Source organism: Quercus robur, chromosome 3 (genome assembly GCF_932294415.1).
Source record: "Quercus robur chromosome 3, dhQueRobu3.1, whole genome shotgun sequence".
In the NCBI taxonomy this organism is placed as follows: Eukaryota; Viridiplantae; Streptophyta; class Magnoliopsida; order Fagales; family Fagaceae; genus Quercus; species Quercus robur.
Window position 1 is genome coordinate 50467854 of NC_065536.1, and position 71453 is coordinate 50539306.

At 36.7% G+C, this 71453-nt stretch overlaps 4 protein-coding genes across 7 annotated transcripts; 3 read left to right on the forward strand and 1 right to left on the reverse strand.

The window, feature by feature from the left end:
• Window positions 1-9201: 9201 nt before the first annotated feature.
• LOC126718236 (probable pre-mRNA-splicing factor ATP-dependent RNA helicase DEAH4) lies at window positions 9202-18247 on the forward strand. 2 transcript variants are annotated; one of them, XR_007652870.1, is made up of 17 exons: window positions 9202-9509; window positions 10525-10617; window positions 10723-10827; window positions 11020-11237; window positions 11907-11959; window positions 12102-12218; window positions 12791-12882; window positions 13207-13293; window positions 13663-13877; window positions 13973-14065; window positions 14469-14592; window positions 15120-15267; window positions 15648-15717; window positions 16499-16659; window positions 16950-17125; window positions 17235-17594; window positions 17694-18247. XR_007652870.1 is itself a non-coding variant. In XM_050420342.1 (16 exons), the coding sequence occupies exons 1-16, from the start codon at window positions 9310-9312 to the stop codon at window positions 17383-17385; spliced, it is 2103 nt and encodes a 700-aa protein (XP_050276299.1). In that variant the 5' UTR covers window positions 9202-9309; the 3' UTR covers window positions 17386-18247. The 2 variants fall into 2 exon arrangements, 1 of the variants encoding a protein (XP_050276299.1); XM_050420342.1 differs by having other exon boundaries at window positions 17235-18247.
• A 3052-nt stretch (window positions 18248-21299) lies between these two features.
• On the forward strand, window positions 21300-26344 carry LOC126718237 (adenylate kinase 4-like). 2 transcript variants are annotated; one of them, XM_050420345.1, is made up of 6 exons: window positions 21300-21616; window positions 23615-23754; window positions 23887-24006; window positions 24152-24319; window positions 24579-24668; window positions 26007-26344. In XM_050420345.1, the coding sequence occupies exons 1-6, from the start codon at window positions 21505-21507 to the stop codon at window positions 26106-26108; spliced, it is 732 nt and encodes a 243-aa protein (XP_050276302.1). In that variant the 5' UTR covers window positions 21300-21504; the 3' UTR covers window positions 26109-26344. The 2 variants fall into 2 exon arrangements, with proteins under 2 accessions (XP_050276302.1, XP_050276301.1); XM_050420344.1 differs by having other exon boundaries at window positions 21303-21616; window positions 23615-23760.
• Window positions 26345-37020: 10676 nt separating this feature from the next.
• On the reverse strand, window positions 37021-41958 carry LOC126719725 (uncharacterized). The gene is made up of 5 exons (XM_050422252.1): window positions 40902-41958; window positions 40302-40798; window positions 38595-40205; window positions 37717-38478; window positions 37021-37362 (listed from the first exon to the last, which is right to left on the reverse strand). Exons 1-5 carry the CDS (start codon window positions 41956-41958, stop codon window positions 37021-37023), a joined length of 4269 nt encoding a protein of 1422 aa, XP_050278209.1.
• Window positions 41959-43848: 1890 nt separating this feature from the next.
• On the forward strand, window positions 43849-53360 carry LOC126718235 (urease). Of its 2 annotated transcripts, XM_050420340.1 has the most exons (19): window positions 43849-43976; window positions 44238-44427; window positions 44737-44810; window positions 44990-45035; window positions 45395-45500; window positions 46265-46407; window positions 47024-47134; window positions 47438-47601; window positions 47750-48128; window positions 48219-48327; window positions 48695-48834; window positions 49060-49197; window positions 49318-49409; window positions 50758-50887; window positions 50966-51124; window positions 51786-51953; window positions 52322-52456; window positions 52854-52925; window positions 53020-53360. In XM_050420340.1, exons 2-19 carry the CDS (start codon window positions 44302-44304, stop codon window positions 53239-53241), a joined length of 2514 nt encoding a protein of 837 aa, XP_050276297.1. In that variant the 5' UTR covers window positions 43849-43976; window positions 44238-44301; the 3' UTR covers window positions 53242-53360. The 2 variants fall into 2 exon arrangements, with proteins under 2 accessions (XP_050276297.1, XP_050276298.1); XM_050420341.1 differs by lacking the exon at window positions 43849-43976 and having other exon boundaries at window positions 44083-44427.
• Window positions 53361-71453: the final 18093 nt, after the last annotated feature.

Consider the following 71453-nt stretch of genomic DNA (forward strand, 5'->3'; position numbering starts at 1 on the left):
AGTTGGAAGAAGCAAAAAATGCCGTCGAAAGAGCTGAGCAAGAAGGGTATGACATTGGAGTGGCAGAAACCAAGGAAAACCTCAGGTCTCAGGTCTCTAGGGTTTATAGAGTTTACTACCTCCAAGAGTGGAACGAAGCTCTAAACTAAGCTGGGGTGGATGCTTCTTCCACACTGAGGAGAGCAAAGAATGTTTATTATCCTCCTGCCATTCGAGCATCAGACCCTTTAAGCTCCAATGTCAAAAGTTCTTCTAAAGATCTCGATCTGAGTGAGAATGACTCTGCTAGTGCTCTCCCCTCTTCCACTATCCCTCCTAAAGAGGTAGTCCAAGTTGGTGCTGCTGAGAAAGAGAAGGAAACAACTAAAGAGGTAGCCCTTGAGTCAACCAAGCTGCCACCCTCACCCAAGGAACCCTCTAAGGAGAAAGAAGTCTCCCAAAGCCAAGAATTGGTATTGGTCACCTTTCCCTTCACTGCTAAGGAGGATCCTAAGGGTAAGGGTGCCACTCAAGCTACAACGCTCGAGGTGCCAACCAAAGTTGCAGCAAAATTTGCAAGCCTCACAAATTTACACCTCATTATATTTATTTTTTAATATAAAAATTTGACCAAGTACTATAAGGATTCAAGATCCTTGTCAACTTATAGAGCATGTTTGGTACACTGTAATAGTTATTACATTGTAATAAGAATAAGTATTACAAGTAATACAAGAAGTTGGAATGACATAACTATTCCTATTCATTTGTTTGGTGATAATATTGTAATGGAAGCCTGAATCTCTGTTAAGATAGTGGAATGTCATTATATTTTTGTCAAATTTCCTAAAATGCAAATTTAAAAATGATATATATTTTACAATATGGCTTAAAATCTATCATTTTATTAATTGAATATATATATATATATATATATGATTAATTGATTAGTATTATTTTTATAAATTAATCATAATAAATATAAAAAATTGATAACATCATATCATAGCAATATAGTTATTTTTATCACAACATATAGATACCAATTTATAAATACAAACAATATAAAACTAAATACAATTTATAATTTTCAAAATTTTAATACCAAATCATAACAAAGAACATGCTAGCATAATGGGTTTTTATTTTTACTCTGTTCACATAAATTGAGCTTTGAATGTAGAACCAATAGTGAGAATAATAGTAGAAAACAAAATTAACACGGAGAATAACGAAGCCAAAAAATAGTAATAAAATTATGAATTGGTTTTTTTATTTTTTTTATTTTTTATTTTATATAAGATAGAAATTTTACTCTAACCTAATCTAAATGTATATGTGTGTGAAACTCCCTTCTGGAAACTTGAATCTTGGCCCTTACCCCCCCACACCCTATAAGCACTTATACTTGTGGAGTGATCATTGCACCAAGGGAATGCGGTGGTGAGTTGATTCTTGAGAGAGAGAGAGAAAGAGTTATTAGTGTTAGGGGTCGTTTAGTAATTTTTATTTTTGTATTTATTATATAGGTTAAGGAATAGTTATTACAACCATTTTGGTAAGGAATAGTTTAAAAAATAGCTATTTCTAAGGAATGACTATTACTTGTAATAAAAACACAACCAAATAATTGAATGGTTATTCCTAATGAATAGCTATTACATTACAAAGTCTATTACAACGTACCAAATATACCCTTAAATTATCAAGGACTCCAAGTTTAACTTAGATTCCATTGTGTGTACACAATGGCAATTCAAGAATTTTTTTAATATTTTCTTTGGCAGTTGCATATAGAATTAGAATCACTAAAATTGGTGCGCCTGTTGCTAACATAATCAAAAACTCAAGCAAGATCATCCAGCATAGCTCCAACCATATTGTACTTATGGTATTCTTTTTTCTTTGTTTAGTTTGTTGTTTTTGATGTTTTACGGTATTGAATGACTGCTTTGATTTGGTTTGTAACGTAGATTTATAGTAAAATTTGATTTAGATTTAAATATGAAGTAGCAAATATAAATGGTTTATGATCTAGGGGTTATGACTTTAGGTTGGACCAGTAGTACTTTAGACTATTTTTAACCTTTATTTTGAACTAAAATGATTTATTTTAATTAGTTTTCAATGAATTGTAGCATTTGAGATATGAAAAGATATATATATATATATATATATGAGATAGGTTCAAGTTACACCTAGTGTAACTGCACAAGAGTTACACCTTATTAAGACCATAGATTTTTCTTAGATCTGGTTAGAAAACACTCTTGCTATGTCATAATTATTCCCTAGAAATTAGTGGTTGGCATTAACTCTTCATATTAAATGTAGGAAAAAAAAAAAAAAAAAACATCATTGAACTCTCCCTTGTCCACCGTCATCGTTTTCTCCTTTCTCTGTCACATGTCTTTTTGGTTCTATGCACTTAAGCCTCAATCATTGATTTCTAACACCATTGTTTCAAGGTACTGGAATTAGTGCTATAACAACATTTTTTTAAGAAACACTCATGGCCAAAGTCACAATTATTTTAGAGAACAATTGTTGTGGCTAAGTTTTTCTAAAATATTTATAACCAATTTCGTTTGAGGTCTGCCAAAATAATAGGTCTAAGGGTGAAAATAATTGGAAAAACACTCATGGCTGAGTCTTTCTAAAACACTCTACGTGATAATGTAATTATCTCTTTCACTTAGCTTATCATAATTGTGGGGTCCAATAGTTTATGGGTCCGGCCCACGCGCTTATGGGAAGCCCACCGGTCCTAAACTGAAGGAGGCCAGGGCCCAAACTCGAAACTAGGAAACATAAAAAGTGGCCCGAAGACACAGCCGAGGATGGTTTCGTCCTCGACAGGCCCAAAACCTCAGGGATAGGAATGGAACACGAGTAAGCTAGAAAGATCAGAAAATATCCTGGGGAAGTTGTCTTTAATACCCTTCCCTGACATGACACTGCCCCTAACAGAGCCGGGATCTTAGGCTTTATGGATCATCTCCAGCAATTTTGGGATTAGACTGATGGGACAGATATCTGTCCTGGAAAGATCGACCCTACACGTGGACGAAGGACAACGAACGTAAGCTAGTATAAAAGAGAATGTTATGTGACCAAAGAAAGGGGCTCTCCATCTGGCTTCTTGAGAAAGACTTGATGAAAGAGAATGCCTGGAGAATATACGCCGGACACCACCTAAAAACCCACCGACGGGTAACCGGGGACAGCACCATCGCTCCTCGGACATGATCCGAGGAGCCAAATCCTCCTAGATCCAAGATTGAAGGGCCTGAATATCCAGCCCAAAGCTCTTTCTCATATTGGTTCACCTATAGTCCGGCCCGAAATGTCTCCCCGTGATCCAACGCTGGCCTTTTAAGCCCACTCTCTACAAATATTATTGTGAGGGACTTTCTGTGTGCGAGCCCCACATCGTTGTTGGGCCGTTAAAGATTTTGTGTCCTTACAATTGGCGCCGTCTGTGGGAAAAGGCTTGCGCGTTGGCACGAGTGGCGCATGAGTCAGCCCTCTCGCAAACAGAGATTCATGAGTTTTTCTCATCTCCGGCGACGTGCAGTTGTTGCTCCGCCATAAGTTTCGTCTAGGGGCTACGCCTTGCACTGCTAACGGAGCGGGCAGCTCTAGGGGCTTCCGGCCTCGAGCCAACTCCTCCCTCCCTGGCCTAGGGGCTAACCTTCGAAAAATAAATCAGTATAGAAAAGAAAGTACAAAAAAGAGATCTTACAAGTAATGGACAGAACCAAGGCCTTGCATGGTCCTCGGACCCAAGCCTATGGGGAAACCAAGTACAAAAAAGAGATCTTACAAGTAATGGACAGAACCAAGGCCTTGCATGGTCCTCGGACCCAAGCCTATGGGGAAACCAAGTACAAAAAAGAGATCTTACAAGTAATGGACAGAACCAAGGCCTTGCATGGTCCTCGGACCCAAGCCTATGGGGAAACCAAGTACAAAAAAAAAAGAAATCTTACAAGTAATGGACAGAACCAAGGCCTTGCATGGTTCTCGGACCCAAGCCTGTGGGGAAACCAAGCACAAAGAAGAAGTCTTACAAGTTTTGGACAGAACCGAGGCATTGCATAGTCTTCGGACTCAAGCCTATGGGGAAACCAAATACGCAAATGAAAAACCAGATACACAAAAGCACGATCGGAGTACCCTACTTCCCGTTCGGTAGATCGGATGGATTGTGAGGAGGTCATCACTCTTGGGCGACATTTGCGCGTTTATCACAAGAGTAGTCAACTGCTACCCCGGTTAGTTTCCTAAGTTTGATTTATTACAAATTATCGATATAATGCCTGATGGTGCTGATAGATGAGATTTGATTAGATTATGCTTCAAAGTAGCTTTGTTACAAATATTCTCAAAGCAACACATACATAGAGCACATTCGTTCACAAAGTTGTATTGCCCAGTAGATCAACGCTTAAAACATGTAAATCAATTTCCATTTTTATTACAACGAAGAAATAGTACAGTGTACAATGAAAAGCTGGAATCAGCCTGCGTCAAAGCTTACTACATAAGCGAGAAAAAGAAAAATACAAGAAAGCTGGAGAAAGCTGAGGAGGTATGTCGGAGGAAAGGTTGGCTACAGCTCCGAGACCTTATTCTTCCCCCGCACTCTTACATGCCCATAACTCAGGCAGCCAAAGAAACCCAACTTGAGCCTGGCACCGTTGAAGGAAAGGTGCAGGGAGTGGGAAACTGAGGGGCTTTCTCTAAATATTCGCCTGCTGCTAAGCAGAGGCGCTGATGGCGGAGAATCTTTCTTCTGACATACCAAAGTGCTGGCATGAACAGAGCCTGCTTCGGATTTTGACTAAAAGAGGGAGAGACGCCGTTCCCCCTCGGTGGAGCTGGAGTACTTTCCTGAACTTGTGCTTCCTGTACCCATACCTTACTGTTATAAGCCTCATGAGGACACGGCGCTTCTGCGGCGGAGAAAGTTCTTTCTTCCCAACCCTCGCTTTCAACATGTTATGCCAAGAAAGGAGAACTCCGGATATGGGAAGCGTGATGGGAGAGAAAAATAAAAGGATGGGTGTATATATAAAGCAACCCTCTCTCCCTCCTATTTATTTGAAAAGACAAGATAATGGCAGTCAACTCACGCGGCGTCCCAAGGAGCACTACAGACAAAGTAGTCTTGGCTCAACTTCCAACGTCAACTGCAGCCAAGAGACTCAAGGAGCCTCGTAAAGACGCGCCTCGATCCTTGGGGCGTCAGAGAAGTACTGCGTGGCCAGAGGTTGCAGAAATATCTCTTAATCCGCGGATTCATTGAATTCGCGGCCCAAGCCCGCTTTGCGTGAAGGCCCAGGGACACCCTGTTTGACACCTCGGGAAATGCTCAACGAAAGGGAAAATCTGAACTCAAAGTCTTGGACAGAACCTAAGGCTTGCATAGTCCTCGGACTCAAGCTAAAAGGGAAAACCAAGTACTGATGTAGACATTGGTCTTGGACAGAACCTAAGGCTTGCATGGTCCTCGGACTCAAGCTAAAAGGGAAAACCAAGTACTGATGCAGACATTGGTCTTGGACAGAACCTAAGGCTTGCATGGTCCTCGGACTCAAGCTAAAAGGGAAAACCAAGTACTGATGCAGACATTGGTCTTGGACAGAACCTAAGGCTTGCATGGTCCTTGGACTCAAGCTAAAAGGGAAAACCAAGTACTGATGCAGACATTGGTCTTGGACAGAACCTAAGACTTGCATGGTCCTCGGACTCAAGCTAAAAGGGAAAACCAAGTATTGGTGCAGACATTGGTCTCGGACAGAACCTAAGGCTTGCATGGTCCTCGGACTCAAGCTAAAAGGGAAAACCAAGTACCGATAAAGACACAAGTCTCGGACTCAAGCCTAAGGGAAAAATCAAGTACATAAGATAAAACGCATAAGTCCTGAACAAAACCCAGGTTTTGCAAAGTCCTCGGACTCAGGCTTCTTGGGAAATCAACTGCCTGAATGAAGAAATTTCTCGGCTTAAATACTGGAAAAGGTTAAGGCTCGCGTATCATGGAGATGGCAGAATAACCTAATGATCGACAACTTAAGGAGGCCATTCATCCGGTGGGTAACATGTTCTCGGATAACTACTTCTTACACCTTATCGAGCATCTAACACCCATCACGGCTAATTTTAAGATAAGTCTCATTCCTCACTGGTCGGATTGTTATGTTGAATAATAATTTTGTTAGAGTTATCGTGGCATCTTTTTATCAACGATTACTTTGGCCTTAGTTATTATTGATTCAAATGCTATACTATTATGCCGAGCAGCGCTTTCACATTTGTTAGAATATATAAACAAGACATACGAAATAGAGTAACACTAACTTTTATTAATATGAAAAATTGTTACAACGTACAAGGAAGGGCTTAAACAAGCCTATACAAAAAATGAACTGCTAAAACAGTAACAACATCTGTAATACAAATAAGTAAACCATCAGGTGTCTTCTGAACTCGCCTTCAAAGTCTCTCTGAAATCTACGCCTCAGTACTGCTTATATCAGGAGAAGAACCTTATACAAAAATAATGAAGGAGAAGGAAGAAGAATTGGAAGACATGGAAGCACTTCAGCAAACTCTTGTCGCTGAAGAATGCAAGGGAAAAAGAAGATGGAGGACATGAGTGGGAAGGAGGAGAAGAAGAGGGAAGCAATGAAAAGAAAGTAAAAGGAGCAAAAGAGGGAGAAGGGGAGCCATATTAGGTATGCTCATGAGAGAGCAGATGGAGATGACAAGGGAGGTTTTCGACTCAGTCACACCAGAAATGGGGTATGACGAGTCCCTGCTTCGGATTTTGGCTAAAAGAATGAGGAGACAAATCTTAAGCCTCCGCCATCCTTGCCCCGACCGAGCCATCTCGAGTTTTGTAAGGACATGGCGTTTCTGGGAAAGGAAGGATTTGTTCATGGTGGATTACTATGAGAGAGGTATTATTGAATAGGGAGTAACCGGATGGAGGAAGTGGACTCTGGGAAGAACGTGAGGGATTCGGATATGAAGAAGTCACCCTCTGTCTTCTCTCTTTATATAGGGGACGAAGAAGAGGGAATGTAACGCACTCAGATCCCCAGGGAAATCCAGAGTATAACACGCCGCTTCGTTCTCCTACACCATCAGTAACCGTTGTATCTGGGAGGTCTCGTAAATGGGAAGATATTAAATACACGCTGCAGATAACCACGCGGCATAACGGCAATGTGCGCAAATCCAGGAAAAACGGCTCGTAGACCGGTACATTCCTTGGGGAGGGGAAGAGTCGCCAGTGTTGATCAAGATCCGAAGAAAGTGAACGGCAATAAGGGCTTGACATCATCAAAATCCACCTGTCCTACCATGACGTTGGACAGCAGGATTTTGAGGGGCTAATGTGGGGTCCAATAGTTTATGGGTCCGGCCCACGCGCTTATGGGAAGCCCACCGGTCCTAAACTGAAGGAGGCCAGGGCCCAAACTCGAAACTAGGAAACATAAAAAGTGGCCCGAAGACACAGCCGAGGACGGTTTCGTCCTCGGCAGGCCCAAAACCTCAGGGATAGGAATGGAACACGAGTAAGCTAGAAAGATCAGAAAATATCCTGGGGAAGTTGTCTTTAATACCCTTCCCTGACATGACACTGCCCCTAACAGAGCCGGGATCTTAGACTTTATGGATCATCTCCAGCAATTTTGGGATTAGACTGATGGGACAGATATCTGTCCTGGAAAGATCGACCCTACACGTGGACGAAGGACAACGAACGTAAGCTAGTATAAAAGAGAATGTTATGTGACCAAAGAAAGGGGCTCTCCATCTGGCTTCTTGAGAAATACTTGATGAAAGAGAATGCCTGGAGAATATACGCCGGACACCACCTAAAAACCCGCCGACGGGTAACCGGGGACAGCACCATCGCTCCTCGGACATGATTCGAGGAGCCAAATCCTCCTAGATCCAAGATTGAAGGGCCTGAATATCCAGCCTAAAGCTCTTTCTCATATTGGTTCACCTATAGTCCGGCCCGAAATGTCTCCCCGTGATCCAACGCTGGCCTTTTAAGCCCACTCTCTACAAATATTATTGTGAGGGACTTTCCGTGTGCGAGCCCCACATCGTTGTTGGGCCGTTAAAGATTTTGTGTCCTTACAATAATAATTATTTTTAAATTATTATTTCAGAAGGCAAGGATTACAAGGTCAAAAAAGCAGTAGGAACTAGGAATGGAGTTGGCCAAGATTGGTTTTGCAATATGAGAAACCAGATCTACATAGAAAATTCTTCAATTCAATCAAGCTATTTATGAAAGAGGCTACTGATGAAAAAAAAAATCGGCCACAAAGAGTCATTGCAACAAGATAGGTAACCAATTTGACTTCGTGGCGCTCAACAATCAACATAATACATGGTGGCTCCCCAGAATCATCTATAATCTAGGAGGAGAGAGAACATATAACTCGTTTTTGGTAAGAAATATTGGTTTGGAATGTCTTAAATGATAATAAATGAAATGCTAATTAGAGTATAGTATTAATGAGTCATTTTTTTGACCGTTAGATTTACTTAAATCTAATGGTTTAGAAAATGTGTAACTTTAAAGAGTTACACCAGGTGTAACTTGAACCCATCTCTCTCTCTATATATATATATTTATATTTTATAGAAACAAGTGAAGATATTTAACTGTTGCTACCTATCTAGGACATCCCACATATTAGCAACTAATAATTAAATTAAAATTTCAAGATTTAGGTCCTGTTTGGTAAGAAATTTCTAATAATATTGTTGTTGATTTATGGAAATACGTGTGAATGAAAAAGTGTGTGGAAATACGTATAATATTGTTTAAACACTGAAAAATGTTGTTTAAACAACATTATACGCATTTTCACATACTTTTTTACTCACATGTATTTTCAAAAAATACGAACAATATTACTAGAATAACATTACCAAATGAGCCCTTAATTAACCCTTTGATCTCAATGTACGAGCAAGTGAATAAATAAATTACTAGCACCGCTCAAATTACAGAGTCCGCTGTAGCAAAGTAAAGCTGGATTTCCGGCCTTCGCAAGAAGGTCCCGGGTTCGAGTCCCGGCAGCGGAATAATTTTTTATTACTCCGTATTATTTTTCACTCTAGGGAAATTTTGAATTTACCCCAAGCTTTTAAAAATCTGTAGAAAGAGCAAGCGCGCCTCGGTCAATTAACACACAACGGTTTAGCTAAGCCCAGTCAAACAAACTAAAAGTTCAAAAACCCTAAATTTTACACTAGAAAAATCTCTAAAACCCCAATTTTTTTAGTTCATCAATGGCGAACCTTCCGATCCTCCAATTCGAGGAGCAAATCGTAGAAACGGTGGACCGGAACCCGGTGGTGGTGATTATCGGAGAGACCGGTTCGGGGAAGAGCACCCAGCTCTCTCAGATTCTGCACCGCAGAGGCTACACCAAGTCTGGAATCATCGGCGTCACTCAGCCTCGCCGAGTCGCTGCAGTCTCAGTCGCCAGGTAGAGTTTCCAAGAATTCTTTCTTCACTTGTTAGAATTGGGGTTTTAGGGTTTTGTGATGGCCGTTTGACGTGAAAAAAGAAGAAGAAGAAGGAAGTTGATAATGATATTGTTGTTTATTAAAGTTGTTTATGTAAAATCGTTTATGCTCTGTTTGGCTTCTTGGAATGTTGAGGAAATGAAAAGAGGTTAGAATTATGAATGTTGCCTTTTCCAATAGTAAGGATTGAATTCAACTGAACTCAGCCTCATACTGCACTAATTTGCTTAGTTAACTCAGGTTACACTTAACCATCCTAACTATATCCCAAATTATAATTTGCACCCTAAACTTTTAGAATGCACGGTTTGCACAGTCCGTGTTACACTTTGCACCCACTGTCAATTCTGCTGTTATCTTGAACGGCATCACATAAAAGGACCTAATTGCCCCTCTTCTCAATCCCTTAAAAATAAATGAGAAATAACACTTTACCACCACCCTAAACTATACTCTTGATTACACTGTGTATCCTAAACTCTGGTTTTCCATCCAAGATAATGGCAGAATTGATGGCGAGGTGTAGAGTGTAACATGAGTTATAATTTAGGGTGCTAACTGTGCATTTTGAAAGTTTAGGGTGCAAAGTGTAGTTTGGTGTAAAGTGTAGTTTGGTGTGTAGTTTAGGGTGGTAAATTGTAATTATCCCCAAGTGTAAATGGTGCTGGAGACAATTATATAGAAAATGATGCCCGATCATGTTATTTTGTTGATTTGTTTCAATTCCTTGGCAACATAATAATGGATATAGGTTATGCTGCACATGAGAGGACAAGAAATCTGAATTATTGCCTAGTTGTTGCCCTAGCTGGCTGTGCTAATTCTGGTTTTGAGAAGTGTCTTTGTGGTTCATTCACTCATAATAATGTATCTTCTTAAGAAACATCTGAAGTGTAATACAATATCTTGTAAAACTTTATTTATTTTTTAATTGGGTTTTTGGTGGTTCCTCATTATATGATTTAATGTCCACAGACGGGTTGCTCAGGAACTTGGGGTTCATCTTGGGGATGAAGTGGGATATGCCATCCGATTTGAAGACAGAACCTCAGAAAGGACTCATATTAAGTAATGCATTTACTTTTGATTAAATGAGATTGACTTCAATTATACTTGTCATTTGACTCTTGTTGAGTGTTTCGGTCCCTTATTATGGTTTTTTGAACTGCCCAGATATCTAACTGATGGAGTCCTCCTTCGAGAAAGTCTGTCCAACCCAGAGCTTAGCCAGTATTCAGTAATCATATTGGATGAAGCTCATGAGAGGAGTCTGAACACGTAAGATTTAACTCTCTATGCCTTGTTCTAGGCCATTTCTGTGTTGAATGTTGTGCTATTAGTCTTTACCATATGATGTTCCTAGATTTTAAATAATGTGAATTTCCATGTGTTTCAACTTTTGATGCATACTGGTTTGCCTATATTGCATTTTGAGTACACACTACAATTATGGACATATTCTTTTGTCAGGGACATATTGCTGGGACTAATGAAACGCTTGGTTAGAATGCGTGCCTCCAATTTAAAGGTTCTTATCACTTCGGCAACTCTTGATGGTGAAAAAGTATCGAATTTTTTCTCAAATTGCCCCATACTAAGTGTCCCAGGGAAGTTATACCCTGTAGAAATATTGTACAGCAATGAGCGCCCTACCAGCTATCTTGAAGCATCTTTGAAAACAGCTCTTGGTATGATTTAACTATTTGTCTACTCATATCATGATAATGTACTATAAATTTGAGTATCCTGTTTCTGTTGTTTATAGATACATTTGGTCTTGCTTTCCTGTGGTGTATTCATGGAATATTTGTTAAATGGTAATTCAGAGGATGATGACCAAGATTCCTAATATCAGTATATCGGTTGTAGTAACTTGGTGAATCAGATTTTGGTTGACCTGATTGAGTTGGAGTTTGGATTAGCTAAATTTCTAATATTCTGCAGTATCTTTTTTTTTTTTTTTTTTTTTTGATTGTATATGTTACTCGTTTTGTTTTGTTCTCTATTATTCTCCTTCATCTGTTACAGAATGAAGTTATCAAATTAGTTTAATTTTTTTAAAGTTTCATTCCTTTTCAACTTTAAGTGATTTGATCTAGATGTTTTATATACTTTTTACCTTTTTTTGAGTTTGCATTAATAGGTAATAAGCTTTTTGAGCTGCATCTTCCTGCTGATTTTAGGCTTCTAAGCACCTTCAAGATAAAAGGAAAACCATTCAAATTTTCTTGTTTACATTTCATGTTAACCTTGATCTGTGAATACATTTTTTTTCTATGCTATGGCTGTCCATTCATTTTGCTATAATTTCAATCTTGGACTAGATGATGAGGTCTTATTGACCATTTTTTTTACAGACATACACATTCGAGAACCAGAAGGTGATGTCCTAATATTCATGACTGGACAGGTGAGCTTTTATATTTTCTCATTTCTTCTTTTTTTGGGGTGTATGGGTCACTTTTGTGACTTCTACTTATGGAGTATAATTATTTATTTGAATTCTTCTTGTACCGTGGTTCTTTTAATCGAAAAGGTTGCATTTTATACAGGATGATATAGAGAAGTTGGTATCAAAGTTGGAGGATAGAGTTCAAAGTCTTGAGGAAGGATCTTGTTTGGATGCCATAATCCTTCCCCTTCATGGTTCTTTGCCACCTGAAATGCAGGCAGGTTTTTTCATTCTTGTGTGTTTTAAATTTCTTGATGAAACTTGAATCATGTATTAATATTTCCTGCTTTTAAGGTATCTCCTACTTTAGGGTTGTTCTAGACCAGCTAACCTTCATATTTTGTAGTTTGTATCTGTAGCATTAGGAAATGAGAACAAAATTTATAGTCCTTCCCAAAAAAAGAAAAGAAAAAAAGCATGTGGTTCCATTTTATTTCCAGAACATAATGCATCATATAAACACTTTTAACTGCAATGGGTTGTTTATCTTTGTTAATAGTTTAACATGATAAATGTTTTAGTGATTAACTACTGAGTAGTTGGGTTGTTAAATGTGGAAACACAAGAGCCTTAGTGTTTTTCATTAATAGGTGTGTGATTTTATGCCCTGCCTAACTGGAATCCTGATTCTGCATTTATACAATCATATCAATGTGGTGAAGTCTTATGATTAAATGGGGTTTTTATGAGATTTTATTGAAAGTATTGTTGGTTATCTATTACTACTTTAAATCCTAAATGCATCTGATTTCAAATAACATGATTATGGGATTTTCTATGACTCTACAGGTGCGTGTATTTAGTCCTCCTCCTCCGAATTGCCGGCGATTTATTGTTGCCACAAATATTGCTGAAACTTCATTGACAGTTGATGGTGTCGTGTAAGATACTTGATACTTGTATCAAATTTATTATTTGACAATTACATTCATTCTAAAAATTTATTATTTGGCAACTACATTCATTCTGTTATTTATAGTTTATTTATGCAACGTGTGTTCCATCTATTTAAGATTAAAGAGACACCCTTCCCCCCCTTGTTTGCACCCCCTTCCTTCCGCTCTCTCTGTATCTATTTTTATGAAATTCAGTCAAGTTTTCCTCTTATAGCTATGCTTCGCTTATTATGATCCTGTATATTGATTGTGCCATAATAGGTTGGTTACACAGTTCACTGATATTTCCAAATTTTGTATTATTGATAGGTATGTTATTGATTCTGGTTATGTCAAGCAACGGCAATACAACCCATCAACCGGCATGTATTCCCTTGATGTTGTTCAAATTAGCAAGTAAGCAGTAAATCTCATGAGCTGTGGTCCCCAACTGATTATGCTACCCCTTGTGATTGAGTTTATGTCTTGTTAGAAGTTTCTTGATTGTGCCTGAATAAAATACCTTTTATATATTAGAAAAGGTGATTGTTTTAGCCACAATGTAGATGTGGCATGTTAAAGAAGAAATGATTCAAGGCTCAATTCTTACTTTAGGCCAAAGGTAGAGCATTGGAGATCAGATAGGCTGTAGTAATTGTCCTTTTTTTGATCAGCAGAATACTTGTTTGTAGTAGCTATCCCTATAGATGATTTTCTGTACTGCCTAATTGATTGTGCTAGTTGCACTTATTGCTTATCATTAAACATTGGGTTATATAATTGCAGAGTGCAAGCTAATCAGCGGGCAGGTCGAGCTGGAAGAACACGTCCTGGGAAGTGCTATCGGTTATACCCTTCCATACTTTATAATGATGACTTCCTAGATGTAACAGTTCCTGAAATACAGAGATCTTCTCTTGCTGGAAGTGTTCTTTATTTGAAATCATTGGACCTCTCTGATATGGATATTCTCAAGTTTGAGTTTCTTGATCCCCCTTCCTGTAAGAAGGAATTTTTTCTTTGTTTTCTTCAATGTTCATGCATACAACTGGGGTTCCTTGGGTAAAGTCATAAAATCTGGTTGGCTTTGCTGCAGCTGAGTCTTTAGAAGACGCTTTGAAGCAATTATATCTCATTGATGCGATTGATGAAAATGGGTTGATCACAAGTATTGGACGAGTAATGGCTGGTAAAAGATTCTCTGGGACTGTTATAACTTATAAGCATGTAGCCATCATCTTGTAGAATATAAGTATTTTAGTAATCTCAAATTATCATCACCATAATTACTTTAAACAAAAAAATTATCATCACCATCAATGGCGTAGCTAATTCTTATTTATCTTTCTAATTTTACACTGAAATCATTTGAACACCATTTTTTAGTGATACATAAGTCTTATTCATCATCATCCATTCCCTTACCAGTGTCATCATAGAAGGTGTTTCTGATGGTGCATTTGATTATGATTTATCTGCCTGGCATTTATTCCTTGAGAAATTACTTTGACAGCTTTTCTCCATTTTTGAAATTATTTCTATTTGCATATGAACATTCTATGTTCACTGAGTATTTTCTGTGAATTATGCAGAGCTTCCACTAGAACCTTCACTCTCAAGAACCTTAATGGAGGCAAATGAGTGTGGTTGCTTATTCCAGGCTTTGACTGTTGCTGCCATGTTATCAGCAGAAACTACATTGCTTCCTGGTCGAAGGTGAAGTCCTAGAAATATTATATAACATGGTCACCTTTTGTGGATGCTTTAAAAGTTTTTCCTGTTATCTCCAAGGTTTTACATGTAGTAGCTAGCTAGTCAACACTGCCTTCTTTTGAACAGTGGGCACTGCATGTCTAATATGGTTAGGTCTACAAGTACTTAGGGGCCCCTCTTCTCAATTAAAAATACTCAGGGCTAGTTTTTGTAGGACTGCAATGGCGTTGAGAGACAACCCTTGGGTTGCTTTGCAAAAGCTGCCTAGAAAAGCCAAAATTGCTTTAAAGAAGCTACAAAAAATCCCTTTCCAAAAAGGCTGCATGGAAATATACAGCCTTTTAAATGCTAAATCACCCTTGGAAAAGCTGTAAAAAGCGCTACCTAATGGATCCTCAGCCATTGTGAATTAAGAAGCAGTTTTATCAGTAACATCACAATAACTATTTATTGAAGTTTTATGCCTCTGCAACTTTTCATGTGGCCCTATGAATTTTCTTTGAGATGATAATATCTGTCTCCACTTGCAGCAAGAGTACTGAGAAAAAGAGGAAACACACTCACTCGGACCTTCCTGATGGATCTGGCTGGGGTGATCACATCCAATTGCTTCAGATTTTTGAGGAATGGGATAGAACTAACTATGATATTGGTTGGTGCAAAGACCATAACTTGCAGGTACTCTTTTATTTTCTTTCTCAGAAAACATGCAATACTTAGCTGCCTGTATGAGATGAGTCATATCAATCATGCAAGACTAAGCTCTTGAGGTGAAGTTACACCACACAAGCATCATGAACTTACAGCCATGAAGTAGGGCAGATCCTTGTGGACTCTTCATCTTATATTACATGAATCCTTTCATTAGTTGCTTTTCTTGGACAAATAAGAATCTGCTGTGAGTACTTGATGAGCATATATGGTTGTCATTATTTTTCCAGTGTCTTTGTTGCATGAAGGGAAGTCCACCAAATTGACTAGATGCATAATGATTAGAAATTTAGGATAGATTCAATCCTGATCTAATATATAATGCTTGTCAAACTTTCTGATTGTAGGTGCGGGGGATGTTGTTTGTCAAAGATGTCCGGAAACAGTTATCTCAGATAATGCAGAAAATAGCAAAGGGTTAGTATTCTATAGAATTGAGGAGCTTACAAATTTGAAGCATATTGATTATTTAATCATACCTTGATGATGTTAATGTTGAGGTTTTAATTTTGCAAAACTAATGCAGGCTTTACTTCTGATGTTGAAATTTGTGTTCTTGTTATAAGGGTTTACTTAATCAAAAAGGAAAAGTAATTAAAAAGAAATTGTAACGGGGAGAGGGGATACCATTTGGCACCTCATATCAAGCTTCTTCAGTGTTAGTATGGCAAAACCATATTCATAGACTATTGTTGATTCTCTGACATGTTATATTGTTGATATTGCTATTAATTTGTGGAATCTGAAAGATTATTCAAGTAATCTTTTTCTGCTGGCTAGATTTTATGGTTTTTGACACTTTCCTGTCTGTCCATATTCAGTAAATTGGCAATATCTACTTTCAGTTGGGCTGTGAAAACACATATTAGTTTGGTTGGAAAGATTTCCACACCCAAAGTTTTTTTGTTCAAAGGAGCTCTTATTTTAGAATATCTTACTGAACCAAGAATAAAAATGGCACAAATATCCCCCATATGTCTATTGCATTCGTTGTGGGAGTTGGGGCAAAGAAGAATCTAGTATGGAAGAAGAAAATACATCAAAACTTTACCTTCTTTGGAGTCTAGAAGTATACTCCTTGCAGATTTCTGTCATTTTAGTTATTACTGTTTTCTTTGTGTGCTGGTACCTTTTTGGATGTTATTCTCCTTCTTTGCTCTTCTAATGGTTTATGTGGTATTTGGCATCTGGAAAACAGGATCACTAGATGTTCGGGCTAATGGAAGATGGAAAGAGGGTGAGCAAGATTACCGTAATTTGAGGAAGGCATTGTGCATAGGTTTTGCAAATCAGCTTGCTGAGAGAATGGTTCATCACAATGGCTATCGAACTCTAGGTTTCAAGCCCCAAGTAGTTCAGGTAATTTACTTTGGTGTCTAGTCTGTGTTAGTTATACTACTCTATCTTATCAAGACCTAGTTAAGCATAGCCTTAATCTAGAAATTTTGTTGATTTGATTCAACTTTTTGAATGATTGTCCTTCATTCCAAATTCACTTTCAAAAGCTTGATTTGAGTAGGAAAGTGATTGTGGCAAGTTTTATTTTGTTTGAATTAGTTAAGCAGTGACCTGTGGTCCATATTATAGATGTGATTTTTCAAGTCATCTGTGTTTTAAGAAACCTGAAGGTAAATTATTGTTCATTTTAGGTGCACCCATCCTCTGTGCTGAAACCAGATGACGAGGGAAAGCTTCCAGAGTATGTTGTCTACCATGAGCTCATTGCAACCTCACGCCCATACTTACGTAATGTATGTGCTGTAGAAATTCATTGGGTCATGCCCATTTTAAACAAGGTTAAGAAGATAAATGTCAACAAACTGAGGTAAGTAAGTCACTTTTGTTTATTAGAGGTGAAACTGGTTTTTTCCCAATTCAAGGTTGCACATGAACATTGTTGACTGACCTTGAGACTTTTGGCTTGTGTGGGGCAGTGGTGGGACTGATCTTACAGTAGAAGGAACTGAGGGAAAACTCTCAGACTTGCCAAAGAAAGAGGTTAACATTGCTGGGGTTCCTGATGACCACGAAAGTAGAATTCAGGCAGCTAGGGATCGATTTCTTGCTCGCAAAGCAAAGAAATGAGCTTTTATTACCACTTTTTATGACCATGAAATTAGAGTCCAAGCAGTTGGAGAATGATATTCTGTTTTTAAAGCAAAGAAATGAGCTTATTTATCAGTTATTATATTGATATATCAGTGGGCTTGGCAGCCCCAGCGGCTGGGCTAAGGTCATTTCTTTTATGGGGAACAAGTTTTCTGTTTATGAGTGCCAAAAGGAGAGTTGTCCTGGTAAGTACAGCAAACTATGATTGTTGACATTAGTGTGACCCTTAAGAAAAAAGAAAGGTATTTCAACCTCACCCATGATTACGCATTTGTGATGATCAGACCTTGGAGGATGTGGATCCAGCACACCTACAGTTCAACCTCACCCATGATTACGCATTTGTGATGATCAGACTTTGGAGGATGTGAATCCAGAACACCTATGGTTGAAACTAGTTCTGAGCTGAAATTTGGTCATTTTTTACAAGGAGCATGTTTGTTCTGGTCTTCTTGCTGTGTTGGCTTATTATCAAGATCAACTATTAAGGTATGATAGCAGTTTCTCCTTTTTTCTTGCTGAAGGTATGTTAGCAGTTGACAGACTTCCACTGTACATTTACAAATTCCATACAAATGAAACACAATCTTTCTTTCTTCAAAGAATAGAAAAAGAACCTCTGCAATGTACCTACTGTAACACTATGTACATTTTGCTGTCATAGTGTTTCTATTATCTTGGCAGCAGGTGTACAGGTTTAGGAATCCCAATTTATGCTTTCTAAGTGGGAATATACAACTCTAAGCTGGATCTCTGCATTGCTAAATTGCATGCCGTTTTCCATTTTTGTACACAACCTGCTTTCTTGATCTATGCAAAGCAGCATGTCGTTTTTTTATTTTTAAATTCTTCGTCAATTTTCTTCTTGGTCAGCATAAATTGTTTTCTATTTGGTCTTGTAATCTACTTCTGCATGCCTTTTGGGTTATGGGTCACTGTGAGGCTGTGAGCTGCATTTTGTGTGTGTGTGTGTGAAATGAATGCCAGCCTCTTAAAAAAAAATTGGGGGCAAGGTTGCTTACATTTTTGTGTGTGTATCTGAAATGAATGCCAGCCTCTTAAAAAAAAATTGGGATTAAGGTTGCTTATTAATCACCTCTCTGATATCCCACAAAAGTGGAGTTATGTGCATTGGAAATTTATATTATAAAAAAAAAATTGCAGCCATTTTCTTGCACGGTTGCACCTATGCCATTTTTATTTTTAGCTTGCATGGAACTGCAGTTTGTGTTTAGACTGCATGCCCTTAAACAATTCTGGTTCCCTATGTTATGAATCACACTTTCTCTAAACTAGATTTTGTTTTGGTAATTAAATGCTGTTGTCATTTCTGAAAAGAAGATGAAGTTCTTGTAAGGTGCATACCACTTTAAACTAGACGTGGTTTATGCAAGAGATTTCTCGTGCATCTATTCATGCAAAGAAGAGCAACAGAAAACTCTTTGCATGAATCCATGCAACGATAAAAATCATAGATGAGTGGGAATTATTAAAACAAAAATCAGATACATTTCCGAAGCCCTAAAATTGGAAGTGCTATTTATTCCTCAATCCAAAGTATGTATGGCGGAACAGAACTATTTTAAGAATGAGTCTTAAGTGGAAATCCTACTTGCACACTTGAGAATACTCGTTGGTGCTCGTACTAAATAGCCACTTTTTTTTTTTTTTGCTAAACTCAATAGCCACCTTATTGTTAGAGCTTTTGGGTTGCTTGAACGGTTTTCTATGGAAAATGTATTGCAAATTTGCAATTAACCTTTGAACGATGAAAATGATCTAAGGTGCATGACTGCATGCCATTAAACGCTTATGGTTTTACAGGCACATTTTGACTTCCGAACCATTTCCCAACCATGTAACAGTCTACCCTAAAATTTTCTGAAGATTGCACCGCCAAAGTCGAGGTAGTCAATGATCCATAAACCACTGTTAGGCAGGACTTAGGATCGAAGCAATTTCTTTTGGGACATTCTTTGTTTTCATATGATGGCAAGCATAACAAAGGAAACTGCTGAGCTTTATTTATTTATTATTAATATATAAAGAAACCGGTAAATAGTATTTTTTTTTTAAAGGCCTCATTGAACATACCTTTTGCCAGAATGCAATTGCTGAGCTAAACCATTGCTAAATTTAAAGAGGCACATCTAACCAGAGAGTTGATGGCTTAAATAATTTAATGTTTTTCTAAACTTTTATAAGTTTTTATATATAAAAAAGGTTTATCTCATGGTGTAGGGGCACTTCAGGCTTTTTGTCTTCCTTTCTTTGTTTTGCACATTTAGTATATATCCTTCGGACCATCTGGTATGGATGATCCATCACATTTGGCTTAGAGAAAAAGAAAGAAAGATTATCATGATTATCACATTTAGGCATTATTGGTGATTTATCTATTGAGTGAATTAATTTATGTAATGCAAAATTATTTAGGACGACTCTCTTGGGTATTATGCAAAATTATCTGCAGGTGGGTACATAATGAATACTAGTAGTTTTCTTGCTTATGTGAGTTTGATTGGGATTTTTTATTTTATATTTATTTATTGGGATTTTCGATTTGATGTCTTAATTTATTTATTTACCCTGCTCATCTCATCTATTATATTGCGTAAGGGAGACCGACTGTTTGGCAAATCAAATTATATACATTGTAAACGAATTTCATCAGATGAGTTGAATTTAAGTGGTTTCATGTCTATTATCTAAAATTGACACACACATATATATCATCATAAAATTGAAATTGAGTAATTTATTCAACCTAATTATAAACAAAGAAATTCATAATTACCTTCTTAGGTTTTCATTTTTCTTTTTGGTTGGAGTAAAGAAAATGTTTGTTTATGTCCGTTTATTTATTTATTTTTAAATAAGCTTGATATAGGAAAATTGGATTTAAATTCATAAATAATACTATTATATTAAATTATTATTTGAAATCTATAGATAATATAAATAGCCCCATTTCATAGAAGATTGATGAAAATCATCCTATCCAACTAACTCTAACAATATGCTATATACTATCAATCAAAATTTAGTTATTAATTTAGTAGTACGGAATTATCAAAGTGATGAAAAAATTATCATAATGGTGTTTATGGTATGAGAAAAAAAAAAGTTAATTAAGTAACTCGTGAACAAATTTAAACTTATTTGATAAGAAAATAAATAAAATTTGAATATGTAATCTAATTTTATAACGAGATTAAATGAGAATTATATATATTTTTAATAGAATCAAGATTGAGAGTTTATGTCTAAATAAAATTATAGGAATAATCTTGAATATTCCCAATTCATTTTGAGTCTTATTTTCAGAGTCAATGTCTGCCGTCCAGACTTTAGACCAAAAACTAAAAAAACGAATTATATTTAAAAGAAATAATTGAAAAAAAAAATGCAAATAAAATCAAAAGATGGCAACACAATTTTCAATATTATGCCCCTCATAAAAAGTGGTTGGATATAATTTATTTTTACTAAAAATTGAAAATATTATAACAAAATAATTTATAATTTTTAAATATGTAAATAGTACCGTAATATCATTTTTAATAAAAAAAATAATTGAAAAGAAAAATTTGTGAGATTTTTAAACAGTATATAAATATATTATTCACGAAAAAATAGTGAAAAATTGCCGCTTAAAAAAAAAAAAAAAAAAAAAAAAAAAAAAACGACGGGCAAGAAGATTGGTGGATCACAGCTGAAAGTACGAGAAGGGCACGAGGGTCAAATATAATAAAAAATGGTAGACTAAAACTGAATATATTAAGTAGAAGAAAACAAAAAAAATTGGTATAAACAAAGTCAAGGTCACCGACCCCACACAGAGACTCCAACTACCTTACACAAAATTGAAGGGACATAGAAATATAGAAGAAGAACACCCACCAAACCAAAGCAATACAATACAAATAAATACCAACCACCCACCATAGTTGAAACTTGAACAAGCCTTTTTAAGTCAGTCTCCATCTGTCCTACATTAAGTCTAAACTCCGCCACAACAACACTATATAGCCAACCAAACCAACCAACTAAACCAACCACTTGGTACTGTGGACACACAGAGAGAGAGAAAGAATGGCGAGCTCTGGATCAACATTGGAGGACATACCTTCGGTTGACATCATGACTGAACTCCTCCGTCGCTTCAAGTGCAACTCCAAGCCTGACAAGCGCCTCGTTCTTGTTGGTGTGTGTGCACATCTCATATTTCTTTTTCTTGTCGAATATTTGTTACATGCAAATGTTTATGTTTCTTTTTTAATTTTTGTCTGTGATGGGGTTTTTGTTTTGGTGTCATTGTTAGAATTATGGTTAAATTCATTATTTTTTAAGAGTTTAAGCTTTTGAGAGAATTGGTAATTTAATATAGTATTAGAACAAACATCTAAAATCGCCACTTATTAAGGGGTAGTTTAGGCTACAAGGAAGTGGGTGTTAGAATTATGGTTAAATGATTAGATTCACCATTTTCCTAACAACTTAAGCTTTTGGGAGATTTGGTAACTTAACAAACATAAAAGTTTGTACTGGTTGGGTTGGATCTTGTTTCTCTAGTAGCCTAGTATTCTGTGGATTGTCATTTGAAATCCTGAATGGAGTCTGTGACTTTGATTATCATACAAATAAAATTTTATGTTCATGTTCATGGGGAGGAATTATTTATTGTTATCTCTCTCTTAAAAAACAAAAAAATTACTAAGCTTTTTGTAAAGTTTGAGGATAGAAAATGGATGATGAAAAAAGAAGAAGAAGGAAACAAGATATAAATATCTAGGGTAAAATAGAAAAACCATCCCTGAGGGATTGGGCTAATACCAGGTACTAGTGCAAGACTTTTCAAAAACATTCAATTTTCCTCCTAAGCACAAACGACACTTTAACATCATTTAAAAGTTCCCTGCTCTTCCAAGTCCCTTGCTTCCTTCCAACAGCTTGTCTTAATTGTGCATGTCTTACGAGTTACAATGAATGCAGTGTTTGTGTAGCCAATGGTAGATAAATAGTAGCCAGAGATGGAGAAGGAAGAGCAGGGGAATTTTCAAATGATGTTAAGTGACGTTTGTGCTTAGGGAGAAAATTGGATATTTTTGAAAAAGTTTTGGCAGTACCTAGCATTTGTATTCCACACACACACACATATATGGAATACAAATACCTGGTGTCCACTTTTTTATACCTAAAAAATAACCTTATTATCTAATTGAAAGTGATTTTTAATAATAATCCAAAATAATATGAATATGAAAGTAAATTGGATAATTTAAAATTGCCCCAGGCATAGGATTCTTTGGTGTCTAACACTTTTTTTTTCTTTTTTAAATTCTTCCAAAATTAAGCTTATTACTTAATTAAAAGTGATTCAATAGAAATTCAAAATAATGAGGATATAAAAGTGAATTAATTAATTTTAAAATTACCCCAAAACCATGATTCCAACCACTAGACTTCCTCCAATTTTGTTTCTCCTCATTTTTGGCCTTTTATTAAATAAGGAATAAACCATATGAGATTGAGAGAAAGCTATGCGCATGCGAGGAGGCTCGTTAATTAGGACTTAGGAGGGATAAGAAAGTGGAGGGAAACAAAGAGACTAGTATTAAATTTCTATTAAATCCTTAAATTGAATTGTTTTTGAAAATCCAGAAAAATAAGATTGTTAATTCAACTATGTACGACATTTTCTTTCCTATTTTCCTCCCATTTTGGAAAGATTAAAAACGGTGGGCTTTTATAGAGAATAATCATCTCTCATTTTTTTTCTTCCACTTTTCTACTCTACCTAACAAGAGAAAATATCAATTTATCTTCTATGTTCTTGCTATCCTTTTCTATCCTCTTGCTTTTCCACCCTACCAAATTTCCTCCAAGTTTCATGCTCTTGCATAGTTGCATATATCCATTTGAGGCTCTGAGAAGAAAACATAGTTCCACTACCTTTTGAATGAGTCTACCATACGTACCAAATGATATTTCATTATTTATCAAAAAAAAGAGAGTAGATAAATAGTTTAATCCTCTTAATCGTTACGATTCTTAATGGGAAATTTGCATCTATTTCAATTTTCATTGTCATTAAGATTGATGCATAATCTGTTGGGGGTTTGCTTGTAGCAGTGTGCATGATAAATATTTGAATGGCATATTGGAAATGTGAATATTCATATGGACTGTATGAAAATGGCAGGTCCACCTGGATCTGGAAAGGGTACACAGTCACCAATTATTAAGGATGATTATTGCTTGTGCCATTTGGCTACTGGTGATATGCTAAGAGCTGCAGTTGCTGCAGAGACTCCTCTTGGAATTAAGGCTAAAGAAGCAATGGTGAAGGTCATATACCTTTGATCTCTTATTTAGACATGTGCTTTGTACATGAAGATTCCTTCTCTTTTGGGCTTACTTTTGCAATGGCTTGTTTGTGAGTGGAACCGTCATTGAATTTGATTTGTTTTATAGGGAGAACTTGTATCTGATGATTTGGTTGTTGGGATTATTGATGAAGCTATGAAGAAGCCATCATGCAAGAAGGGTTTCATTTTGGATGGTTTCCCAAGGACCTTGGTTCAAGCACAAAAGGTTGCATTCTTTTTTGCTTCTTTCTTTTTCCTTTTTTTTTTTTTAATATGATATCTATTGTTCTTTTTTGTTACCTTTTGCACTTTTTTTCCCCTTTAGTATTCTTGTTGTTGACTTCTAATATATTTCACTACATCATATACAGCTTGATGAGATGCTTGAGAAGCAGGGGGTTAAAATTGATAAGGTGCTCAACTTTGCAATTGATGATTCCATATTGGAGGAGAGGATCACTGGTCGATGGATACACCCTTCCAGTGGTAGATCTTACCATACAAAATTTGCACCTCCCAAGGTTCCTGGTGTTGATGATGTAAGTTGATGCCATTTTCCCCCCCATTTAGTTGTGTATTGATGATTGAAATGCAAAGCTCATGTTGTAAATTTGGCAAACCATGTCTATTCAAGTGCATTTGCATATTGTATTGAAAGTATAAATTGAATGAAATATCATATTTGATCACCTTAACAATTTCATTGAACTTAATGAGGTATAGCCAAGCTTCTGAATTTGGGGTCCATTTTATTTTTATGAATCATTATTTTTTCATCTTTTTCTTCTTGCACTGAAGGTCTCAGGAGAACCTTTGATTCAACGAAAAGATGATACTGCAGAAGTTCTCAAGTCAAGGCTGGCAGGCTTTCATAAACAAACTGAACCGGTACACTTCTCTGATTTAACTTGGAGTTTACTTCTTTCTTGTGTTAATTTTATGACATTTTTGGGAGTGATTTAAGGAACATTGTATTTCATATGCCTTAGAATGGAAATAGCTACTAGAGTGTGTTGAAATCCAACTTAGTTGTCATTTAAGGCTATTACTTCCTTGTTGAAGTCCGAACTCTTTTCTTTGTGTTTTCATGTTGCACTCTTTAAGATTAAATGTAAATTGCATTTGGGTTTTTTTTTTGGTGTACCCCGAAGCTGTTGCATTGTGGAAGTTTTTACTAGTTTTATTCATTTGGCATCAAATTATAATGTGTATGTTGCGGAGTTAATGTTGACAAATAGTGCTCTTATTTTTAATTATGATGTTAATATGGTTTGGAAGAACTATTTATATTTTGAAGAGCAAGGTATTTTATTATATGCCATAAATATGGGACTAAATGCATCTTATTTCAGTCTAACGCTAAATACATTTATGATTCATTCATTATCTTTTAAATTTGTGCTTTGGGTATGAACTTATTTTGTTTGTAAGTTACACATGCACCTGGTGGAACTTTAACTCACAACCTTGTATTCCACCTTGGTCTTACCAATGGAGGAGGTTTTGTTTGAGCTAGATCTCATCAGCCTTTTTTTTGAAACAGTTATTTTCTGAGGATAGCAATACCCCTTTCTGCCAAATGGAAACAAGGGAGGAATAGTGACTAGGGAATGCATCTAGGGTGTCTCAAAATTTTGTATTTAAGTACTTGTATTTTTTGATCTATTTCAGCAAGTCTGTCCTCATTGTTATTCCATATAAGAATGGACCAATAAGAATTCTGATACATGCAATGCAGCTATGAGATGATATCAGAGTATCATATTGCGTTCACCACGAAGAAATGCAGGCCCTTTTTAGTCTGAATTCTATAGGGGCGACTCTTTGAATTTTATAGATTAAAGACTTGATGATGAAAACTGTCTATAATTGTTTTTGGAGAGTCAGTATTGGTCTTTCCATACCCAATTTACGTTGTTGATAAGTCTCTTAAGGAATGCAATGCTTCTTTCTATGTTTTGTTTGCAAGCGTTTTTAATTGAACTTGCTAAACCTAAACTAATCCATAGTGATTTTCCAAAAGCAAACACTAAAACTTAAGTGAAACCTTAGCAACATTATTCAAGAAGTTTCTCTTGATTTAAGCCAGAGAAGTTTGTGGACCAAGATTTTCATACTCCTTCTAAAGTTCACCATTGTTCACTCTTTCATCTTGATTTATTACATTCTGTTGTTTTCTTAACTTGCCTGTATTTTGATTAAATTTGGCATCTATTTTATCTGTAGGTTATCGATTATTATGGAAAGAAGGGTGTTCTTGCACACCTTCATGCGGAGAAAACCCCAAATGAGGTCACTGCTGAGGTTCAGAAGGTTCTCTCTTCATAATTTTCACCCCTTTTTGTGTTATTAAATCATGTCTCAAAAAAACTAATTTGTAATCCGATATATTGTCGGATCGGCTGGTTTCCCCTTCCAATCAAGTTTTTTATGCCAGGCTTCTAGCTGTTTTAAGAGTTTCATGGGTGCTTTTGACTTGGTTGAATAATAAGTTCACAGTAAAATTTGAGAATTTTGTGACAATTTTTTGGAAATGATCACTCTTCTAAATACTTTTCTTTCAATCATTATGATTCACTATATTCTTCCATCAAGCTTTTGATCATACTGCTGGACAGCATGCTGTTAAATTTGAATTCTAGGTTGAGTGTAACACTCGGTCAACAAGCATATGGCATCACTTGTCAATGAAATCTTAGCAAATCCTATATGCGTTCATCTTATAGCATGGAAATGGATAATCCAGTTGGCCTTGGTTCTTGTATAACTCAATCCTCGCTGAGGTTGATTACTACCCGCAAGCATGGCTTCTTTCTTCTTTATATATATATATATATATATAGAGAGAGAGAGAGAGAGAGTGATGCGGGACACGCAAGAAGATTTTTATTTAGTATTATTTATGTTTGCAAATCAATTGCATTTTTTATATTTTAGGTCCTACTAGTTTATTAGGCTATTAATATTTTAATTTGGAAGCAAGGTTATTTTCGTAATAAGGCAATTAGGGTTTCCTAGCCAATTAGAACTAGGGTTTAGTAATCCTTTATAAGCAACGTATTGTATTCTTTGAGGAAATAGTTGATATTTTGATGAATAAAAAAAATGGCCGTTTGGTCTTTCTTTGGTTTGGTGCTGACTTCAAGTCTACTTTAGGTGCTGACTCCTAGTGGTTTCTTCGCTTGGTACTGACTCCAAGCAAGGCCTAGGTGCTGACTCCTAGGTCATATCCATTTATTTTATTGTTGTTTCAATTTTGTTCTGGTTGTCCTGCGTCAGAGAGAGAGAGAATGTTGGCAGGTTGGAATAAGCTATATCTATCCAAAGGAGGTAGATTAACTTTGGTAAAGAGAAAACTATTCAACTTACCTGCCTATTTCCTTTCTTTATTTCCCATACCAGTAAGTGTTGCTCATCATTTTGAGAAATTGTAACGGGACTCTCTGTGGGAAGGGTTAAGGGATTATGTCAATTTTATTTGGTAAATTGGAAGATAGTCTGTGAACTGATCCAATTTGGTAGTGCAAGTATTAGAAGCTTTGTACATTCTAACTATGCGTTGTTGGGGAAATGGCTTTGGTGGTGTGGCACGGAATTAATACTTTATGGAAACATCAGATATGTAGTAGTTAAAAAGTATGGGAGTGACTTGGGTGATTGGGCTTCTGGAGTGCTTAAGGAAACTTATGGTGTGTCCTGTTAGGATACGTATTTATAATTATAATGGGTGGGGCAGGTTCTCACAGTTTATCAAGTTTGTGGTGGGTAATGGACTTTGAGTTTGTTTTTGGCTTGATTTTTGGTGTGGGGAATTAATCTTAAGGATGCTTCTCCAGCACTATATTGTATAGCTCAAAATAAAGAGGCTCTTGTGGAGAATTATATGAGTTGGAATGATGGAGTTCTTTATTGGGATATTTTGTTTACCAGATTTTTTAATGATTGGGAGTTCAAGATTTTCTAATCGTTTTCTGGCCTTCTCTACTCAACTAAAGTTAATAGGGCTGAGGAAGACCAGCTGTGTTGGATCCCTGCTAGGGGTGGTATATTTAAAGTTAAGTCCTATTATCAGGCTCTCACTACAGGACACTCCCTTTATATGCCTTGTAGAGTGGTGTTGCATGTGTAAGCAAAGTAGGGAGAGCGCTTTCCACATAGGGATTTGCTACTTCATTGTGACTATGCACACGAGAATTATGGTCTTTGGAATTCTGTTTTTTTTGAATCCATTGGGTTTTGGCAAAGAGGGTAGTAGATTTGTTGAATGTTGGAAGGGGGGTTTTGGTACACATCATTTAGCTGACATATGGGGTGGCCATTCCATACTGTGCTATATTACTTATATGCTGACATATGGGGTGCCATTCCATACTGTGTCATATGGACCATTTGGAGTTCACAAAAAGATTGAGAAACCTTTTATCCATTTCCCGTTTCCCCAGCTATCTCAGGATTGCCTTTTGCACTGTCATCTGTATTCAATTTTAGGAATGGTGGATATGGAAGATATCGGGAAATCCAGATTTGATTTTTGTGCAAGGTTGGATTGTACTGTGTGCTTGCAGGGTATAGAAATTCTCTGGCATGATTTATAGTGTTATGAACAACTTGAGAGATTGGTACATAATGAGTTCATTTCATATTTTCATGTCAGTCATATATTCCATATTCAAAAACCAAAGATCATGGGTGTTAGTATTTTTAAGACCACAACCAAACATCGGAATATTATCCCTGAAAATATTTTCAACTATAGTATTTTGAAGACCACAACCAAACATCGGAAAATAAGTTATTATCCCTAAAAATATTTTCAACTAAGGCTGTGTTTGGTTGGGTGTAAAATATTTTCGGAAAAGGAAAATATTTTTAAGTGTTTGTCTGCATTATGAAAATTGTTCTAGAAAATGTTTTCATGTGTTTAGTTGCATTCTGAAAATGCTATTTTCCTACTAGTTTCTTACATTTTCTCATCAATTTTCTCAGTTACCAAACAAATTTTATAATAGAAAATTGTAATATGTAAACTTTTAAAGAAACAAAAATCAAAACAAAACCATTCTCAATACACAAAACCATTTGGTCAAACTGAGAGAGGGAGGAGGAAGAGAGAGTGATTGCAAATTGAGGGAAAGGGAGAGGTAGATCGAGAAAGAGAGAGATTGGTCTAGCGGCGGCAGGCTTCAGGCGACACCGAGATTGAGACAAAAAGAGTTCGATCTAGAGGGCGGCGGGACGATCTCACGGTGCGATCTAGAGGGGTGCGATCTAGAGGGGTGTGATCTCACGGTGCGATCTCAACGAGACGATCTCCCCAGCGCGATCTTGCGGCTAGATCTCGCTGACACGAGCTCAACAACGCGTCTAGGCTTGGGGCGGTGGTTTGAGCTCGACGGCGTGAGCCCGATCTCACTCTCTCTAGTCTCTCTTCGTGCTCTTTCTCTCTCTCTTTGCGCGTCTGAGTCCGAAAATCATTTGTAGTGAAAATAGAAGTGTAAAATATTTTTCAAGTCAAAGCCATAAAACACACGGTCAACTGAAATTGTTTCCCGGAAAATTCTATTTTCCATGCGCAACCAAACACGCGGTGAGGTGTAAAATCATTTCCTGAAATGGTTTTACATTAAAAAAAACGCAGCCTAAAAACATTTTTCGATAGTTGAAATAAATGGAGCCTAACTTGACCTGATGCTCTACTAGGTGTGGTTTGTTTGTTTGTTTGTTTGTTTGTTTTTTTTTTTTTTGTGAGAAGATACTAGGGGTAGTTTAGTGTGTGACATTTGGAATAGCATGTGACAAATATATTATGTGTCTAATTATTTTCCTTTACTTAGTTCTCATTACCATGGCACTGTGGAGGCTGATCTAGTGAATGTCAAGTTTGAAACTTTGAATTGCTTGGTGAGTGAACCCTTCTCGTGAGAGTATTCACAATGAACTCAACAAATTTCTATTAAAATTTTTGCAAGAAATTTATTTTTCTATTTTAGCTATCTACCTTTTTAATACACACTCCAACGAACTATATTTTTTTTCCCCTCTATTTCATTTAATTTTTCTTTTATTATTCCCTTTTGGTATGGTACAAAGATAGACATGTTGGTGGGAGAAATAAAAAATTGAAGAGGAATTATTTAGCAAAACTAGCTTTGCAATATTTGGTAGAGGGAATGGTGAGCTTGTTGGAGACACACACACAGTCACAGACACACACACACACACAAAGGAAGAGGATTTGGCTAACCAAAATTTGGAAAAATGACATTTTTTTTTTTAGTTCAGCTCTTATAGACATATTAACCAAAACCTTGGAAGAATAGTTTTGAAGGGAGGCCTTAACATGATTATAAGTTTTACAAATTAAATTGTTCAATATTTTAAAACAAAACAAAAAGATAATTAAGAAATTTATTTTTATATTATTAATATGAAATCAATAATATTTATCGTTATATCAATTTGTCAGTATTTTAAAATAAAATTGATAATACTTCTTTCCATTTTCCTTAAAATGTTGGAATGTGCCGCGTTGTAAAGAACCAGACAGTATTGGTTTTTTTTTTTTTTTTGAAACTGAGACAGTATTGGTTTTTAATAATTCTTGGAATTGAAGTCCCAATAGTTAAAGCATAGCCAAGAGAGAGTGGGCAATGTCTATTCGCTTTCAAATGGCACTTCAAATCCTCATTATTGTACTTCCAATAGCTTGTAAACATGGGATGGTGGGTAAAATAATGACTTTAAAATGACAAGTATTAAATCTTCAATACTTGCGAATTCAAACTCATTATTTTAAGTGATAGTCTAGTGGTAATGATATCTTTTGTGGTATTTCATATTTATGATTTGAACCCTACTTTCCTTCTTCTCATTATCTACTTATCTAAAAAGTGATATTATTGTTAGAGCTCTATCCAAAAATCATGTAACGATTTTTTTAATCCAAACTTTAAGAGGTCAATATGTTATCATTGAAAAGTTTTGACTAAATTGCAATACGGACACACCAAAAAGGGGTAAGTAGTGATTGAAAATTTGTCCAAAAATACAAACTTTTTTAATTTGGATAGAATCCCAACATTTTCATTTTAATTCAAGTTTTAGAGTGTCAAATATATTAATTAGAAATTTGTGAACTAAATGATGATAAACCAAACTATATGGAAATAAAATGTTCGTGATTTCGTGCTCCCACAATTTCAATAAGTTATCGAAAAATGATATATATTACTTAAACATATGTATATACACATATTGTGAACACCCAAAATAAATAAATAAATAAATAAATAAATAAATATATATATATATATATATATATATATAATACTTAATGACAATCTAGACAATAAATGTCACTCATATTAATACTAGGCAATATCTTAATTTTAGAAAATTCATAAAATGATAACATAGGCATTATATTGTGTTTATTTGTCGATGTCTTTTTATATATGAATAAGTCGTATTAATTGCACATATAATTCTCATGTAATAGTTTTTAATAACCACGTAAACCTCAATTACAACTTATGCCGTTTTATGTTTCAATCATAAAATGATTTACTAATAACATTTTAAAATCATATAAGAATCAATTGTGCATCAAAAACTTCAAAGTATAACTTGAAAATAATATCAAATTACAGAGTTTATTACAATACATAAACAATTTGAAAAATACACCCATTTTTATGAAAAATATTAAATAATTACATTAAAACATTTTTGAAAAGTAATTTTTTTTTAAAAATTCCTCTTCAATTAAAAATTTATCCTTCTTTATGTTTTTTTTTTTTTCCACTCATTGTTTTTCTTTTGTAACTTTTAAACCTTAAAAAAAATACTTTATTCTTTTATTTTATAATGATTTGACATGTAAAATAGATTTATTAACAAAAAAAGAAATAAGTTTTTTTAAATGAGGGGTGCCAATGCCATTGTATCAAAGTTGTGATGTCACGAATTTTACAAACTTATATTCACGTATGTCCACTTCGTCCAAAGGACCGTTGTCCCCTGGTGTTCGACTCTTGTATCTTGGCTTAAAATATGCATGAGGGGTGGGTGCCCTAATCCAATAAACTCCAGCGTCTCTGTTATTTTCACTCCTCTTTGCAACATGCATGAATGGTTAATCCAAAGATTCTGGGGCTGTCAAATTATTACCTTAGTTTGCATAAATAAATAAAGAACTGGGTAAAGAGAGAGCGTTGAAAGTTGAACTTTAGCAAGATGTTCGGATCTCACTTGCAAGCCAATTATAGTTTAATTACACACATGGATTCATGCTTGTATCTTCTACCTTTTGTTTCTTCTGTTGTTCTTTTCTTTAATGCTTAACGTGGGTGCATATATTATAATACTGCACTCGGCGTGACATCCATCCTAAGGACCACAACACACCAAGTCTTCCTTGGTTTTGATGAGTAAAGCAATTTAGCATTATGTGGGTCAGAATTTTTAGCAATATTAATTAGTGGTGTTAAAAATATAAGAAATGTAAGGGAAAACGTAAAGAAATAACTGAGAAAGAACACAACGGTGCTAACTGCTAAGGTTAAAAATTTTTACACATAATAGAAGAGAGGTGATTAGTAGGTAATCTTATTTTCGAATTTATTATAATAAAAAATGATTCATGGACTTGAACTCGCAACATTTATCTTTGGGTTGAAGACACATGCTATTCCCATCAGACTTGAGAATATGTCTAATATGATAACTTTAAAATCATAGTGGGAGTACAAAATTACTGTAGGCCATTGTGTTACATAAAACCATGGTATAAATCTTTAAGATATTTTATACAACATGAGTTTGGAACAAATGTGTGACTCGGAAGAGCATGGCTTGGATGGTGGCCGAACAAGCAACAACATCGGTGGTCGGAAAATATTAGTAGAGGAAGTGTTGTTGGTGGTGATGGATGGCATCGTTGGTGGTTGCAGGATATTGACAAATTAAAGTAAATGTTGGAGGGCTAAGTATGGGCATGTGGGTGTGTTAGGCTCTTAGGGTACTGAATCATATATTATATAATAAAAATTGAGTTTTAAAAGTTGTGATTACATTAAACGACTATCTTAGTAACTACCAGTATTAAAGATTTGGGCAAAGTATACATAATTACTTAATAGTTAGTTTGGGATAGTTTCAAATTTAACTCTATGGTGTAAGAGTAGTATTTTTTAGAAGTTTAAAATTTTGGCAATAAAGTTTCACATTATTTTTAATATATAATTAATTATAAAGGGTGAGAGTGTTTACCCGATGCAATCATAGCATGTTATGCACAACTTTATTTATAGAATATGATATATATGAAATGATTTAAGCAAGACATGAACTTATATAATATCAATTTTATTGTGAATATTTTGGTGACAATAATTAAATGACTACTAGTGTGTCAAAGGTCTTATAGTTTATATAGAATTTTTTTGCGGTGTGTGTTTGATAAGTTTTAGTCACAATTTATGTGAATTTACGTTACTTTTAATTAATAGTAACTCAATGAAGCTGCAAATTGAAAAGTGTTAAGAGTTTATGTTATTTATTAAAACTATTTAAAATATAGGAGTTACTTTGAAATCATCACAATTTTAGAAGAATTATGTAATTTACCAAAGTCTTTATAATGAATTTGAGCCACTTGGTGCAAAGAGACAACATTATTTTATAATGTAGAATAACGTATAATTTGTTCTCTAAAATTTGTAGAAGATAATATATTAGGATTGACCATATAATCAAGAAATAGACTTATTTAAGAAAAGAGGAATTCTAATAATCAATAATTTTTTTTTTCTTTTGTAATTTTATATAAGCACCATCCAATTATATTCATTATGTATCTCTTCTTTTACAAATGCAACAACTTCTTTAGGTATTTCTTTGTCTCTCTATCTCTATAAATTAAGAGAGTCAATTTCGTACCAAATGCTGTTTTGGTTTAATCAGGGGAATATAATATTTCATTATCAATTGATACTAGTGTACCATTTGGGGATTACCACTATTTATATATTTCAATTCATATATATATATATATATATATGTTTGTATTTATTTATATAAGTATGAATATATTAATTTTTATATTTATCAGCATAAAATTTAAAATCCACATATGTTATAAGCCTAAATGTTAGCCTAAGTACATTAACCAGTATATTAACTTAAATAACATGTTTTTAACCATTTTTTCAATTATTTAACAATTTTTATATTTTTATTATACTGGCCGAAACAGCCGGTACAACCCCGTATTTCTTCGGGTACATTTTGAAGGAGTACCAATACTGGTTTTATGGCTGGTATGGTATTGACTCTCCTGCTATAAATGCATCTCTTTATTTACTCTTCCTATCTTAGTTAAGTTATGTTTGGTATGTTGTAATAACTCTTGTAACACTATAGTTATTAGATAGGAATAACCAATCTTCCCCCCCCCCCCCCCCCTTACATTGAGGAATAACAATTTCTATCTAAAATGGTTATAATAGCAATTCCTTAGTGCATGTGAATATGTGGTAAATTTTAGAAATAATATATTTCCAAAAATACAAAATTTCCTTATGCATCATCATTTACAAGATCTCCATATGTAACAACCAAATATATGAATGGAAAAATTATTCCATTAAAAATTTACATTTTTTTTCCTAGTAATAAACATTATTATTCCTAAAATAATCATCATTTAGTGTTACACTTTTTTTTTTCCCATATTTGAGGTGTGTTTTGTTAATTTTAAATTTTATTCTTTTTTTTTACCAATCATTTTTTTAAAGTTCTTTTTTGAAATGTGTCATAATCTTCTAAAGTGTATCATATTGGGTTATGTTTTCCTAAAGTTTCGTATGTACCATTGAACTTTCTAAGCTTCAATTTATTATATTGGGGCATTTTAAATTTCTCCCCCTCTTAAGGAAATTTTTAAGATAATCAAAATTTATCATAAAATTATAATATTATCTTAATTAAAAGTAAAATTAAATCTAATGTAAAAGAGATAGACTTTTTAATGATGTAATAATCAATTACTCAAACAGTTGGTAGGCACACTCAAATATATAGCCAAGTAATTTTCTTTAATATAAACTTAAATTACCACTTCCAACACAACTTAAAATTAAAGACCTAAGAAGAAGATAGATAGAGGTGACAATTCGTGTTCGCGTGTTGGGTTCATGTCGTGTCAACTCATATGTATCCGATTATATGGGTCAATACTAACCCAACATATTTATTAAATGGGTCAAGATTCCTTAACCCTAACACGACACATTTATTAAACGGGTCAGTCTTAACACGACACATTTATTAAACGGGTCAATCGTGTCGACCTGTTTATCTGATTTTATCAAAATGAAGAAAAACATTTATGAAAAAACAAGCAAATAAATATTTTAAATATAAAATTTAAAACTAATGAGTAACTGCATTACAAATAATCATTCAAAATTAAAGCATATCTCAATATCATAAATAATCAATCACAATATGTCAAAGAAAATAAACTACAACAACTAATAAGTTTATATACCTAGAGTTTGAATAGTATATTGGTAAAATTTCATTTAATTAAACAGGTCAGACGGGTGAAACAGATTCCATAGGTTGAACCCTAACCCAACTCGTTTATCAAACGAGTCCGTCGTTTTAACTCGAATATGACATGAACCCATTAAGCTTCAACCTATAACCTGCTAATTTCATATTGTGTCATGTCGGGTTCGCGAGTCGTGTCCAATTTTGCCACCCCTAAAGATAGAGCTCTCAAAAACTCATCAACCTAAAGCAAAATTGGAAGAAAGAGTTTTTATTATTATTTATTTTTATTTATTTTAAATTTTAAAATCTAGGGTAAAATACTATTTTAGTTCCTAAATTTTACCAAAAGTTAACTATCATCCCTAAACTTAAAAAGGTTCACTTTTGGTTCCTAAACTATTGAAAAATAGTTCTTTTTCATCCCTATTTTTGTCTCTAAACTATTGGAAGAATTTTTTTAAAAAAAAAAATTTAAGGATGAAAAAAGAACCTTATAAAGTTTAGAAATGAAAAAAAACTTTTAATAAAGTTGATGGATCAAAATAATATTTTACCCAAAAAATCTACCGAAAGAAAGAAGAAAATTGTTAAGAAGAAGAGGGAATAATTATTTTTTGTGTTGGTACATAATGAATTGAATGGGAGAGGAATGTAGATGGAGTAATAACAAATCTATATATATACACACACACACATATTAATAGCCAAAACTTAAAGAAAATCCAATTAGATTTTGATTTGATTCTCAATTTTGAGTCACATGTTTCATTTAATTTTTAATTTTGTGCCAAATGAATTATTAAGTGTAAAAATCGAAGAGTCCAAATTCAATTAGATTTTAAATTGGATTTCAATTGGAATACAATTTTCCGCTATGTGTCCATCTAAATTTTTTATTTTTGTGGCAAGTGAATTATTGGGTGCAAAAATTGAAAAGTTTAAAACCAATTAAATTCTAAATCATATATATATATATATATATATAATGAGAAACCATTACATATTTTAGAAATGTATGATTTAAAAAAAAAGTGTAAGCTAATACTATGTATAATTTGAAAATATTCTTAAAAAAATTTGTATAATTTAAACCATATAATTGTGATTATTTTAAATTGTATTCTTGCATATGCATGGAGCTATACATTACTCTATAGAAAAGAAGAACATGGAGAGATGAATAGTCAAAATTGGGAGAGGAATGGTTGGAGCTGTGAGATGGGAGAAGCGTTGGTAAGAAAGTGGATAATAAAGAAAAGTAGAGCAAAAACAAAAAGGTGAAAGATCGGAGAAAGTATATTAGTAAGGTCAGAAATAACAAGGAGATAAAGTAAAAAAATGAAAGAAGTGTTGGAGGAATAGTAAAAGGGCAGTAAATGGTTGGTGAGTGACCGGGCGGGTTATATAAATGAGTAATACCACTTTTTTTTTTTTGGTAAACATGAGTAATACCACTGCTACATTATTCTTATGATAAATTCTAAGTTATTAATGATTTTAAATTTTTTTTTTTTGAAACCGACCTTTTCATTCATTCAGATAAATGTAAATAATCCAAATACAGGGCTTCTACAGCAGGTGGTGGAGTTTCCTCCAACCATATCATTTCCTTAACTACATTTTTATCATACCTAGCAAGTACGTGTGCCACTGAGTTAGCACTTCGCTTCACATGACTAAACTAAGCCCATCGAAGTCCTGTTGCAAGCCACTGGATATCCTGGACAACGTGACCAAGCCGAGACAAGTTAGGTCCACCATGTGAAAGTGAGGACATCACAGCCACGTTGTCTCCCTCGATGAGCAGCTCCGAAAAACCTGCATCAATTGCAAACTCCATCGCCCTTCGACAAGCCAGCGTTTCTGCCACTTCACTGTCCTCAACCGGCGGTCCTTTTGCAGACATGGCTGCCATGACCTCTCCATTCGCGTTCCGTATTATTACTCCAACTCCAGAGCAGTTCAACTCCTTGAAGATTGCGGCATCAAAATTTAGCTTGTAGATCAGATCCGTAGGGGCAACCTAGGTGTTTGTATTCAATCGTGGCAGCTGGGGATTCAACTGGTCTTGTGACTATTGAAACTCATTAAGGTAATCCCATGCCCTCTTATTGAGCTATCTCGGGTCTCTCATTTTTCCCCCATGAACTACGGTATTTCTTTGGCTCCAAATCAGCCAAGACTAAACCAGGAAGAGCTCGAACTCAGCTATGGTTAACCGGATCATCAGTTCTTGAAATAATTGAAGAACATCCTATTGACCCACGCTCCATTTTTGCAGCCGAACCAAGCTACCCGCCCAGACATCCCTTGCAACGGCACAATCCCACAGAGCATGGACCCCTGTTTCGGCCTCTCTTGAACAGAGCATACATACATCTTCATCCATGACTTTTCGTCGCCTAAGATTGGCCCGGGTTGGCAGAATATTTTGACAAGCACGCCACCCAAATACTTTAATTTTCTTAGGCACGTTAAGCATCCAAAGTTTAGACCACACCTGAACACCAATCGGACCGGTTGATGTTTCTGCCCATGACTCCATCTTCTTGAGCTGTCTTGCCACATGGTAGCCGGATTTGACCGAATAAACTCCCTTCTTTGTATGTAACCACATTATCACATCTGAGGCTTGTCTATGGCTTAGGGGAATTTTGAGAATAGCATCGACATCCTCCTTATGGAAATTTGCCCGTATTATTTCACTATACCACATTTTCTGCTCTTGGTTAATGAGGTCCGAGACAAACCAACCACCCTCCTCCATCCTAGGTGGATGCAAAAATCCATTCGTTAGGTAATTCGGGATCCACTTATCCATGGAGACTCTAATATTTGAGCCATCTCCCACTCTCCAACAACATCCAAATTTTAGGATTGGAATTGTCGCCATTATACTCTTCCACACATAAGAGCAATTAGGAGAAGCCGAGGCATCCAATAAGTGGCTCCTCGGGAAATACCTAGCTTTGAAACACTTGGCCATCAGAGAGTCTTGCTGCTGTATTAGTCTCCATCCCTGTTTTGCCAACATGGCAAGATTAAAAGTTGTTAGGTCTCTAAAACCCAAACCTCCCATCTTCTTAGCTTCGGTCAATTTATCCCAGCTTTTCCAGTGAATTTTCCTATTCTCTCCTTCCTGCCCCCACCAAAATCTGGCACACATAGCATTGAGTTCGTCACAAAGTTTCTTGGGTAATTGGAATACCCCATGGAATACGTGGGGATAGATTGAGCCACTGCCTTTATTAATACCTCCTTCCCACCTCTAGATAGCATCTTTCCCTTCCACCCTTGAAGCTTCTTCCATACCCTATCTTTCAGGTAAGCAAATGAGTGGTATTTAGCTCGCCCCACTAGCGTGGGCAAGCCCAAGTACGTCTCAAACCGATCCACCTCCTTTACTCCTAAAGAATCTTTGATCCATCTCTTCTGCTCAAGTGGTGTGTTACCACTAAAGTAAATGGAAGATTTCTCCAAATTAATGCATTGACCCGATGCCCCAGCATACACCTGTAAGATCTTTGAGATCACCTGGACTTCATTTTGAGTAGCTTGACAAAATATCAATGAGTAATCTGCAAACAAAAGATTAGTAATTCTTGAGGCCCTCCTGCAAATGGACACCCCTCTGATTTGTCCCTCCATTTCTGCTTTATGAAGTAATGAGGTGAATCCTTCTGTACATAAAAGAAAAAGATATGGTGAAAGAGGGTCTCCTTGTCGGAGACCCCTAGAAGGAGTAATATGACCATATGTTTTCCCATTTATTAGGATAGAATAAGATGGTGTAGTAACACAACACATGACTCTATCCACCCAGACCTCAGGAAAACCCAATTTAATCATAATACCCTTTAGAAAGCTCCACTCAACCCGATCATATGCCTTACTAACATCCAGTTTAAGAGCAATAGACCCTTTTTTCCCTGTTTTCCTACCATGCATAGTATGTAAGGTCTCATATGCAACCAATACATTATCTGTTATCAGGCGACCAGGGACGAATGCACTTTGTGTTGGGGATATAATCTGGGGTAGAATTTGTTTCAGTCTATTGGCAAGGACTTTGGATATTATTTTATATATGACATTGCAAAGGCTAATTGGTCGGAAATCAGACATTTTTTCAGGGGATTTCACCTTGGGTATAAGAACAATATAAGTAGAATTTATCTCAGACACCATATGACCAGAATTAAAAAAATCTAACACTGCTTTAACCACCAAATCACCAACAACATGCCAAAATTTTTGATAAAAACGAGGATTCATACCATCGGGTCCTGGAGCTTTTGTTGGTCCCATTTGGAACAATGCTGTTTTGACCTCATCTGCACTAAATGTACTAGACAAAACATACTGCATGTCCGGAGTAATTTTTGGATTGACAGTGTTTAGACACTCCTCCATCCTATCACATGTGCCTGCCTTGAACAAATTCTCAAAATACTCTATCGCCACCCCAGCAATACCATCTTCCTCTTCAACCCACCTACCCTCTACATTTTTAATGCTTTGGATATGATTTCTCCGTCTTCTTTGCGATGCCTTTGAATGGAAAAACTTTGTATTCTTATCTCCATGTTTTAGCCAAGAAATTCTGGACCTCTGTGCCCAATAAATCTCTTGCTTGAGCAATAAAGCGTCAAGATTTTTGCTGGCCACCAAGAACTCTGCTTTGCTTTCCTCTGTTAACTCTGCCTCATTCAGTTGTTCTATTTGCCTTTGAAGCCTCTTTATTTCCTCATATTGGGGATGAGTTTTAGAAGATCCCCATGCATTAAGGTCCATTGCACAAGCAGCCACTTTTTGCCTCACCAAATCCAATGATAATGAGTCGGCCCCACCACATTCCCATGCATGCTTTATCACGTCTTCACAATCCTCATGCAAGAGCCAATTTTCCTCAAACTAAAACCTTCTTCTTCCTACATGCCATATCTTCTTTGAACCAAGAACCTGCAAAATAATGGGAAGATGGTTTGAGGTGTGAGAAGAAAGGTGGGTCACTGTGCTTCTTGGAAATTTTACTCTCCAATCAATAGATGCTTTGGCTCGGTCTAATCTCTGTCTAGTGTTCGCATCTCCAGGACGTTTATTATTCCATGTATATTGATAGCCCCGAAATCCCAAGTCCTCTAATTGACAATCATCCAATGCCTCTCGAAACGCATCCATTTGGGAGTGGTCTGGTGGTCTTTTACTTAGCTTCTTTGTAGAGTTAAGAATTGCGTTAAAATCTCCCAAACACACCCATGGCCCGTCAGTAATCTGCCTAAGCTTCCTTAGAAGTGCCCATGACTTTATTTTCTCTCTTGCCTCCGGCCATCCGTAGAAACCCGAAAGGAACCACACGAACCCATCCTCCTCAACCACCTTGGCCAGAATATGGTTAGCCGTGTAGTTGATAATTTCCAGCTGAATGTCTTTCTTCCATATTAATGCAAGTCCACCCCCTGTATTAGGATACTTCACTATGAACCGGTTAGGGAATGGTAAGTCACCACAATTTTCATCAAAACCCTCCTTATCCAATCTAGTTTCCATCAAAAAACAAACCATAGGAGCTTGATCCCTCACAAGATTGTGAAGGCTTCGAACTGTCCAAGGGTTCCCAAGCCCTTGGCAGTTCCAGCTTAATAGTTTCATGGCTTCCAGCAAGGGTGACCCACCACCCTCGCCGATATCTGGTCGTCATCTTTGTCATCTGCTTCCGTCTTACTCCTCTTCCCAGTCTGTGCTTATAACTCGTATGGCTGTCTTTGTTTTCTAGTTCCGTAGCACTTCTTTTTCCTAACAACAACAGGGGTTGTTTACTTCCTTTCTCATTTGGCCCATGAAACTCACGTCGTAACCTAACCCAAGTTGATTTGGGCTTAGTCACTTCAGGCCCATCATGCATGTTGTTCACCACGTAATCCATATCAGCTTGGCCCTCCGGAATTATTGCGCACTCATTGCGTGCATTCTCTCCAGCCGTTTCATCCTCTCCCAACTTTCCCGTTGTTAACTTCCTATCAGTCTTCAAATCCCCATTAACTCCTCCAATAATTTCCGTATCCGCCTCCACAACAACATTTAATTCCAATATACGTAACGCACTATCAGTTACATTTTCGAAAATCTCGGTTTCATCGTCCACGCGGCTCCCCACCTCCTTAAGGTTTTCGTTAGGGCTTTTCTCCGCCGCCGAGCCACTAGATTGACCGGAAGGCTTGACTCCATTGCCCACTCCTCTGTCGGAATTTTTTTCTGCATAACGCTTCGTTGGTGATATACTCCGACCCCCTATCGCTTTAAGCCAGTCACCGTATTGGTAGTTCATCTCAGAGCCACTTTTTGTCGCAGTAAAATGGCTGGCACAGTGACGCAAATTGTACCCCAGTAATCCACAGTAATGGCAGAACAAGGGGAGGCGCTCATATTTAAACTTAACCCATGAGCGTTCCCCGTCGGACCCAGCTATGAACCCACCTCTCCGGAGCGGCTTTGAGATTGGCAAGGCTACCTTAACCCTCATAAAATAGTTTGGGTCCTCCTGCTTTCTTCTATCTTCAACCTCCACCACCTCTCCTAGTCTGCCCCCCACTTCCTTTGCTACACGGGATGACACCATATCGAAGGGTGCACCCCATATCTAGACCTAAAGGGCAGCATGTTGGAGCTGAACATTTTCTACTTTCATCCCTTTTTTCCACCGTGTGAGCAGTAGCAGTTGGTTATCAAAAGACCATGGCCCACCCCTCAGTATTCGTTCCATATCAAACTCTGTATCAAACTTAAACTAGAATAGATTAAAGCCCACTTCAACAATCTGCACCTTATCTTCCAAGCCCCATGCTCTCCGTAATGTGGTTTTCGCTGCCTTCTTGTTAAATGGTTTGCATGTGAGAAACTTGCCAATCAAACTCATAGTGCAGCTCTCAATCTCAGATCGACGTCCTTCATCTGAAATGGTTATCGTTTCTTCTTCGTCAGCAGTCAACTTCATATTCTCCAAGCAGTTAATCACTTCATCCGCCATTGCCTTCCAAGAGCTTTATTATTGTGATAATTCTTAGATAACACGGTAAAAAACTAGAATAAAATACCCTTAGGCCAAGCCAAGGGAGGGAGAAGCTCGTTGAGAACGAGAGAAAGCACTCCTACTGAGAGGAGAGAAAAAAAAATCTCTAAACCGACTCTTCTACTAGCTTGTGTGACCATTAATGATTTTAATTTAAATTTAATATTGAAATTACTTTTCTGTTTGCTTATAATAATAATAACTCAATAAGTTTTGTTATGAAAATGTGGTGGACCTATAATAACATGAAATGAATTATTTGCTTGTTTAATGGCTTCTGTTGTATGAGAAAATACACAGATGTATGTCTCTCTTCTCTCATAGTTAGTAGGATCCATCAGCCTGTAAGAGGGGAGAAGCATACACCCGAAACAAAGTATACTTCCTCCCGTGGCATTTTCTATGTGTTATCCACTCACGTGGCTTTTATTTGATGTGAACACATTCACATCCAAGAAAAACAGGAATGACATAAAACAGCTGTAAAATGAGGTGCAGATCTATGTATTATTTAATTTGCTCTTTTGACATGGAGTTTTAACCAACCATAGACATCCTCGTCAGTTTACAGCTGAATCATAAAAAAAAATTAACATTCTTAAATTTAGGCCAAAATGGGTAATTAGTCATAATTTTCTAATTATATAGTTGGTAGTTCTGGTTCTCAAACTATATTTTTTACTAGCATTTCGAGTCTAAGAGACTCGATTTAGCGTCTATAAATCGAGTTTTTGGGACTCGATTTTTATGGGTTGTTCATGTCTGATGTGGCACTTTTTCCACGTGGCATCTACATGGAAATCGAGTTTTTAAGACTCGATTTACATCTAAAAAGAAAACAAAGAAAACCACAAGGACAACAGGAAAAGAAAACCACAACAACAGAAAATATGTGTTCATCAGAGAAGAATATGTGTTCATCAGAGAAGAAAGAAAGAAAGAAAAAAAACCAGAGAAGAAAGAAAAAAAAAAAAAAAAAAACCCAGAAACAAAAACAGGGGTCGCGCGGCAACCTGGGTCGCGGGTTCGCGCGCGGCCTGGGTCTGGCGCGGCCTGGTCTTGCGCGGCCTAGGTCGGCTTGAGCTACATCTCCATTTCTTCTTCTTCTTCTTCTCTTTCTTTCTTTTTTTTCTTTCTCTTCGCGTTTTTTGCAGTTTCTGCATTTTGGGTCATTAATAATATTATTTTTGGGTTAGAAATTCATGCCACGTGGAAAAAGTGCCAAAAACTCGATTTATAGACCCTAAATCGAGTCTCTTAAACTCAAAATGCTTGTAAAAAGTATAGTTTGAGAACCAAAACTACCAACTACATACCTAGAAAATTAGGGCTAATTACTCATTTTGGCCTTAAATTTAAAACATTGTGTTTTAACATTTTCTGTACTACACTTTGCACAACTTTCAACACACCCATAAATAAAACAAAGAAAAAAAAAAGCCACTGGTTTTAGCAGAAAAAATAGCTCAAACTTCAAACTTGTACCTTCCTTTAAGCACTCACTTCTCTGTTTTCTCTCTCGAGCAACGATCGCACTAGCTCAGATCAATTTTTTTTTTCCTAATCGTGTAAGAACTAAGAATACAATTTTCATTACAAAAATCTTGTTACGGTCTCAATCTCAAATATATATATATATATATATATATATAAAATACTGTCTCCTGCTGAACTTATCTCTGTATTTTCAATATCAGGAAATCATTTTTTTAATCACTAAATGATTTTTCTGTACTGGGTTTTCGATCTAAGATCATGTAATTACTGAATTAGTTGCTTAATCAATAATCAGTAATATAGTTTGGTCTCTCCTGTTTCCGAATGTTTAGGCTCTGATTACAACTGCGACAGTTGCATTGACTTTAGAGAGAGTTGAGAGTGAGAAGTGGGAAAATGAAGCTGGCACCGAGAGAGGTTGAGAAACTGAGCCTACATAATGCTGGGTTCTTGGCACAGAAGCGTCTTGCTCGTGGTTTACGCCTCAATTACTCTGAAGCTGTGGCACTCATAGCCACTCAGGTTGCTTCTATTCTCTGTTTTTTCTTTTTCTATTTTTGGTATTTTATTATTATAAGCTGTAAAATAATGATAGGTAGGCAATAGAGAGTTTGATTTTGGATAGGATAGAACAGTAAAGAGGCCATGATTAGTCTGTTGAGGAATTTTAGTAAACAACAAATTTTTGGGACTAATGTTTTGTCGTTGATGCGTGTATAAACTTATGTATGTATGAAGCTTTTATAAGCAGAAAAATTGGGTGTGTTATGAAAAATGAAGATCAAGAATTTGTTGCTCTTCACTGATGTTTTTATTTTTTAATTGTTTAAGATTTTGGAGTTTGTACGCGATGGTGAGAAAACGGTTGCAGAATTGATGGATATTGGGAAACAACTTCTAGGAAGGTATAATTGTGAATTTTATGTATCATTTGTTTTTATTTTATTTTGTTGTTTTCCTAATGTTATTTGTGCAAGGCATAGATTCAATTCCTGTTAGCTTGTTTAAGTATTGATGCAATGGTAAATTAGAAGTGATAACTTCCAATTTATATCATCTAAATGTTGGCTTTGTGTGTTAACAGGAGACAAGTTCTTCCAGCTGTTGCACATCTTTTGCATATGGTACAGGTAATCGAGCAAAATTAAGGTTCTTTGTTGATATTGATGAACCTTTGCTTTGGACCTATCTAAGCAATGCATTATTTGTACCTTTTTTTAAATAAAAATAATATATAAAAAAATTAATTCATGCTAGTAATTTTGTTATATTGAGTATTGCATACTATTTAGTATGAAAATTTGTTGGATTTTTTCTTTTTCTTTTTGAACTTTCCAATTATTGATATTACGGTTTAAAAAGCTTGAAACATAATGCTTGATGATGAACTTGTGTCAAACTGACCTGCACCCCCCTCCCCTTCTTCCCCTAAAAAAAGAAAAAAGAAATTTACTTCCAACTATATATTATTAAGTTAATTTGAATGTAGGTTGAAGGGACCTTTCCTGATGGGACTAAATTAATCACCGTTCATGATGCAATTGCTAGTGAAAATGGAAATCTGGAGTTAGCTTTACATGGTTCATTTCTTCCAGGTATGGGCTTACCTTGGGTTGTACAGTTTAGAATTACTTTCTTTTGGGACCTACATGTCCCATATTGTGTAGTTTCAAGATTTTTGGTCAGCAGAAGCATTCTATGGAGATTTTATATGTTACTCTGCACCCATTGCTTCTGGACAAGACATTTTATGTCCTATCCTTTGAACTTAAAATGAAATTGAAGTCTTCATATATCCAGAATCAAACTAAGTTTTTTCATTGATGAATATCAGTTAAATTTTGTAGTAAAGAGTTGTTCATAATGATTGATGAAGACTTTCTATCTTCTGGTGTCTTTATTTCCTCGTTAGAAAGAAAATTTCCATATTTTTCTTTTAAAGTGATTGTGAGAAACTTGTAAAGAGTAGGAAATCTATTATCTAAATTGAAGCAAGTTTTCCTCAAAAAGACCTATGGAAATTTGAGCACAGATTTGACAACTTTCCGGACATGAATAGATTTTGATATCTCATGAGCTTAGACTCTGCTCATTTGATTAAAAAAATCTATCAATTTTGTATCACACAGAACAATATAATCGATCCTTTTACATTTCTGCCTATCTTTCATTAATGGGCATGGTTAAGCTCAGTGTATTCACTTCAAAACTATTCAGTCTTCTGTAATATATTCAAAAAATGTTCAGTAGGTTATGTACCAGCTCTCTACAAATATAAATGGAGTTGAAGTTAAAATATTTCTTTTAATATGCATCATGTTTAATATTGAATGCACATTGATGAAGAACTTTTGTACAGTTCCTTCATTAGACAAGTTTCCTGATATAGAAGACAAGAAATTTCCTGGCGAAATAATATATGGAGATGGAAATATTACACTTAATCATGGAAGGAAAGCAGTAATCCTCAAAGTTGTCAGCACTGGAGACAGGCCAGTTCAGGTGTTTTTCTTTAACCTATCATTTCTTATATTTGTTGGATGCTTTTCTTTTTTCTTTCTCATTTATATTTATCGGTAGTTAGTTAGAAATTTGTACCGAACTGCTATCAACTTCCTATTATGTTCATTTACAACATCAGGATTTGATAATGAAACTTGTACATGTTTCCTGAGTTATAGTACTGAACTCTGATATTTTAATAATGAAAAAAATGCTTGCAATATTTTTTCAATTGACTGGCAGGGCAGATTTCTTTCCCTTTCTACGATGGGATAGTTGAGATTCTTTCTGTAGTTTGAATTGTTTTGTATGAATTACAAGGGAAATAGTCAATAGTAGCTCATTCATAGTTGGAGGATGAAGAAATTTTTTAAGCTATAGCTCATATGACACCTCCTCCTCTTGTAAAAAGCAAGGTGGAGGGTTAGATTGTGGGTTCAAGACACAGTGGGTATGTGTATAGTACTTATATATATATATATATATATAAAAGGTTTTCAAGCACAGACAAAGTCACATGTTTCTAATTGGTCAACATCTTGTTTGCATTCTCTTTCTGTGGTTAACCTGATTAAATAGATGATACCGTTATTTTAATCATTCCTCACTGTTTCAGGTTGGCAGCCACTATCACTTTATTGAGGTGAATCCCTACTTGGTTTTTGATCGATGGAGAGCATATGGCATGCGCCTGAATATACCCGCAGGGACAGCTACACGGTTTGAGGTTGTACTTGCAATCTTTATGGATTACTTTTATTTTCATTTTATAAGTTTTTACTATTAATCAATGAAATTAAACTAAAATTTGTTTAGTTGTTTATCTGCTGTAAATACATATATGCCTATATCTTTAGCTTTTTATTACTTCATGTCTAAGGAATATATTACCTAGCAAAAAAAGTAGTTTTTAATCATATTGTAAACAAAAACTATTTCCCCCTTTAATATCAGTTTGCACAGACATGTTCAGCTCTTTGACTATTTAACTCTATGCATTTTAAGTATCAATGATTTTTTGCTTGGCCAGCCTGGGGAAGCTAAATGTGTAATACTTGTAAGCATTGGAGGTAATAAAGTGATCAGAGGGGGAAATGGCATTGTTGATGGACCGGTTGATCATGCTAATTTCAAAGTCATCATGGAAGCTGTAAACTCGAGAGGTTTTGGAAATCTTGAAGCAACAAATGCTAGGTTAGATCTTCTCCTAGGGCAAATCCATGCTGCTTGTTTCAATTCTGTTTTGTGATATCAATGAGATTGTTGTTTGAATGAGTAAACATATTCCACTTAAATGATAAAGGATAAATGGAAATGCTTTACCTCAGAATTGATTTTTCAGTGAAGGTGTTACCGGAGAAGATTCTGCTTTCACAACTGTTATCTCTCATGAGGCGTATGCCAATATGTATGGCCCTACCACTGGTGACAAAATTCGGCTTGGTGATACGAATTTGTATGCTGAAATTGAAAAAGATTTTGCTATTTATGGTGATGAATGCGTCTTTGGAGGTGGGAAAGTTATAAGAGATGGAATGGGCCAGTCATGTGGGCATCTACCAGCTGACTCTTTGGATACTGTTATAACAAATGCTGTGATCATTGATTATAGTGGAATCTTCAAGGCAGATATTGGTATCAAAGATGGTCATATTGTTTCCCTTGGGAAAGCAGGCAATCCAGATACCATGGATGGTGTATGTATGAATATGATAATTGGGGTAAATTTCATCTCACTGTGCAGAAGCAGCATGAAAGGTTTAATTGAATGCCATGTTAATTGCACATGCTTATACTTTTTCAATAATTAGGTTAACACAGAGGTTATTGCGGGAGAAGGAATGGTTGTTACTGCAGGAGGCATAGACTGTCATGTCCACTTCATATGCCCACAATTGATATATGAATCAATATCAAGTGGTGAGCTACCTCACTAGAATTTTTTTGGTTGAAAGTGCTGCTGAAATTTACGTAGGCATTATTGTTTAAATTGTAATATGTCTCTGTATTTATATAAATTTTTGACATGTTAAATATAGATGAAAACATTCAGAAAAGCTTAATCAAACTCAACTGCGTATGTCGGGAATCAAATTCATACATTTTTTAGCTGATTGCACAGATTTAAAACTGCTTGATAAGTTTGTCTGAACTGTTCTTTTGGTACCTAGAGTTCATGTGTCTGCTCCTTAGAAATCTGAGTAACCTCTGGATTTAAAAGAAAATTAATTGAAACAAATATTTCTCCAAATGTTCAATGACTCCATTTTTCCAAAACTATCTGTAGGAATCACAACACTAGTGGGAGGTGGAACAGGACCTGCTGATGGAACACGTGCTACAACTTGTACTCCAGCACGATCACAAATGATGTTAATGTTGCAATCAACTGATGACATGCCCCTAAATTTTGGTTTTATGGGAAAAGTACGCTTAATTATTTATATACTTAATAAATTCCTCTCTCTCTCTGTCTCTGTCTCTACTTACACCTGTTTAAGGATGGACCTTGCAGTAATTATTGTAATATATTAATGGATGACTAAAATTCTGAATTCTAAAAGTTTTTCCCACTTGCTCCTCCCTTCTACTCCTCTCTTCATCTTTATTTATTCTTCTACCTTGTTCTGTAATTCCCTTTGTCTACTTCAGGGGAACAGTGCCAAACCTGAGGAGCTACATGAAATAATTAGAGCCGGGGCAATGGGACTGAAGCTGCATGAGGACTGGGGAACAACTCCTGCTGCAATAGACAATTGTTTGACTGTTGGAGAACATTATGACATCCAGGCACTAACTTTTTTTCTTTTTTCTTTTTTCTTTTTGAGTACTATTTATTTTCCAATTATTTGAAACATTTTGAGTTTTATATGACTTACAAAATTTCTTCATATCTTTTGATTTTGACAGGTTAATATCCACACTGACACCTTGAATGAATCGGGATTTGTAGAACACACTATTGCTTCATTTAAAGGAAGAACTATTCATACCTATCACAGGTACAAGTTTCCTTCTGCCTACACCACCAACCAAAAATAAAAAGGGAAGAAAATGTTTTTCAATCTTCTATGACTTAATTAAGTATCATGGTCATTAGGTATTATGTTAAATAATAATAATGTTGGGTTCTAAGACTTTAGGTTTAAATGTATTAGAACTTTATTTTGTAATGTTGGCAAACCATGATCAAAACGTTTAGTCTTGTTTTAGACTTGCTCAAAGTATGTTTTTGTGTAAAGTTGGAATCAAGTGTACTGCAGGATTTACTGTGTAAATCTGCCTAGTTTGATCGATCGAAAATTAGACTCGATCGATCGAAGCTCGTGCAGATTGTTTTTCTGCAGAATTTTCCAACTCAGCCCAAGCCCGTTGGATGTGTAGGGTTTTATGTTTTGCCTTAAGTATAAAAGGAAAAACCCTAGCCACGTTTTTAGGTTGCTCTTTATGCTGTGTGTGAATCTTTTGTGAGATTTAGAGGTGTTTGCCTTCATACACACTTAGGATTTCTAATCTCAAGATTGATGTTAAGAGCTTGGTGATCAAGTTAGTTGCTGTTTTCAAGAGCTTAAAGATACACAAATGGGAGTACTTGTATTTGCTGTGAATCCAAGAAATAAGTAGTCCGTGGACTCAGAGCTATCACGTGGTTGTGGTAGTAAGTTTCTTACTTGAGGTAGCAATAGGATGTTAATAGTCTAAGTCGCTATTGTGTAAACTTCAATTCTTTCATAGTGGATTTGTTTTACCTTGAGGATAGTTAGGTTAAATCCTTTCCAGGTTTTTTACCGGTTTGGTTTTCCTGGGTTATCATATCGTTGTGTTATTTATTTTCTGCACTTTACAATGATATGATATATTTGTGTTAACCTAGATCTAATAATTTGACTAAATAATCACTTGGCTAATAAACTAGATTAATCTGGTTGTGTTTTAAGGGATCTAAAAGCGCACAAATAATAATAATAATAAATAAATAAATAAAACCTAAAGTGTAATCAAGAAGTACACTTTATTTATTTATTTTAGCAAATTTCTTTCTTGATGTAGCACGGAGGGAAGTTTACTTATAGAGTAAAAAGTTATTGATAGCTTAGTTGTTTTGTCAAAGTGGTTAAATTTGACATCTTGGCCCTGTTGGTCATTTCGGGAGTATTTCCCATCCCTATCATCCTTTTCAAGTTGTCATGACTTGATATTATGATTGATTGCAGCATTCTCATGTGATTACAAGATCTTTCTCTTGTGAACAGGACATAAAAAGTTCATCTGCTCTATTACTTTTGGCCTTGCTTCAACTTTTCCATCTTTTAATACAATTTTCTAACTTTCTCAGTATATTTTGGACAGTGAAGGTGCTGGTGGTGGTCATGCTCCAGATATCATCAAAGTGTGTGGTGTGAAACATGTCCTGCCATCATCTACAAACCCCACGCGGCCTTATACTTCCAACACTATAGATGAGCATCTTGACATGCTGGTATGAGAAGATAATAGAAGAATTGATTCAGTATGCATTATGGATGTTCAATTCTCATTTTGGTATGCATTCATACAGATGGTCTGCCATCACCTTGATAAGGACATTCCAGAAGATGTAGCATTTGCTGAATCAAGGATTAGAGCTGAAACAATTGCTGCAGAAGATATTTTGCATGATATGGGGGCAATTAGCATCATATCTTCTGATTCCCAAGCTATGGGTCGCATTGGAGAGGTTAATAATTCCCTTTTTTAAGAGAATTTTTTCCCTTAGAGTTTTTGTTTAAATAACTTTGTTTGTACTTCCAATTGATACTAGAAATTTCTATCTGATAAATCTGGGAGCCAAACCTTAAAAACCATGAGATCTGGTACCTTTTTTTTTTTTTTTTTTTGATAATTGGAATAGGGAGGATTTGAACCTTGGATGTTTCCTTTGGAAACACTAGGAAGTGCTAGTTGAGTGCCTACAAGGCTCTTGGCCAGACCTGTTTACTTACTTGATAGTGAGCATTTGAAGTCATTCTATGATAAGATATGATAGGGCTGCTTTTAAGCTGCTAAGATCTAAGAATCTTGGAGACAGACATGGGTGCCAAATAGAGATACTTTCAATATGACACTGTCCGTTAAAATGAGACAAATCCTAGTAGGGACGAATGAAGACGGCTGATGGGGACATGTGAAGAGAAAATGATGGCTTGTTGCTCAGAATCTATTTTTTACAATTATGATCTTACGTTGCAAGTCAATAATGCATATTAACATTCTTTGAGTGCACATCCAACCCATGAATTCTTCATAATGTTTGTTCTTTTAGTCTTCACTTGGTTGGGACATATTTTCTTATTTGTTATGATGCTAAGCTCAGGTTTTCCCAACTCTTTTCTTGCCAGGTGATAATCAGAACTTGGCAAACCGCCCACAAAATGAAGTTACAAAGAGGGCCGATTGATGCTAGTGAACCAGACAATGACAACCTTCGTATCAAACGATATATTGCAAAATACACTATAAATCCAGCAATAGCTAATGGGCTTTCTCAATATGTTGGTTCCGTTGAGGTATGCTGGGTATAATATCTCTGAGCTCAATTACAATGTGAGCTACACAAAAGTATAAACAAGCAATTGCTTTTATTGTTATGTATTTCATGGATTACAGTAGCAAATGGGCAGAAAAGCATACATCACTTGCATTATTTGGTCCCACCATATGTCTCCAATTTAGAAATCCATCTACTTCACAACTAATTGACGTTTATACTTTTATCAGATCATGCAAATATAGTTGTCTGCCCCCACTAATTCTGTTAAATCTTGACATTTTACTAACTAGTAGATGTGATCCATGAGATTCTGGATAGTCCGGAAAAATTATAACATTGTAATTGATATTAAAGATTAAAGATTAAGTGACATTTTTTTTGCAGGTTGGGAAATTAGCTGATCTTGTTTTATGGAAGCCGTCTTTCTTTGGGGCAAAACCAGAAATGATAATAAAAGGTGGTGCAGTTGCATGGGCTGATATGGGTGATCCAAATGCAAGCATTCCCACACCTGAACCGGTAAAGTTTGCTACTACTTCTATACTCTGGATCATGTTATGTGGCAGAGCATTATTTTGAATTCCTCATATTATGATGATAACTGCATAAATGGAAATCTATGGTGCAAATTAGAATCTTCTCATTGTTGAATTAGAATCTTAACATGCCCCTTTATTATAATTCTCATCTGAAGTGCTGGTTGTGCTTACCTTTATGAGTTCAAACTAATTTTAAGCAAAAATCAAACATGTTTAAAGAATTGTAACCGTTAAAATGTCTCATATACTTATCGACAGTTGCATTTAACAAGCTAAAATATTTATAATTTATATTGTGAAGAAAAATCTTGCTGTAAAGAACCCCAGATAAATGGCATCAAGTTCCTTTGATTAGTTTAAGACAATCATTTTTTCAGGTAATGATGAGGCCTATGTTTGGAGCATTTGGCAAGGCTGGAAGTGCTCACTCCATTGCTTTTGTCAGCAAGGCATGGATCTCTCTCTCTCTCTCCCTTTCTTTCCTTTTTCCCTCTCTTTCTTCTTTTGTAAGTAACATTTTTTCTCTATTATCCATACAAACAGGCAGCTTTAGATGATGGAGTTAAGGCCAAGTATGGACTCAGCAAAAGAGTAGAAGCTGTTGGCAATGTCAGGAAACTAACCAAATCTGACATGAAGCTCAACGATGCCCTTCCAAACATTACAGTGGATCCAGAGACATACACAGTGACAGCAGACGGAGAAGTTCTTACCTGCACTGCAGCCACCACGGTTCCTCTTTCTCGAAACTACTTCCTCTTTTAAGGCATTGATAATATGTCTAAGCGACTGTCATTTTATGTATTTTAAAGTAAATTTAGCAAACTGAAACAAATAATAATCCTTCCAAATATGAATGAAATAGCACTCTCGTAATTGTGGTCTTTGACTAGTGACAGCTCTAGAATTTTTTTTTAGGGTAGTCACTTAGAAATTTAAATTACCACAACATTTTTCTTAGTACAATTTTTTAAGGAAAAACGAAAAACGAAATTATTTTTATTGAATAAGTTGAGCGAGTTACAAATTTTATCTTTTTGTTTTATAATAGGCTTTTTGTTGAATAATTTGTTCACTTCTTGTTGTTTGGTCTTGTCTTGTTTTTGTTTGGTTTATGTTTGTTGTTATTTGGGCTAATATTTATTGTTGTTATTTAAGCTTTAAAAAAAAGGATTAAGGATTATGTTTGGGCTAGAATTAATCTAGAGTTATGCTACGTCCACAATATTTTTACAATAAATTTTATGTAAAAAGCAGTTATTGATGGGTAAAATAATAATATCAGTATTTGGCCCAAATTAGAACAATAGTAGCTTACCACATTGGATTTATTGTGAAATTATTGTGAAAATGTTATGAATGTAGTAATACTATTATATTTATTAAACCCAAATTTTTGTAATTCTTAAGTCAGGGTATTCAACATTTTTATTAGGGTGGTCACAATAGGTTAGTTTAGCATATAATATTTTTTTTTTGACAAGTGTATATATACTTTTTTTTTTTTTTTTTTTTTTTTTTGCCTATTAGGGTGGTCCTATGACTATCCTGGCACTCTGCCTGGATGCATATTTTGACACTGAGAGCTATGAGTCGACAAAGCATTAACCAGAGTACTCCGTACGTGCACCACATTTGTTTTTGGAACTTGATTTTCAAGTATGTAGACACCCAACTATAAAAATGGTAGACATTATAGATATAGAATAGTAGCTTGTAATTCATGTTGTGCATGGAGTTTTTATTTACATCAATGCTAGTACATAAAAATAAGTACATGAGAAAGTATCAATATCTAAAAAATACTAAGAAAGTGATTTTTTTTTTTTTTTGGATGAGGAAGAAGACATTAATTTTATTAATCAAAGTTGGCGAAATCTACTTGAGCTACATTGTAAATTTGTGGTGGAGTATCCTCCATCAACGCGACAAAATTTGAGACGTTCCTAGCATACCTAGCTAGATTGTGAGTAATCATATAACCTTCATTCCTAATGCAAGAGTAATGTAATTGAGTAAAAGACGCGGAAATAAATTCTGCATCCCAAAGAATGAAGCCGTGACTTGGGAGTAAATAATTTGTTTTGATTGATCACATTATACGTATGCAATCAAAACATTCCAAACTCAAGATTATGAGAATATATCTAATAAGTTCATAAAAAAAGAGAATATATCTAATAAAGTACTTGTGGGGCCTGAAATTTGGAATCCCGGCCCACTTCACATTAAGGGTCCAAAGCCCAAGCCGAGGAGCTCTACTGCCGAGGAGGTATGAGGAGAACCCCTTGATGGCCTAATAACACAGCCGAGGACAACCTCACGCTCAACGCCTTACAAAACGCCTGAAGAAAAGGACAAATTCAGTACAAGAACAGTACAAGCTAGAAAGCTGCCAACACCATAACGTGGAGCCCAGCACCTGACAAGCCCATACCCCATACCATGCTATCCAGTTTTTCCCAACCACTCTGACGTGAAGATTGATAGGACGAGTAACTGCCCCAAACAAGGAGAAACTGACACGTAGATGAAGAAAGGAAATCGAATACTAGTATAAAAGGGAAAAAAGGAGGAAGGAGGAGGGGGGCCCCGGGAAAAGAAGGAAGAAAAAGGAGGAATGGTGAGAATGTAATGCTCCTCGGACTAATTCCGAGGAGTCAAACCTTTCAAACTACATTGATGCAAGACTCAGCTATGCAATCCAAACTCATCTTTGTATGATCGCTCACGAAACCGGGACCAAACCGAAACCCAGCGCCCAAAGGCAGGCCTTTCCAAACCCACTCTCTACAAATCATATTGTTCGGGCCCTTTACACACGAGCCCAACGTCATCCTTGGGTCGTTAAAAATCGTGTCCCTATAATTGGCGCCGTCTGTGGGAAGGCTTGCGCATTGGCCCAGGTGGCGGTGGAGTCAACTCTCTAGCAAGTAGAGGTTCGCGGGGTTTCCTCCATCTCCGGCGACATGCAGTTGTTGCTCCGGCATAAACTTTTGCTAGGGGCTACGCCCTGCAGTGCCAACGGCGCGGGCAGCTCTAGGGGCTTCCGGCCTCAAGCCAACTCTCCCCGCCATGGTCTAGGGGCTGGCCTTCGAAAAACAAATAAATACAGAGAAAAAACTATTAAAAAAAAAACTACAAGTTTTGGACAGAACCAAGGCCTTGCATGGTCCTCGGACTCAAGCCTATGGGGAAACCAAGTACTCAAAAGAAAAATTACAAGTTTTGGACAGAACCAAGGCCTTGCATGGTCCTCGGATTCAAGCCTATAGGGAAACCAAGTACACAGGAAAAACTACAAGTTTTGGACAGAACCAAGGCCTTGCATGGTCCTCGGACTCAGGCCTATGGGGAAACCAAGTACTAAAAAAAATACAAGTTTTGGACAGAACCAAGGCCTTGCATGGTCCTCGGACTCAAGCCTATGGGGAAACCAAGTACTCAAAAGAAAAAATACAAGTTTTGGACAGAACCAAGGCCTTGCATGGTCCTCGGACTCAAGCCTATGGGGAAACCAAGTACTCAAAAGAAAAACTACAAGTTTTGGACAGAACCAAGGCCTTGCATGGTCCTCGGACTCAAGCCTATGGGGAAACCAAGTACTTAGAAGAGACAATACGGGGATTGGACACAACCTGGACGTTATATGACCCTTAGAATCTACCCCGCGAAAGAGTTCCCCGTTGATAAGTGAGCTAATCCCAAGGCTGCATGGATTCCCCAGCCTATCCTCGGATCCTTGGTACCAGAGGAATTGGTGCGACTGTAATATAGTGCCATACGTGGTCAGAACGTAGTTAGAGTCCCTCACTGCTCGGTTACCCCTTCGGATGAATTATTTAGAGTTTATCGTTCTCAGACGGTCTCCTTGCACGTATTATGGAATATTCAGCTGTTATCTCGGTTAGTTTCCTGAGTTTAATTTATTGTGAATTATCGTTATTATGCCTGGTAATGTCGGTAAATTAGAATTAGTCAGATTATGTTTCAAGGTTTCCTACTCTAAGCATCATTGAAGAAAAACACACATGGAGCACACCCATTCACAAAGTAGTTGTTGCAAAAAAGAAAAATATTCAAAACAAGTAAGTAAATTCCTCTTTTATTAAGACAAAGAAATAGTACAGCATACAATGAAAAGCTGGAATAAGCTTATATTAAAGCTAACTACATAAGCGAAAAGAAAGATACAAGAGAATAAAGAGAAAGCCGAGGAAGTAGTACAGAGGAGAGGTTGGCTGCTGTTTCAAGACGTTGTTCAAGGAAAACCATTCCTCAACACTTTTACATGCCTATAACTCAGGCAGCCAAAGAGCCCAACTCGGGGCCTGCACCGTTGAAGAAAAGGCGTAAAGAGCCCGACTTCGGGCTAGCGGAGCTGAAAAAAAGGTGCAGGGAACCCAACTTGAGGCCAGCACCGTTGAAGAAAAGGTGCAGGCAGCCGGAAGTTGATGGGCCTTCATGGAACCACGCCTGCGGTATCGCAGACGGCGCTGATGGCGGAAAACCTTTCTTCTGACACACCAAAAATCTGGTGTGACCAGAACCTGCTTCGGATTTTGACTGAAAGAGGGGAGGGTACCGTTCCCACCCTATCCAAGCGGGAGGACACCTTAAATCTGTGCCTCCCTTGCCCAGACCACATCACTTTAAGTCTTGGAAGGGTCCGGTGCCTCTATGGCGGGTGAAGTTCCTCCACCTCCACCCAAGCCTCAAACATATTGCACTAAGGGAGGACGACACTGGATGTGGGAACCGGTTATGGATCAAAGGTTATGGTTTTGAAGGGAGCAGAGGGGTTTAAATGCCAGGAGAATAACCACCTATCCTGCTTATATAAAGGGTAAGGTGGTGTCATTTAATTTGAGCAGATTCCCAAGAAATGCTGTGGACAAGGCAGCTCTGGCACAATTTCCAACACCATCCTCCACCACAAGATTTAAAGGTCCTCGTGAAGGTGCGCCTCGAATACTGAAATGACAAAGGGCACTGCGCGGATGAAGAATAAAGTAATGCCTCTTAATTCGGCACATCTCCCATGCAAGTGGAAGAACACAAGCAGCAGTAAGGTACGGAACTTGAACAAATCACGAGGTGGGCTCAGCATCACCAAAATCCTCCTTCCCAACTAAAAAGTCGGGAAGCAGGATTTTGAGGGGCTATTGTGGGGCCTGAAATTTGGAATCCCGGCCCACTTCACATTAAGGGCCCAAAGCCCAAGCCGAGGAGCCCTACTGCCGAGGAGGTATGAGGAGAACCCCTTGATGGCCCAATAACACAGCCGAGGACAACCTCACGCTCAACGCCTCACAAAACGCCTGAAGAAAAGGACAAACTCAGTACAAGAGCAGTACAAGCTAGAAAGCTGCCAACACCATAACGTGGAGCCCAGCACCTGACAAGCTCATACCCCATACCATGCTATCCAGCTTTTCCCAACCACTCTGACGTGAGATTGATAGGACGAGTAACTGCCCCAAACAAGGAGAAACTGACACGTAGATGAAGAAAGGAAATCGAATACTAGTATAAAAGGGAAAAAATGAGGAAGGAGGAGGGGGGCCCCGGGAAAAGAAGGAAGAAAAAGGAGGAATTGTGAAAATGTAATGCTCCTCGGACTAATTCCGAGGAGTCAAACCTTTCAAACTACATTGATGCAAGACTCAGCTATGCAGTCCAAACTCATCTTTGTATGATCGCTCACGAAACCGGGATCAGACCGAAACCCAGCGCCCAAAGGCAGGTCTTTCCAAACCCACTCTCTATAAATCATATTGTTCGGGCCCTTTACACACGAGCCCAACGTCATCCTTGGGTCGTTAAAAATCGTGTCCCTACAGTACTAATTAATTATTAATTAGAGAGACATTAATAACACTAATTAAATGATGGATTTATATATATATATATATATTAATTAAGATTTTTATATTTAAAAATTGATATGTGATGAACTTTAATATATTATGTCAGTATAACATGAATGTTCTGTCATTTTGTTGGAAGAAAACATAAAGCAGAAAGGTTCCTCCAAAAAAAAAAAAAAAAAAACAGAAAGTTTTCCATGGTGGTGTTTTTTCAAATCATTGATTTAAGGAATAAAGTATAATTATCAGTGGGCTCAAGTAACATGCACCATCTGCCACTGCCAGTTGTGGTTCACAGTTCATGTTTCACTTTCAGGATGGGGGTAAAAATGTTTTTATCTATTATTTTTTTTAAGGCAATTAAAATGATTGTTTGTTATTTTTCTAACAATTCCACTATCGTTATGATGGTCTATATACTAATGGAATTCATAAACCACTCAATAACTCCAAATCAAACCTAAATACCTAATAATCCTTGTACAGTGCATTAAAGTCTTAAATTAGATGACACAGTGATGATGAAGTTTAGACTATTGCCAAAAATTAGATGATCAATCGAATTGTGTAAATGTTATAAATCCAGCCCAATGTTAAAAAAAAGAAAAAAGAAAAAAGACATTTGACGTTAAGAATCTTAAGATGCATCCTAAAAAGTATTAGGCTATCCTTAATCATCAATTTTATTTATTTTATTTTACAATAGTATCCTACACACATTTACCATTTGGTACTGAGCTGTAGGTATCCCGGTTAATCAACACTAATATAAACAATGCGAATGCGTATTTTGTTTGGGTCAAAATATCAAACACATTTATATATATATATATATATATATGTGTGTGTGTGAGAGATACGGTATGTTGTATGCCACATTATGTGTAGTGTAGGTTGTTAGAGGGTCAAATCAAAGTTTTTGAACAGTCGATACGTCTAAAATATATCTTCTATCCATTGTAACTATCAAATTATCAAAAAATAATAGAATTCACTAACAAATTCAACAAAAAGAGTGGCCAAGACATATTTGATTAAAGAAAAGGAATTATTACCAGAAAGGTGAAAAGTTGAAAACATTGAACCGAGATGATTTGCAAAGTTGTTGAACTGTCAAGAGAGGCGTCCAAAATACAAGTCTCCCATCTCTATTATAACTATGAACTATCAAATTATCAAAAAGTTTTAGAATTTGCTAAGAAGTTCAACAAAAAGAGTAGCAGTTATAGAATTTGCTGAAATTTGGTCATTTTTTACTTCAAGGAGCATGTTTGTCTTGGTCTCCTTGCAGTGTTGGCCTATTATCAACTATTAAGGTATGATAGCAGTTTCTCCTTTTTTCTTGCTGAAGGTATGCTAGCAGTTGACATACTTCCACTCTACATTTACGAATTCCATTAAAATGAAACACAATCTCTCTCTCTCCAAAGAATAGAAAAAGAACCTCTGCAACGTACCTACTGTAACACTGTACATTTCGCTTTCATATAGTGTTTCTATTATCTTGGCAGCAGGTGTGCAGGTGTAGGAATCCCAGTTAATGCTTTCTAAGTGGGAATATACAGCTTTATGGTTTGTTTGGATCAAGGGAGAAGGAGGGGGAGTAGAGTAGAATAAATTTAATCCAAAATTAGTTTATTTTCAATCAACTCTACTTTACTCCCCTCTACTCCCCCTCAATCCAAACGTACCCTTAAGTTGGAAGTTGGATCTCTGTGTAGCTAAATTGCATGCCGTTTTCCTTTTTTGTACACAACCTTGATCTATGTAAAGCAGCGTGTCGTTTTTTATTTTTAAATTCTTCGTCAATTTTCTTCTTGGTCAGAATAAATTGTTGTCTATTTGGTCTTTGTAATATGCTTCTGCATGCCTTTTGGGTTATGGATCACTGTGACCTGCATGTTCTTTTTTTGTGTTTGAAGTGCATGTCAGCCCCTTTTTAAAAAAAATTAGGGGTAAGGTAGCTTACCAATCACTTCTTTGAAACCCTACAAAAGTAGGAGTTTTGTGCATTAAACACTTTTTAAAAATAAATAAATAAACTGCCGCTGTTTTCTTGGACCTATGTCTTTTTTCTTTTCAGCTTGCATGGAATGCCGTTTGCATTTTTGGTTGTAAACTGCACACTGTTTGGGTTAAAAGTTTAAACTGCATGCCCTTTAACAATTCTGGTTCCACATGTTGTGAATCACACCCTTTCTCTAAACTAGATTTTAATTTTGGTAATTACATGCTGTTGTCATTTCGGAAAATAAGATGAAGTTCTTGTAACTTGTAAGGTGCATACCACTTTAAACTATATGTCGATTTATCCAAGAGAAATAATCACTTGCATCTATTCATGCAAAGACGAGAGAGAAAAAACTCTTTGCATGAATCCACGCAAAAATAAAAATCATAGATGAGTTGGAAATTGGAATTATCAAAAACAAAAATCAGATACTTTTCTGAAGTCCTAGAATGGGAAGTGCAATTTATTCCTCAAATCCAAAGTATGTAGGGGAACAGAACTATTTTAAGAAATGACTCTTAAATAGAAATACTAATTTCAAACCTATAGCGGCGGTTTTAAAACGCCGTAATATCTCTGTCTATTGTAGCAGCCTCTTAATGCGTCACAGTAGGGTGTCTATAGCGGTGATTTAAAAAAACGCTGACATTAAACTACCGTAATAGGTACAAAAACGCGGCTGTAGAACTAGTTTTTTTTAGTGATTGAGAATATAGCCAAATGTTAGAGCTTTTTGGTTGCTTGAATGTTTTTTTTTTTGGCTGGGTAATTAAGGGGATAGAACCCCCAAGCGCATAGGTTACAACTTAATCGGGTGCCATTACACTACAAGGCCCAGTGCTTGAACGGTCTTCTATGAAAAACGTATTGCAAATTTTCAATTAGCATTTTTTTATATTATTATTTGCAATTAACCTTTGAACGATGAAAATGATCTGAGGTGCATCATGCCATTAAATGCTCACGGTTTTACAGACAAATTTTGACTTCGGAACCATTTCTCAACCATGTAACAGTTTACCCAGTAGTTTTCTGAAGATTGCACCCCAAAATCGAGGTAGGCCATGATCCATAAACCACTTTTAGTTAGGATCGAAGTATTTTCTTTTGGGACATTTTTTTTTCAAATGATGGCAAACAGAAAAAGGAAATTGCTGAGCAATATTTAAAAAAAAGGGTAGAGAAGCAATATGTTAATATATATATATATATATATATATATTTTTTTTTTTGAGGAAGAATATGTTAATATATAAAGAAACCGATAAATAGTATTTTTTTTTTTTTTAAAGTCCTCATTGAACATACCTTTTGACAGTATGCTATTGCTGAGCTTTATTAGTAGCAGCATGCTAAACTTAAAGAGGCACATCTAGCCAGAGCGTTGACGGCTTAAATAATTTATTTATTTTTTTCTAAACTTTTACAATTAAAAAAAAAAAAAGGTTTGTCTCATGGTGTAGGGGAACTTCAGGTTTTTTTGTCCATTCCTTTCTTTGTTTTGCACATTTATATTTCTTTCGGATCATCCGGTATGGATGATCCATCACATTTGGCTTTGAAAAAAAGAAAGAAAGAGTATCACATTTAGGCATTATGGCGTATTGGTGATTTATGTGTTGAGTGGGTTAATTTATGGGCAACTGAATAACTTTTGCATCTCCCTCAAAAACACATTCACAAATACTGAGTTCCTTAGCAAAAACTATCGCCCTACTGCAAGCCAAAGCTTCGACCGTTGCTGTTGAGTTTGGAAGAGAGATTCTTTAATCTTTATGAAAGAGAACCAATCATACAACCAGAGTAGTCAAAATTAGCCTTGTAGAGAGGGGAATCCACCTCACAGCCCGAGCTACGGCTGGTATAAATCTACTGTGACAAGCCTGGGCCGACTGGAATTCTCCATTAGACCGAATCAAATGGTTCTCAGTGAAGAGAAACTCAATATCACAGATTGAGTAATAGTAAACACAAGTCAACAATCACGGGCTAAGTAATAGGAAATACAAGTCAACAATCACGGCTGAACATAGAAAAGAAAATATCTGAGAAAGTGAGAGATAGGAGATAGAAGAAAGAGAGAAAAGTTGAATCTAGAAACTCGTATATAATATTGAATTACATAAAGATCAGTAAGGCTCACGGAGCCCTTTATATACAATGGATTAATTAAGTTAACCGCCCACATTATGCGGATCTAACTCCTAGAAATGGGGAAGTTTGTTAAAACTGTTATTGTGCCTAATCCAACGTCCCAAACGCACCGTTTTGCTTAAAACAAAACAAGCCTCAGTATTAAGTGAAACAGTGCGTTTACTATTTTGTTTCTTCATGTTTGGGCTTCTTCTTCACAAACACAGTGAGCTTGGGCTTGGGCTTGGGCTTGGGCTTCTTCTTAACAGACGCAAGACTAGGCTCAACACTCAGTATGGGGTTCACCAACTTTGCTAGCATTTCTATATATTATTCCAAATTAGCCGAAACATCAATGCCAACAGATCCACATCTATTCTATTTTTCATCAAGAATGCCATTTCCAAAAGATCAGCGAAAACATTAAAATTGTACCTTAACAACTTCCTAAGGTCCTCATCTGCATCCCAAATCACTAGGAGAGACTGACAGCCCCAAAGTGCGTGAATGGTATCCTCAGTGGTCGGGACAGAGGGAGACTTGGACTGGGGGGGAGGCAATGGCCCCCCCTATTTTTTTTTTTTAATTAATATATATAGTCACCAATTTTAGTAATTTTGTTCTATAAAATCACACTTTGACCCCCTTAATATTATCATTGATTCTTTTAGGAGTATTACTCTAGTCACAAAATTTTCTATAACATTTTTACAAACTATTGTGGTAGTAAACTTTTATTGGTTTGCATCTGAGCTCGTCACTTACATCGCATTTTCACTTACTAATAACCACTCACTACATTAATAATTTGTAAAAAAAAAGTTTGTAATTTTAGTATTTTCTGCCTTTTAAAGGCCAGATCTAAAATCTAAAGCAAAATAAACAAGCTCAAAAAAATTATTCAACAACAAAAATTACCGATAGTAAAGCTAATTTTATCTAAAACAAACAACTTGACCCTCTAAAGAACTTTAAACAAAATAATTTTGTCCATACCTAGATGCACATATAAAAAAACAAAAAAAAAAAAAAAAAAAAAAAAAAAAACTCATTAGCTATTAAGCAACTGACCCGGAAGCTAGAACTACCGCACGCAACTAACAGTAAAACTGTCCTCCTTAACTTCAAGTTCTGGCTCTGTCCCTGCTCAGTGGCAGACTTGCACTTAGGACGAGTAATTTATTCAACCTAGTTATAAACAAAGAAATTCATAATTACGTTCTTATGTTTTCATTTTTTTTTTTTTTGGTTGGAGTAATTAAGCCTGTAAAGAAAATGTTAGTTTATGTCTGTTTATTTATTTTCTTATATAAGCTTGATATAGGAATATTGGATTTAAATTCATAAATAATACTATTATATTAAATTTTTGTTTGAAATCTATAGATAATATAAATAGTCCCATTTCATAGAAGATTGATGAAAATTGTCCTATCCAATTACTGACTCTGACTCTAACAATATGCTATATTCTATCAATCAAAATTTAGTTATTAATTTAGTAGAATGGATTTATCAAAGTAGTGAAAAAATTATCATCATGGTGTTTGTAAGGACTGAAATCGGATTGGTCCCAAAACAGGATTGGGCTCAAACCTAAGCGGCCCAAACAATAAATTTGCAAAGCGTGGATAAAAGAACTAGATCTATTCCAGAAGAAAGACGATTGAATTTGATAGTTTAAGATTGTTGGACATAAATAAGATCAGAAAATCTGTCCTCGGAATAGTTCAAGGAATTTATATTATATTGTCTTGTTGAACAATAAAGTTATACAAAAGTCACCATCCTGTTCTTAGATAATCCCCCTCTTTAGTACATCTTTCCATGTTATATATTACAGTCTTGGTGTCGCCTTTACCACACACGTGTAGGTTAGATTCGGGGAACTCTTTCCTGTCCCATCCAGCACTTCCTAGAACCATTAACTTGTAGCTATAAGGCTGCTTGATCACTGTTCAGGCATCACTTTCACATTAATGCGGCCAGAGAGTTGGTTAGGAGTCATTTAATGCGGAGGTAGCAGCCTTTTGAAGATGTTTGTTGCCCTTCTCCTTTCTTATCCCTTGTCCGATGTCTAACTCTTAGTGATGATGTAACTCTGAAGTAAGTCCATGATGATATGACACTCGAACTGACCTCGGACACATGTTGCCGAGATGGCTTTTATCCTCGGACGCTTGTTGGACTTATCTCTTATTATCTCTACTCCTCTCTTCACTATGTTCTCCTTATAATCTTATCTAGACCTCCTCGGATGGTCTAATGTTCTCGGATTGGGCTATAGGCCCAGTTAGTACTGCCTTAATAGTACTTACTGACTAACTAGCCCCCACAATAGTCCCTCAAAATTTTGCTTTTCAACTCCTCGGGAGGAAAGGATGATTTTGATGTCCTCAGCCCATCTTGTTTGTGGCCTTATTCTGTATTCCTAACCTCCTACATGTCTTTTTGCTTGCTCAGGGCACGCTCCTGACGTTTCGGCATCCAAAACGTGCCAACATTAAATTTTGGTGACGCCCTTGTCCCCCACGTTCAACGGTAAGATGTAAATCTAACGGTGGAGGGTTTTTCTTGTTTTATGACCGGGAACTTTCCCGCTTGTAACTTCTGCGCTACTATAAATAGCTTTTCAAATCAATTCTCTCTCTTACTTTCAGCAATCACACAATCCTAGAACTCATACACTGAACCTGTCTCTCTCTTTTGTTTCCCTATGCATCTACAAATACTAGAATTTTATCCAAGGACCCTCTTTCGAATCTGTAAGTCTTCTTAAAACCTTTTTAGCTTTCATCTTAAACTTGTTAATTTTTCTTTGAAACCTCTTAGGAAAATGGGTAAGTTCCAAAGTTTGGTTGAGTCCGAGGAAGGTATGAGAAGTTTCAAAGCTAAGTATAGGATCCCACCAACAGTAGGCGTGAGGTACGCTGCCTAGGGGGAGTGGGTCGACGCTAGGAAAACAGGGAAGGTGGTCATTCCTATGATTACCTTCATAGAGGGTGGGATGACCATTTCCATGGGTACTATTACTAGGAATTACCTTAGGTTTTTTATGTTAGCTCCCACACAGTGTGCCCCAAACATGTTTAGGGTCTTGGGAAGTATATAAACTTTAAACGAGAGAATGAACCTAAACCTGACCCACCATGATGTGAATTGGGTGTACAGTCTGCACAACTTGAAGGGGCAGGGATATTACCTCAAGTCGAGGCATTTCGCAGTAAGGCTAATCCAACGCCTTCCCATTTCAAACAAAAATTTAAAGGAGGATTTCTAATCTTTTCTGGGGAATGACATAATGGCCTACCCTATCCGACCGAGGAGGGAGAACCAGGTGGTGGAATAGTCGTAGATTCATGAAATATAGTTTGCATTTCTTTTTCGTTTACCAATGTCCTCATCTCTAACTGAACTTTATTTTAATTCAATGATTTTGCAGACAAGCATACTACTAAGCCCAAGCTCAGCTTAGTTAACAAAGCCAGCTTAGATAGATTCCTACAAGCCGAGGTGTACGTGAACGAAACTGACGGTCAACTCCGGGCAGCCCATCTAATTCTTGGGTACATGCCATTTTCATTCGCATTCCAAGTGCCTAAGTATGTGATCAAGGCTCGCGACCCTCGGCTCCGCCGCATCAACGTTGCTTTCGAAGGATTCATTGTTCCAGAGGGTATCCCACTCCCTCAAGATACTTCTCGCACCCAACCCCTTTTTGTGGCCACTCCTTCAATTGGAGCATCCTCATCCCAACCCGTTCTCAAGGAAGAGGAAGAAAAGGAAGAAGAAGAAGAAGAAAGAAGCCCAGAGGAGGTTGTGGACTTGTTAGATTCCTCGGACGAATTTGAGGTTTTCAACCAGACTCTACCCTCCGAAGACGTATTTGACGAAATGGGTGTCCAAATGAAACCTCAGAGGAGTTTAATGGAGCTGATAGAAAATCAGCCTGGAAAAGGTGCACCGGGGAAATCTACACAGTCTCAGATTCCCCCTCCTCTTCCCAAATTTCCTCCTCCTGCTCCTCACCAACCTCAACCAATCAGACCTGAACATGATGATCCTAAAAGGAAAAGAGATTAGAGAGGGAAAGATGTGGTTAAGGCCGGAATAGCCCGTTCGACCCGGGAAGACGAGGCCCAATGAGCTGCGAAGCAGCAAAAGGTCAGTCACACATCACAACGGGGCCTAGAGAGGTCAGACACTCAGCCTCCAAAGCCACGAGCTTGACTCCCAGCACCCATGTACAGTGGGGAGCCCCTGAGAGATGATGCATCACTCAGGGACTTCAATGGTGGCATTGGGTGCCACGTTGCCTCGGCCGTGGAGGAGGCCTTGCTACTCCCTAAAGACATGACCGAGCTGAGAAACATGAGGAAGAATGAAGTTTTCCTCAATTGCAAAAGATATCTGGGAATGGTACAATGTTAACCTCCTTTTTTCTTTTACTTATAATTATTATTTGTAGACATATTTTTTTGTTGGCTACGGTACTAATCTTTCCCCTTTTTTTTAGGCTGTCCAAGCCACTTTCAGGCTGGAGGAGATCACCAATAACTGCTACCAGCAGTTGGATGATGAGAGGAAAAGACGAACGGCAGCTGTGCAATCACTGACTATCTCTAAACATAACAATGCTGACTTGAAGAAGAAACTGACCGAGGAGCAGAATGCTCGTCGTAGTGCTGAGTCGACCTTGGAAGGCGCTGAAAGACAAGCCGAGGACCAGAGGAAACGACTGCGCGAGACAATTGACTAGTTGACTGTGGCCAGGGAACAGATGGCAGCACTCAAGAAGCAACTTGAGGAGGCCCAAAGGCTAAAAGATCAGGCTGAGAAGGCAAGGATTGAGGCCGAGAAGGCCAGGGACGAGGCTGAGCAGAAGGGTTACGACCTTGGAGTAGCTGAGACCGAGGAAACCCTTAGGGCAGAGGTCCCAGCTGTGTGTCGCATTTACTACTCTCAAACTTGGGATGAAGCCCTTAACCGAGCTGGGGTTGAGGCTTCTTCTGAGTTGAGGAAACCAGAAAATGTGTTTTACCCTTCTATAATACGAGTCTCGGACCTTCCTTCTGCTCAAGATGAGGTGGCTTCTACAGTTATGGGTTCAAATAAAGAAGTACAGCCTCAAGATCCTGCTATTCCCGGCCAGCAAGATCCAACAAAAGAAACCGGTGCTTCCCAAGAGCTACCCTCGGCCAAGGTTGCAATTATTCCCGAGGCAGGAGCAGCTTCCCAGGGCTTCCAGCAAGACTTGGCTTCAACTGTCTTGCCTGCCGAGGGAGCCTCCAAAGATAAAGAAGGAACAACTACTTCAGAGGCAGATAACCTGGCCAACAAAACCTCCAAGCTCCAAATCAAGTTGAAGAAATAAGGATTGCCTTGTAATATAATTATGACTTTTGTAGAGGACTTTGTTCTTTCTTTTTTTTTTTAGACATATTTTAATGAAGTACGCATTTTTGAACTCTTGAATTCGTTTGAGTTATTGTTCATTTCATTTTTATTTTATACGTTTTGCTGCTTTGTTTTTGAGTAGTTTTCATCTTGACTGCCCTTTGTTTGTACAAGAGAAAAAACATAATTTACACACGCTTTTAATTGGCAGTTAAAATGGATGATAACCATTGAGTCTGTAACATCACATAGATATATTTTGGATATATATATATCCATTCTAACAAGTTTAACCTTAAGAAAACGTCCAAAAGTTTGATTAAATAAAGTTAAGTCCAGAGCACCTTAGTATGCTTTAAATGATGCTCACAGGCTTATCAGGGTTTATATCTTTACTAGGTAATCACAAACCCTGTGATCCGAGAATGGAAATTAGGGGTTTACTCCCTTTAAATGCTCAAGTTTGTGTTGCACTAATATTTTAATAACAAGAGGCTGTATTAATTTCTACTAAGTTTGTGGTCCGAGGAACCTGACATAACTTAGTTTCTATTTAATACTTCGATAGATGTCATAGGGTATTAATTTCCACTAAGTTTGTGGTCCAAGGAACCTGACATAACTTAGTTTCTGTTTAATACTTCAATAGATGTCATAGGGTATTAATTTCTACTAAGTTTGTGGTCCGAGGAATCTGACATAACTTAGTTTCTGTTTAACTTCAATAGATGAGGAAACACATGACATGTGATCGGGATAAACTAAAAGAAAACTGAGCAGGACTATTTTTTATTAATAATAATACCTCTTTAGATTATTTACATTCCAATGATGGAGTACAGCTTTTTCATCTAGATCTTCCAAATAATAGGCACCCATTCCTGCCACTGAAGTGATCCGATAAGGTCCTTCCTAATTAGGCCCCAATTTTCCCCAGGCTGGATTCTTGGTGGTTCCTAAAACTTTCCTTAGTACCAGTTCTCCTACAGCCAATGGCCTCAGCTTTACATTGGTATCGTAACCTTGCTTGAGTTTATGCTGGTAGTAAGCTAGTTGGACCATTGCATTCTCCCTTTGCTCTTCGATCAAGTCCAGACTCTTTTCTAATAGCCCATCATTACCGCTCGGGGTAAATGCACTAGTTCTCAATGTTGGGAAACTAGTTTCCAGAGGGATTACGGCCTCGGCTCCGTATGTCATTGAGAAAGGGGTCTCTCCTGTTGACCGTTGAGGCGTTGTTAGATACGTCAAAAGGACATGTGATAATTCCTCCACCCATTTGCCCTTTGCGTCGTCCAACCTCTTTTTAAGTTCATTCACTATAACCTTGTTGACAATTTCAGCTTGCCCATTCCCTTGAGGATAGGCCGGAGTGGAATATCTATTCTTTATCCCTAAGTCAGAATAGTATTGCCTGAAGGCCATTATCCGAGATAAGGGTGTGAGGAGCACCGAAACGAGTAACAATACTCATCCAGATAAACCTTTTAACATCTACGTCTCTGATATTAGCCAAAGGTTCAGCTTCGACTCACTTAGTGAAATAATCTGTGCCGACTAGCAGATACTTTTTGTTTCCTAGTGCTTTAGGAAAAGGACCTACAATATCTAAACCCCACTAAGCAAAAAGCCAAGGGCTAGAAAGAGGATTAAGAATTCCTCTGGACTGGTGGATGTTTGGAGCGAATCTCTGACATTGGTCACATTTTCTAACATACTCTTACGCTTCTTTCTGCATATTTGGCCACCAGTATCCTTGAGTGATTGCGCGGTGAGATAGGGATCTTCCCCCCGTGTGACTTCCGCAAATTCCTTCATGCAGTTCCTCTAGAAGTGAATCTGATATCTTGGGATGTACACAAAGTAGATATGGCCCAGAAAAAGAACGTTTATACAACTTTTTGTCCTTGGACAACCAAAACTGAGGAGCTTTCCTTCGTATTTTCTCAGCTTCTGTTTTCTCCTCAGGCAATATATCGCTTTCGAGGAATAGGAGTATGGGGTCCATCTAGCTCGGCCCCAAGTTGACTTGATGGATCTGGAGCAAGTCCTTCCTTATTGGGGTGGGGGTGCATAAATCCTCAACAATTATCACTCGGGACAAATTCCGTGCCGTGGAGGTGGCAAGGGTTGCCAAGGAATCTGCATGGGTATTCTCACATTTGGGAATATGTGACAAGTCAAAGGATCCGAATTTCGTTTGCACACGCCTTACTTGACTCAAATATTCCTACATTCTTGTATCTTGGGCTTCCAGTTCCCCTTTTACCTGGCCGACGATCAATCTTGAATCTAAGAACACTTCCACTACCTTTTCGCCCATTTTCTGGACCATAGTCATTCCCACCAGCAAAGCTTCATATTCCGCTTCGTTGTTCGTAGCCGAGAATCTCAGCCTCAAGGACTTTTCAATGATGATCTTTTCAGGGGATACCAGAACTAGCCCCATTCCTGCTGCTCCGTCTACATATACTTTCCAGGATAAGGTGTCTTATGAGGAAATTAAGCCAACCGATTTTTCATCCATGCCATGTTGCTTCACCTCTGCTACTTCTGGAAGTTCAGCGAACTCGGCTACTAAATTAGCAAGGACCTGGCCCTTCACAGAGGTACAAGGCATATATTTGATGTCGAAAGCCCCTAGAATTGTCCCCCATTTAGCAATCCTCCTAGTATAATCTGCATTTCTAAGTATGGATTTGAGTGGTAATTGAGTTAGAACCACCATGGTGTGCGCCTGAAAATAATGGGGGAATTTTCGTGTAGCGTGCACTACTGCCAAGATAGCCTTTTCTAGTGATAAGTACCACACCTCGGCTTCATGAAGTGACTTACTTACGTAATAGACTGGTCTTTGGATGCCACTGTCTTCTCGTATCAAAACAAAACTTACGGCATGAGAGGCCACCGCCAAATAGGTAAACAGGACCTCATCCACCTCCGGACTGGACATGATAGGTGGCCGAGATAAGTACTCTTTCAGCTGTTGAAATGCTACAACACATTCTTCATTCTACTCAAACCCTTTCCACTTATGCAATAAAAGGAAAAAGGGTCTGCACCTATTGGCTGACCTAGATATAAATCAGTTCAAAGCAGCAGTCATCCCTGTCAGTTTCTGCACCTCCTTAGGATTTCGAGGTGCTTGTAAACCGTTAATAGCCTTAATCTAATCTGGGTTCACCTTAATTCCCCTGTGAGTCATCATGTATCCCAAGAACTTTCCGGAGCTTACACAAAATGAACACTTTGAAGCATTCAGACGTAGCTTGTGCCTTCTTAGAATTCCAAAGATGCTCGTAAGATCTCCCACATGCTCAGACACCACTTTGCTTTTTACAACCATATTATCAATATAGACTTCAATGTTTCTGCTCAATTATGGTTCGAACATCTTAGTCATCATCCGTTGATAAGTAGACCTTACGTTTTTCAAACCAAAGGGCATCACTTTGTAATGATAGTTTCCTATGGGAGTAACAAAAGCTGTCTTTTCTTGATCATCCAATACTAACGGTATTTGGTGATATCCTTGGAAGGCATCCAAAAAGCTCATCCGAGGATGA

Bases quoted from the DNA above. Each gene is read 5' to 3' on its own strand.
- LOC126719725 (XM_050422252.1), bottom strand. From the start codon at position 41,958: ATGGTGTCATCCCGTGTAGCAAAGGAAGTGGGGGGCAGACTAGGAGAG. The intron at 40,799-40,901 runs GTTTGTTTTTTG...ATCCTAATACAG, and splicing joins TGAGGGATCAAGCTCCTATG to GGGGTGGACTTGCATTAATA. The intron at 38,479-38,594 runs GTATTAATAAAG...TGGTGGGGGCAG, and splicing joins TATCTAGAGGTGGGAAGGAG to GAAGGAGAGAATAGGAAAAT.
- LOC126718235 (XM_050420340.1), top strand. From the start codon at position 44,302: ATGAAGCTGGCACCGAGAGAGGTTGAGAAACTGAGCCTACATAATGCT. The intron at 48,835-49,059 runs GTACGCTTAATT...TGTCTACTTCAG, and splicing joins ATTTTGGTTTTATGGGAAAA to GGGAACAGTGCCAAACCTGA. The intron at 51,954-52,321 runs GTATGCTGGGTA...TTTTTTTTGCAG, and splicing joins AATATGTTGGTTCCGTTGAG to GTTGGGAAATTAGCTGATCT.
- LOC126718236 (XM_050420342.1), top strand. From the start codon at position 9,310: ATGGCGAACCTTCCGATCCTCCAATTCGAGGAGCAAATCGTAGAAACG. The intron at 14,066-14,468 runs GTAAAAGATTCT...TGAATTATGCAG, and splicing joins TATTGGACGAGTAATGGCTG to AGCTTCCACTAGAACCTTCA. The intron at 14,593-15,119 runs GTGAAGTCCTAG...CTCCACTTGCAG, and splicing joins ACATTGCTTCCTGGTCGAAG to CAAGAGTACTGAGAAAAAGA.
- LOC126718237 (XM_050420344.1), top strand. From the start codon at position 21,505: ATGGCGAGCTCTGGATCAACATTGGAGGACATACCTTCGGTTGACATC. The intron at 24,320-24,578 runs GTAAGTTGATGC...CTTGCACTGAAG, and splicing joins AGGTTCCTGGTGTTGATGAT to GTCTCAGGAGAACCTTTGAT. The intron at 24,669-26,006 runs GTACACTTCTCT...TTTTATCTGTAG, and splicing joins TTCATAAACAAACTGAACCG to GTTATCGATTATTATGGAAA.